The 72,089-nt window shown below is 39.5% G+C and overlaps 1 pseudogene across 1 annotated transcript; it reads right to left on the minus strand.

Moving 5' to 3' along the window:
• Positions 1–29,652: 29,652 nt before the first annotated feature.
• Positions 29,653–30,289, minus strand: LOC308511795 (large ribosomal subunit protein eL30-like; annotated as a pseudogene). The gene is made up of 2 exons: positions 30,143–30,289; positions 29,653–30,027 (listed from the first exon to the last, which is right to left on the minus strand). The product of its transcript is annotated as a large ribosomal subunit protein eL30-like (transcript).
• Positions 30,290–72,089: the final 41,800 nt, after the last annotated feature.

Raw genomic sequence — 72,089 nt, forward strand, 5'->3', positions numbered from 1 at the left:
CATTGGTAATTTCTTCCTCATGTTCTCTAGCATCCACTGACCTACTTTCTGTCACTGTAGATTACTTTACATTTTCTAGAACTTTATATAAATGAACTCATATAGTATGTACTCTTTTTTAAAAATATATATATTTTATTGACTTTCTACAGAGAAGAAGGGAGAGAGATAGAGAGTCAGAAACATCGATGAGAGAGAAACATCGATCAGCTGTCTCCTGCACACCTCCCACTGGGGATGTGCCCGCAACCCAGGCACATGCCCTTGACTGGAATCAAACCCGGGACCCTCCAGTCTGCAGGCCGACGCTCCATCCACTGAGCCAAACCGGCTTTGGCATTATGTACTCTTTTTATCTGGCTTTTTTCACTCAGCATAATTATTTTGAGATAGTTATTTATCTACGTGAAATTTTGAGAAGTAGTGAGAGTCAACATACAAATCTTGATCCCAATATTAGAGTGAAAGCATCCCATCATTTACAATTAAGTAAATTAACTCTGAAGTTTTCATAGGCATCTTTTATTAGTATGAAGGAGTTTTCTTATATTGCTGGTTCTCTAAGAATGTATGACAGAAATGGATTTTGTCAAATCTTTTTACTGTATTTATTGAAATGATCATATGACTTATCTTGAATAATTTATAATATGGAATATTATATTACTTGATTTTTGAATGTTAACTTAGGATAAGCCCCATTTGGTCATAATGTATCTTTGTTTTCTGAATATTAAAGAAGCTTAAGAAATGTGTGAGCCTAGACAAATAAATAAAAGCAAGAAAGCTGTGCATGAACAAAAGAGAAATTTAATAAAGAAATCCTAACTAATAAAAGAGAAACATGGTAATTAGCCGTACCTCTGCTACCCTTCCCATTGGCTAATCAGGGCGATATGCAAATTAACTGCCAGCCAAGGTGGCGGCCGGCAGCCAGGCAGCTTGAAGCGATCATGAGGCTTGCTTGCTTCAGTGACGGAGGACTCCAACGTTCCCTGCCTGCCGCTGCTGGCCTCTGAGCTTGCAGTTTGAAACATTGTTACAAATATAGAAGCTAAACAAAACCCCAGAAACCTGCTTTCAGGCAGCTGGGATCTCAGAGCTGGAGTTGAAACAGTGTTTCAATTATAGAACCCAAACAAACCAGATACCTGCTTTCAGCATTGGAGGCCTAAGAGCTGGAGCCAAGTCTCAGAGCTAAAGCTGGCACAGAATTAAAAAAAAAAAGCAAAAAAGGAGCGGTTGGGAGCTTCAGTCACCCGCCAGCCTGAAAACAGCCCTTAGCCCCTCACCCAGACTTGCCAGGCACCCCAGTGGGGACCCCCACCCTGAAGGGTTTGTGACCAGCTGCAAACAGCCATCATCCCCTCATCAAGGCTGGCCAGGCACCCCAGTGGGGACCCCCACCCTGATCCAGGGCACCCTTCAGGGCAAACCAGCTGGCCCCCACCCATGCACCAGGCCTCTATCCTATATAGTAAAAGGGTAATATGCCTCCCAGCACCGGGATCAGCAGAGCCACAAGGCCTCCTGGCACCAGGATCAGCATGACAGGGGGCAGCGCCCAAACCCCCTGATCGCCCCGCAGCTCTGTGTGTGACAGGGGGCGGGGCCACAACCTCCCTATCTGCCCTGATCTGTTTGTGACAGGAGAAGGCGCCCCAACCCCCTGATCAGCCCTGCTCTGTGCCTGATAGGGGGGAGCTCCCCACTCCCCTGATCGCCCTGCAGCTCTCTGTGTGACAGGGTGCAGCACCCCAACCCCCTGATTGGCCCTGCTCTGTGTGTGACAGGGGGCGGTGCCCCAACTCCCCAACTCCCCAATCAGCCCTGCTCTGACCTCGACCAGGGGCTGCACCTAGGGATTGGGCCTGCCCTCTGCCACCCGGGAGCAGGTCTAAGCCAGCAGGTCGTTATCTCCCGAGGGGTCTCAGACTGCGAGAGGGCACAGGCTGGGCTGAGGGACCCCCTTCCCCCCCGAGTGCACAAATTTTTGTGCACCAGGCCTCTAGTAGAACTATAAAAACCCAAACAGAAATCTTTGAGCTGAAGAATACATTGGTGGAACTGAAAAATTCAATAGAACTTCAAAAGTATACTCTATCATGCAGAAAAAAGAATCTGAAAGCTCAAAGATAGGTCATTTGATATAAGGCTATCAGCAGATTCTATAGCAGGGAACTTGCAGCCAGGAGAAAGTGGGTGACATATTCAAAGTGCTGAAAGGAAAACAAAACAAAACACACCACACCTGATAATCAAGAATAATCTGCTTGGGAAAGCTTTCCTTCAGAAACGGAGTAGACATTCCCAAACAAAAGCCAGAATTCTTCACCACTAGACCTGCTTTATAAGAAATGCTAAAAGATTTTCTTCAAATTGAAATGAAAGGGTAGTAAATAACAACATAAAAACATGAAAGTACAATGAAGATATATAAATAAATAAATAAATAAATAAGTAAATAAATAAATGGCATAATCAATGCAAACAGTCGGCCCTATAAAAAGAAAAAAAAAAGAAAGTATAAAACTTACTTGTAAAGGTCGATATATAGTCAGCTCCAGAATACTGTAATAGTAGTGTTTAAATCACTTTTACCTATATTAAATCTTCACTTTGTACATCTTGAAAATCCCATTGTATAACTAAATCTATTAAAATAGCTGCTTCAGAATTTATCTTTGTTATATGCCTATGGTAGCAGAGTCATGTTATGTATAAAGTAGGACTTCAGAATGTAAAAGGCCATTACATGGATTTGCTTTTCTAGAGACATAGATGTGTGTGTGTGTGTGTGTGTGTGTGTGTGTGTGAAAGAGAGAGAGAGAGGAGAGAGAGAGAGAGAGAGAGAGAGAGAGAGAGAGAGAGAGAGAGAGAGAGGTTGTATTTTCATTTTTTTCGTAATAACTTATGATAAATGTATATGGTTAAAATATGAAATGCTTTTACAGTTGCTCTCTGATCCCTTTTGCTCTAACCTCACTCAACCCTTTTTTAGCTAAATGTGGGTTATGTAAGCATAAATACATTAGGAGAATATCATTTGATGTAAAAATATATTGGCATAAAAACAGAAACATCTGTTTTAGATGTATTCATATAAATGAGGGGAGGCAGGGATTACATCTACACATCCACAGGTTATCATATGAACTCTTTGTAACTCCAAAAGGGATGAGTAGAGAGGAAAAGTCTTACTTGTTTGAGTAGGCATTTGGCAGTATTGCTTTAGAAAAAAAGTGCTTGTGTATTTTATTGGCACATACTGACTCAGAAATAGTACTGAAAAGGGGGGGGGGGGAGACAAGGGAAGGAAGAAATGGATATTGAAAATTTTTCTTGACTTTAAACAGATGGTTTCTGGCCCTAGCCAGTGTGCTAAGTGGTTAGAGCATCAGCCTGCAGATCGTAGGGTTGGGGTTCAATTCCTAGTCCAGGGCATGTACCTTGATTGCAGGCTTGATCCCAGGCCTGGGTTAAGGTTCTTTTGGAGGCCACCAATCGATGTGTCTGTCGCACATGGATATTCCTGTCTCTCACTTTCTCTGTCACCTCCTTTCCACTCTCTCTAAAAAGAAAAAAAATCAGTGGAAAAATATCCTTAAGTGAGGATTAATAAAAATACTTAGGATTTCCACAGGCCAGATAGGAAGATTGAGACTCTAAAACAGAGAATGACTCAAGAAAAATAAGACATTTTAAAAAACATTTTGAACAGTAGAGGCAACTAAAGAAAAATATGTAGCTGCACTGGGAAATCTCTCATGAGTTCAAATTATTCTTCAGAGACAAGTGTAAATGTAGAAGAAAATACATATAATCAAGGACAAATATAAAATCTTCTGTTAGAATATGATTAGAAAGGTTAAGCACAAAATATGCTGAGACCTATAAAAATGCTTAGGACAGACAAAAAGGCTTTGGTAGCTGTTTTAAATGTAAGAATAAAAACTAGGACAACGGGGGACCTTTACTAGAGACATAATATTAACAGATGACAGAGAGAAATATAATGATTCAAGTCTATTTTGTGCCTAACATTTATAAGAAAAAAAATCCCTTCCTATTGGAACCTATTAAATAACGGTGGTTGGGAGTGAGATGAGGGCCAATACATGGGAAAGAATAGTAAAAAAGCATTAATGTTCTTTCAGTGCTTTAAACTTCCAGGCCAAATGAGTTTTATGTAAGAGAAATGGAACAAATCCCAGATGTAGTTATGGAACCTCTGTCACTAATCCTTTGAGAAATCACAGGAATAAGAGAATTATCAAAAGAATGGAGTTGTGAAAATTTTTCTTCAATTCAAATATGTTGTTTTGATTCACTTTTTTTTCTCAGAAATGTGATAAATGTAAATCCTTCCAATTGTAGATAAGAGGTATCTTTGCATTGATCACTTCCCAATATTTATATTAAAAAAGATGTTTATGACCATTTAGAAAAAAATAATAATAAATACAAAGGTTACCCTTCATTCAATTGAAATAAATATTGTTAAGCTAATTTAAATACCTTTGTTAAAAGGGTTACTAGACCGATAGACTGGTAGTTAAGGGGTAACAGAAGGGATAACATATCTAGATTTCGGCAAGACATTAACAATCTCTTATCTTGTCTATCATATAGGTATCCTTTTTTTGCATGGCAACTGCACATTTGAAAATATATTTTTATCAAATGTTCCCTTGTCTCCTCTCACTAGATTCTGAACTTCTTGAGGGCAAAGATGGGGCCTTAATTATTAGTTCTGAGCACATATACTAGATGCTCAATAATCATTTGTTGAATGAAAAAATGAACATATGAATGCATTGAAATGATTAAATAATGAATGTGTAGCTGGTTGAATAACTATTTAAAATGTTTTGATGAGCAGTCTTCTGCTTCTGGAAAGATGCTGTAGCTATACTTTTCTATATTCCTCCTATTAAGTACAACTGAAACACTTAAGTATTATATGTAAAATAAATTTAAGAATATTCTGAAAGATAGAAGAAGGAATATTGACTGGGGACCTCAGTACTAAAGGAATAACATGGGTTTTCTTTTTGCCTCATAAATGCCAAACTTAAAACAGAAGAAGATGACAACCAAAAAATATGAACAAGAGCCTAAAAAAGAGAACCCCTATCCCCTAAATCTGTTATTTAGAGCTAAAGGGCCAGGAAGGGGACAGTCAATATAAAAATCATTTACTTAGTAACCGCTCTATTCCAGCCAAACACCAAAGAAAAACTATGGCCCAATATCTACCCACACCAGGAAAGACTTAGTGGAGAACCTAGATTTCTACTTTCATTAGGGCTCCAATATGGCATCCCAAACTCTCTGCTGGGAGAAGTAGACTAAGGAGAAGGCTGAGTGGTGAGTGAGGACTTTGATCTGAATGGGGAAGTAACGAGGCACACCCTTTTCTGTACTCCCTTATGATATCATTGGATACCATTGGGAGCATAGTCTTCTACTCCCACCAAGAACTAATGAAGTACACTGCTTCTTCTCCACTGAAGTTATACCATAAAAGTTCTAGAGCAGAATCAAGACTTTCACTATTACCCTGCAGTAATAATGCCACACATTCTCCCACCACTGTGGTGTCATTGGAGGACATGTGAGGAGTCATCTCTATCCACCAGTTATGAGAAGCCATGCTCAGTGTCAAAAGAGGAACTATTGAGGAACTTGGAATTTGACTCCCAGTTAATCATATCCAGAGAGTACCCTACTGTCCCTTGGCAAGTGGTTATCAGATAAAATCAGCAAAAACAGGAGGTTTTAATAAGATACAGATTCTTATAACATCACACCGAAAATACCTAGGTTTCTTTAAAAAAATCACTCATCCTGCCAAGAATCAGGAATATAGTTAATGATAAAAGACAACTCATAGATGCCAAAACCAAGATGACAGAGAAGATTAATTACCTGACAGTGGTTTTAAAGCAACCATCATAAATATTCTTCCCTGAGCAATTACAAACTGGCTTGAAACAAATAAAAATATAGAAAGCTTCAGCAAAGAAAAAGAAAGTCTGGGCAAAGAAACAATCATTTTAAAAGAACCAGGGGGAAATTTTATAAATGAAAAATACAAAAAGCTAGAATAAAAACTGAATTGATAGTCTCAAAGAAGAATGGAGGAGGCAGAGGAAAGAATCAATAAACTTGAAAAGAGAATAATAGAATTACCCATTCTGAAAAACAGAAAATGGAATGAAAATAAACGAAGATAACCTCAGGAACCTATATGTCTATAACATTTATGTTGTTAGAATCCAAGAAGAGAGGAGACACTGAGCAAGCCTAAGAGTACTTGAAGAAATAATGATTAATGACCTTTTTAATATGCAGAAAAAGCATTAGAAGAAAATCCAGCACACCTTCATGATAAAAACATTCTACAAGCTAGGAATAGAAGGTGTATCCCTCAATCTGATAAAGAGCATCTTTAAAAAAACCCCCACAGATAATGTCATACATAATGGTGAAATACTGAACACTTTCCCCTAAGATCAAAAATAAGACAAGAATGGCCAGTATCTCTACTTCTATTCAACATTTTCCTGGAAGTTCTTGCTTGCGCATTTAAGCAATAAATTTACATTAAAGTCATCTGTATTGGGAAGGCATCCTTTCATAATAGCATATAAAAGAATAAAAATCTTGGAAATAAGTTTAACAAAAGAGGTGTAAAATATATGATCCGTAAATTATAAAACGTGGTTGAAAGAAATTTAAGACCAAAATAACTGGAAAGATATCCTACATTCAGAAATTGGAAGACTTGATATTTTAAAAATGGCAATAGTTCCCAAATTGACCCACAGATTTAACACAATCTCTATCAGAATCCCACCTAGCTTTAAAAAAATGTTTTTATTGATTTTAGGGAGAGGAAGGGAGAAGGATCGAGAGATATAAACAACAATCTGATGCTTCCTGCATGCCCCCTACTGGGGATCAAGCCTGCAACCTTGGCATGTGCCCTGATGAGGAGTTGAACCAGTGACCTCCTGTTTCATGGGTCTGCTCAACCACTGAGCCACACCACCTGGGCTGTACTTAGCTTTTGATATTAAAATTCATATGGAAACTCAATGGGCCTAGAAGCACAAAAAAACCTTAAGAAAGAATTAATAGTTTTGAACAGCTAACACTTCTTGTTTTCAAAAGTTACTTCAAAGCCAAAGTTAAGGCTGTGGCAGTAGCGTAAAGATAGACATATAGACTAATGCAATAGAATGGAGAGTCCATAAATAAACCCAGTTTTCAAGATTAAATGGATTTTTGTTTCATTTTTATTTGTAATTGTAGTAAAATACACATAATACTATTTTCCATTTTAACAATTTTTAAGTATAAAACTTGGTGTTATTAGATACATTCATATGGTTAAGTATTCATCACCACTTTCCATCTCCAGAATGTTTTATCTTCCTAGACTGAAACCCTGTAAGCATTAAGCAAAACGCTTTTTATTGAAGTACTAGAGGCCCAGTGCACGAAATTTGTGCACAGGTATGGTTCCTAGGTCTGGCCTGCGACCAGGGCCATCTTCCCCAGCTGCCCTCAGCCAGCTCCACGCCCCGCCACCACCCACCCCTGGTTCCCCATTCACCATCGGGTGATTGGTGCCCGATGGCCTGGGAAAGGAACCAAGAGGTAGTCAGTGCGCCTCATAGTGACTGGTCCAGCAGTTGTTCTGGTCGTTCTACAGTTAGGGTCAATTTGCATATTACCCTTTTATTATAAATGATGATAGAGGCCTGGTGCATGGGTGGGAGCCAGCTGGCCTGCCCTGAAAGGGTCCCTGGATTGGGGTGGGGGTCCCCACTGGGGGACGGGGCCACCAGGGCAGGGACCAAGGGGTTTGCAGGCCAGCCACACCCCCGATCGGGGTGGGGGTCCCCGCTGGGTGTGGGGCCGACCTGGGCAAGGAGCCTGGGGCAGTTTTCAGGCCTGCCTTGCCCCCAGCTTTGTCAGGAAGGACATCTAGAAGATGTCTGGTCTAATTAGCATATTACCCTTTTATTAGTATAGATAATAGGCATAATATATCCTGTTAGTTTTAGGTGTACATATAGTGATTTGATATTTATATACATTATGAAATGATCACCAAAGTCTAGTTACCATCTTTAATGAAAAAAAGTTATAATATTATTGACTATATTCCTTATGCTGTATATTATGTCCCTATAACTTATTTATTTCATAACTAATTTTTATACCTCTTAATCCCCTTCACTTATTTTACCACCTCCAACTCCTGTATCTATGAGTTGACTTCTGTTTTGTTTAATTTTTTTTTTTTAGTTTCCACAAATTAGGAAAATCATATGGTATTTGTCTTTCTCTGATGATTAGTAATGTTGAACATACTTTCATTTGCCTGTTGGGCATCTGTATGTCTTCTTTGGGAAAAAAATGTCTGTTGAAATCTTATGCCCATTTTAAAATTGAATTTTCAAAATCTTAAGTTGTATAAGTTCTTTATAAATTTTGGATATTAACCCCTTGTCAGATGTATGACTTGCAGACATCTTCTCCTATTCAATAGGTTGCATGTGGATTTCTTGATAGTTTCCTTCTCTGTGCAAAGCTTTTTAGTTTGATATAATCCTATTTGTTTATTTTTGCTTTTGTTGCCTTTGCCTGAGGAGACTGGTCCAAAAAATATTGCTTGTCAGAGCTTACTGTCTATATTTTCTTCCAGGAATTTTATGGTTTCAGATCTTACATTCAAATCTTCAATACATTTTGAATGTATTTTTAGTGAATTTATTTATTATAAGATGGTGGTCCAGTTTCATTCTTTTGCATGTAGCTCTTCTGTTTTTCTTTCTTTTTTTAAAAAAATATATTTTATTGATTTTTAACAGAGGAAGGGAGAGGGATAGAGAGTTAGAAACATCGATGAGAGAGAAACATTGATCAGCTCCCTCCTGCACACTCCCCACTGGGGATGTGCCCACAACCAAGGTACATGCCCTTGACTGGAATCGAACCTGGGACCCTTGAGTCCGCAGGCCGATGCTCTATCCACTGAGCCAAACCGGTTAGGGCTGTTCTGTTTTTCTAACACCATTTATTAAAGAGACTGTCTTTTCTACATTGTCTATTTTTCCTCCTTTGTCTTAGATTAATTGACCATCTATGCATTGGTTTTTTTCTGGGCTCTCTATTCTCTTCCATTCATGAATATGTCTGTTTTCATGGCAGTACCATCTGTTTTGGGTAGTATAGCTTTGTAGTATAGTTTGAAATCAAGAAGTGTGATATCTCTGGTTTTGTTTCTATTTCTCAAGATTCCTTTGGCTTTTTGGGGTCTTTTGTGGCTCCATACAAACTTTAGGATTATTTTTCCTAGTTTTGTAATAATGTCATTGGCATTTTGATTGGGATTGCAAAAAATTGTAGATTGCTTTGGGTTATATGGACATTTTAAAGTATTAGTTCTTCCAATTTATGAGCACAGTCTATTTTTCCATGTATCTGTGTCATCTTCAAATGCTCTCATTAATGTCTTATAATTTCCAGAATACAGGCCTTTCCCCTCCTTGGTTAAATTTATTTATAGATATTTTATTGTTTTTGATGCAATTGTAAAGGGGTTTGTTTTCTTAATTTCTCTTTGTCATAGTTTGTTATTGGTATATAAAAAGCACAACAGATTTCTGAATATTATTGTGTATCCTGCAACTTTATTGAATTTTATTAGTTCTAATAGGTGTTTGTGTGTGTGTGTGTGTGTGTGTGTGTGTGTGTATGTCTGTAATCTTTAGGGTTTTCTGTATATAATATATCATCTGCAAATAGTGACTATTTTACTTCTTCCTTTACAATTTATATGCCGTTTATTTATTTTCATGCCTAATTGTTGTGGCTAGGGCTTTCAATATTATGTTGAAAAAATGCGGAGAGAGTACATCCTTGTCTTGTTCCTGATCTTAGAATAAATACTTCGAGATTTTTAGTATTCAGTATGATTTAGTTATGAGTTTATCATGCATGGTCATTATTATGTTGAGCTATATTACTTATATACCCACTGTTTGAGAGTTTTTATCATAAAGATATGTTGAATTTTGTCAAATGCTTTTTCTTTATTGAGATGATCATGCAATTTTTTTCTTTAAAAAGTGGTGTATAATGTTGATTGATTTGCTGATATTGAACCATCCTTGAGTCCATGGAACAAATCCCACTTGATCATGATGTATGATCCTTTTAATGTATTTTTAATTCAATTTTTTAATGTTTTGTTGAGGATTTTTGCATCTATGTTCATCAGGGATATTGGCCTGTATATTTTTTTTATTCTGGTGTCTTTGTGTTGTCTTGTAATCAGGGTAGTGTTGGCCTTGTAAAATTAGTTTTTCTCTTCCTTTTTTTTTGGCAATAATTTGAGAAGGATTGGTATTAACTCTTTTTTAAATGTTTAGTAGAATTTACCTGTGAAGCCATTTGATCCTGGAGGTATTTTTTTTTTGTAGTTTTTAAATTACTAGTTAAATTTTATTACTTGTAATAAGTGTTTTCAGATTTCCTACTTCTTCATGATTCAGTCTTGGAAAGTTGTTGGTTTCTAGCAATCCATTTCTTCTAGGTTTTTCAGTAGGTTAGGCATATAATTGTTCATAGTAGTCTCTTATGGTTCTTTATATTTTTGTGGTGTCACTTGTAACTTCTCTTTCCTTTATGATTTTATTTATTTTGGCTCTGTCTCTTTGTTTCTTGATGAGTTTGGTTAAAGTTTTATTGATCTTCTTTATCATTTTAAAAAAACAGCTTTTAGTTTCATTGCTCTTTTTTCATTGTTTTTCTTAGCCTATTTCATTTATTTCCACTCTGATCTTTATTATTTCATTCTTCTTACCAATAATTTGTTATTCTTTTTCTATATCCTTTAGGTGAAAAATTATATTGTTTATTTGAGTTTTTTCTTGTTTCTTGAGGTAGCCTTATATGTTAGAACTTCCCTTTTAGAACTGTTTTTGCTGATCTCATAGATTTTGACAAGTTTTGTTTTTATTTACATTTGCCTCAAGGTAGTTTTTGATTTTCTCTTTAATTTTTTTCAGTGACCCATTGATTATTTAGTCACTTATTGTTTTGTTCCCAAGTGGTTTTTTTTTCCTTGTCATTGATTTCTAGTTTCATACAATTTTGGTCAAAAAACATTCTTGATAGAATTTCATCTTCTTAAATTTATTGAAACTTATTTTTTTGGCTTAAGGTATAATCCTGATAAATGTTTCACGCACTTGAAAATAATGTATGTTCTGCTGCTTTGGGATGAAATGCTCTAAAAATATGAATGAAATCCCTTTGATTTAATGTGTCATTTAAGGTCATTGTTTTCTTTTAATTTTCTTTCTGGAATATATACCCAGGGATATCAATAAGGTGTTAAAGTCCCCTATTATGACTGTTCTAGAGGCCTGGTGCACAAAATTTGTGCACAGGCAGGGTCCCTAGGCCTGGCCGGCAATCAGGGCTGATCTGTGGGGCAACTGGCAGGGCGATTGGGGTGCCCCCACTGGCACCCGCCTTGGCTGGCCTGGCACCGCCTGCTCACCAGCCCCACCCCACACCGCCGCTGCCAGTCAGGGACTACAGGCTGGGGGCAGCTCCTACATTGAGCATCTGCCCCCTGGTGGTCAGTGCACGTTATAGTGACCGGTTTTCTGCCATTTGGTTGATTTGCGTATTAGGCTTTTATTTTATAGGATTACTGTTGATCTCTCCCTTTATGTCCATCAATATTTGCTTTATATATTTAGGTTCTCCTATGTTTGGTGCATAAATGTTTACAATAGTTATATCCTCTTATTGAATTGATCCCTTTATTATTATGTAATTATCATTGTTTCCTGTTACAGTCTTTTTTATTTTTTATTTTTATTTTATTTTTTTTTACATTCTGAATTTTTTCCCTTTATTGATTAAGTTATTACAGCTGTGTCCTTATCCCCCCAATGTCCCCTCATCCCCCCAATCCTACCCTCACCCTCACCCCCTGTGGTCCACATCCATCACTTATGCTTATATGCATGCAAAGAAGTCCTTTGGTTGATCTTTCTCCCTCACCCCCACCCTCCCCTGCCTTTCCTCTGAGTTTTCAGCATCTGATCGATGCTTCTCTGTCTCTACATCTGTTTTTGTTCATCAGTTTATGTTGTTCATTATAATCCACAAATGAGTGAGAGCATGTGGTATTTATCTTTCTCTGACTGACTTATTTCATTTAGCATAATGCTCTCCAGTTCAATCCATGCTGTTGCAAATGGTAGGAGTTCCTTCCTTTTTACAGCTGCATAGTATTCCATTGTGTAAATGTGCCCAAGTTTTTTTTTATTGTATTATTTTATTTATTATTCTTTTTTAACTAAAATTACAATTTTATTATTTTTTAACCTATCAATGATCACTTTATTTTTTTTACCTTTTTTTATTGCTTAAAGTATTACAAAGAGTATTACATATGTCTCCTTTTTTTCCCCCCGCCCTTGACAATCCCCTGGCCTCCCCTACCCCCCAGTGTCTTATGTCCATTGGTTATGCTTATATGCATGCATACAAGTCCTTTAGTTGATCTCTTACCCCCATACCTCCTGCCCTCCCACCCTCCCCGGCCTTCCTGCTGTAGTTTGACAGGCTGTTCGAGGCAGCTCTGCCTCTGTATCTATTTTTGTTCATAAGTTTATAATGGTCTTTATTATCCAGAAAAGAGTGAGATCATGTGATATTTTTCCTTCATTGACTGGCTTATTTCACTTAGCATAATGTTCTCCAGTTCAAACCATGCCATTGCAAATGATAAGAGTTCCTTCTTTTTTACAGCAGCATAGTATTCCATCGTGTAGATGTACCACAGTTTTCTAATCCATTCATCTACTGATGGGCACTTAGGCTGTTTCCAGCTCTTAGCTATGGTGAATTGTGCTGCTATCAACATAGGGGTGCATATATCCTTTCTGATTGGTGTTTCTGGTTTCTTGGGATATATTCCTAGAAGAGGGATCACAGGGTCAAATGGGAGTTCCATTTTCAGTTTTTTGAGGAAACTCCATACTGTCTTCCATAGTGGCTGCACCAGTCTGCATTCCCACCAGCAGTGCACAAGTGTTCCTTTTACTCCACATCCTCTCCAGCACTTGTCGTTTGCTGATTTGTTGATGATAGCCAGTCTGACAGGTGTGAGATGGTACCTCATTGTTGTTTTGATTTGCATCTCTCGGATGATTAGTGACTTTGAGCATGTTTTCATATGTCTCCTGGCTTTCTGAATGTCCTCTTTTGAAAGGTGTCTATCCAGGTCCTTTGCCCATTTTTTGATTGGATTGTTTATCTTCCTTTTGTTAAGTTGTATGAGTTCCCTATAAATTTTGGAGGTTAAACCCTTATCAGTGATAGCATTGGCAAATATGTTCTCCCATGTAGTGGGCTTTCTTGTTGTTTTGTTGATGGTTTCTTTTGCTGTGCAGAAACTTTTTATTTTGATGTAGTCCCATTTGTTCATTTTCTCTTTAGTTTCAAGTGCCCTTGGAGCTGTATTGGTGAAGAAATTTCTTCGGCATATGTCTGAGATTTTGTTGCCTTTGGAGTCTTCTATTATTTTTATGGTTTTCCGACGTATATTTAAGTCCTTTATCCATTTTGAATTTATTTTTGTGTATGGTGTAAGTTGGTGGTCTAGTTTCATTTTCTTGCATGTATCTGTCCAATTTTCCCAACACCATTTATTGGAGAGACTATCTTGACTCCATTGTATGTTCTTGCCTCCTTTGTCAAATATTAATTGAGTATAGTGGTTTGGGTCAATTTCTGGGTTCTCTATTCTATTCCAGTGGTCTATATGCCTATTCTTGTGCCAGTACCAGGCAGTTTTGAGAATAGTGGCATTGTAATACAGCTTGATATCTGGTATTGAGATCCCTCCTACTTTGTTCTTTCTCCAGATCGCAGCAGCTATTCAAGGGTTTTTGTTTTGTTTTGTTTTCTTTTTTTTTTTTTTTATTCCAGATGAATTTTTGGAGAGTTCTTTCTAGATCTGTGAAATATGCTGTTGGTATTTTAATGGGGAGTGCATTGAATCTATAGATTGCTTTGGGTAGTATGGACATTTTGATGATGTTGATTCTACCAATCCATGAACACGGTATGTTCTTCCATCTCTTTATGTCTTCCTCTATCTCTTTTTTCAATGTCCTGTAGTTTTCTGGGTAGAGGTCTTTTACCTCCTTAGTTAAGTTTATTCCTAGATATCTTAATTTTTTTTGGTGCAATATTAAATGGGATTGTTTTTTTAATTTCTCTTTCTCTAAGTTCACTATTGGCGTATAAAAATGCCATAGGATTTTTTGGCGTTTTGTATCCTGCTACATTGCCAAATTCATTTATTAGGTCTAATAATATTTTGATGGAGTCTTTAGGGTTTTCTATGTACAGTATCATGGCATCTGCAAATAATGACAATTTTACTTCTTCTTTTCTAATTTGGATGCCTTTTATTTCTTCTCTTGTCTGATCGCTTTGGCTAGCACTTCCAATATTATGTCGAACAGGAGTGGTGAAAGTGGCCATCCCTGTCTTGTTCCTGTTCTTAAGGGAAATGGTTTTAGTTTTTTCCCATTGAGTATGATGTTGGCTGTTGGTTTGTCATATAAGGCTATTATTATGTTGAGGTATGATCCCTCTATTCCCACTTTGCTGAGCATTTTTATCAGAAAATGGTGTTGGACTTTGTCAAATGCCTTTTCTGCATCAATGGATATGATTATGTGATTTTTGTGTCTCAACTTGTTTATGTGATGTATCACGTTTATTGATTTGTGGATTTTGTACCAGCCTTGCATTCCTGGAATAAATCCCACTTGGTCATGGTGTATGATCTTTCTAATGTTATGCTGGATCTGGTTTGCTAGAATTTTGTTGAGGATTTTAGCATCTATGTTCATCAGGGATATTGGCCTGTAATTCTCTTTCTTTGTGATGTCTTTATGTGGTTTTGGGATTAGGGTAATGTTGGCTTCATAGAAAGAGCTTGGAAGTGTGCCTTCCTCTTGAATTTTTTGGAATAGTCTGAGAAGGATTGGCTTTAGTTCTTCTTTGAATGTTCGGTAAAACTCCCTTGTGAAGCCATCTGGTCCAGGGCTTTTGTTTGCTGGAAGCTTTTTGATTACTGTTTCAATTTCATCAGTATTTATTGGCCTATTCAGGTTTTTTGATTCTTCCTGATTGAGTTTGGGAAGCTTATATTTTTCTAGGAATGTGTCCATTTCTTCGAGGTTTTCCAGTTTGTTGGAGTAGAGTTGTTCGTAGTATTTTTTGACAAACCTTTGTATATCAGTAGGGTCAGTTGTTACTTCACCTCTTTCATTTCTGATTTTCTTTATTTGGGTCCTCTCTCTTTGTTTCTTGGTGAGCCTGGCTAGAGGTTCATCAATCTGGTTAATCCTTTCAAAGTACCAGCTCTTGGTTTCATTGATCTTTTGTATCGTTTTTTTTTTTTTGGTCTCTATGTTGTTTATTTCTGCTCTGATCTTTATTATTTCCTTCTTTCTGGATACTGTGGGCTTTTCTTGTTGCTCTCTTTCTAACTCTTTTTGTTGTAGGGTTAGATCATTTATTGCCAGTTTTTCTTGTTTTTTGAGGTTGGCCTGTAGAGCTATGAACTTCCCTCTGAGGATTGCTTTCATTGTGTCCCTTAGATTTTGGATTGTTGTGTTTTCATTGTCATTTGTTTCCAGGATGCTTTTTATTTCTTCTTTGATCTCTCTGGTAACCCAGTCATTGTTTAATAGCATGCTATTTAGCCTCCAAGTGTTTGATTTTTTTTCAATGTTTTTATTGTAGTTGATATCTAGTTTTATGCCATTGTGATGTGAGAAGATGCTTGTTATGATTTCTATTCTCTTCAATTTGAAGAGACTTTGCCTGTGTCCTAATATATGGTCTATCTTTGAAAAAGTCCCATGTGCACTGAAGAAGAATGTATATTCTGTAGCTTTGTGGTGAAATATTCTGAAGATGTCAATTAAGTCCATCTGATCTAGTGAGTCATTTAGGATTGCTGTTTTCTTTGCTGATTTTTTTGTTTAGTGGATTTATCCAGTGGTGTCAGTGGGGTATTAAAGTCCCCTACTATGGCTGTATTGCTATCGATCTCTCCCTTGATATCTTACAGAAGTTGTTTTATGTATTTGGGTGCTTCTATATTGGGTGCATATATGTTTACCAGAGTTGTATCTTCTTGTTGAATTGCTTCCTTTAGTATTATGTAGGGGCCTTCCTTATGTCTTGTTATGGCCTTTATTTTGAGGTCTATTTTGTCAGATATAAGTATCGCAATCCCAGCTTTTTGTCTCATTTCCATTTGCTTGAAAGATTTTTTTCCATCCCTTCACTCTCAGTCTCTGTGAATCCTTTGTTCTGAGGTGGGTCTCTTGCAGACAGCAAATATGTGGGTCATGTTTTCTTATCCCTTCAGCTACCCCGTGTCTTTTCATTGGAGCATTTAATCCATTTACATTTAATGTTATTATTGAAAAGTACTTGTTTGTGGTCATTTTTATTCTTAACGTTTGCGTTTCTTCTTGTCTTTCTGTTTCTTCTTTTTACAGCATTCCGTTTAGCATTTCTTGCATTGCTCGTTTGGTGGTAATAAACTCTCTTAGCCCTTTTTTGTCTGTGAAGCTCCTGATTCCACCTTCAATTTTGAATGATAGCCTTGCTGGGTATAGTATTCTTGGATTAATTCCCTTGCTTTGCATCACTTTGTATATTTCATTCCATTCCCTTCTTGCCTGGTGTGTTTCTGTTGAGAAGTCAGCTGATATTCTAATAAGAGATTCCTTGTAGGTAACTTTCTGTCTCTCTCTGGTAGCCTTTAAGATTCTTACTTTGTCATTGGTGTTTGCCAATTTAATTATGATGTGTCTTTGTGTTGGTCTTTTGGGGTTCATCTTGTTTGGCACTCTATGTGCTTTTTGGACTTGTGTAGATTTTTCTTGCTTGTATCAGGGAAGTTTTCTGTCATTATTTCTTCAAACAGGTTTTCTATTCCTTGCTTCTCCTCCTCTCCTTCTGGTATCCCTTTTAAGCGAATGTTGTTTCGTTTTGCATTGTCCCAGAGCTCCCTTAGGCTCTCCTATTGCTTTTTAAGTTTTTTTTCCAGTTGCTCCTGTGTTTGTGTGTTTTTTCCTACCTTGTCTTCTAATTCGCTGATGTGGTCCTCAGCCTCTTCTAGTCTTCTGTTTAAGCCTTCCATTGTTTTCTTTATTGCAGCTTTGTAGCTATGTTGTTCTTCATTTCCTCTTGGTTCCTTTTCATGTTGGTGACATTCTCGTTCAGCTCCTCATAATTCTCATTGAGTTGTGTGTATTTGTCATCCAGGCGTGTGAGCATCCTTATAACCATTACTCTGAATTCTTTCTCTAATAAGTTTGTAGCCTCAATTTCATTTAACCCCCTTTCTGGTGATTTCTCTTTTTCTTTCCTTTGTGGATTGCTTTTTTGTCTTCCCATGTTTTGCTGAAATGTTTTAATTGCAGCTCCGATTGCTCTGCTATCCAGTTTCTTTAGGGTATGGTGCTACTGGTGTGGCCTCTCAGTCTCCTGGGTTTGGTAGTCTAGTGTAGTTCCCTGCTTGAGCTATTTGGGTTCTCTTGATGTAGGCCTGCGAGATGGAAAGGTGCAACTGAGCTGTCTAGAAGTCAGCAGCCGTGGAGGGGGTGTTCCAATTTTTGCTGTCTTATGCCCTTGGTTGAAATCACAGGTGCCCTGCAGGGACTCACAGTGGCACCCAGGAACTGTCTATTGGGGTGGTGGGGCTCAGGAAGCCTGCGTTCTGGCAAGGCGTGACTGTGGTGTCCAGAGTTCTGTATTTTTGGGGTGGGCAGACTCAGCTCTGATGCACTCTGAGGGGCCCTGGCACTGAAGTGTCACAGCTGGGTCTGTGTGGGCAGTTATTCAGGCAGAGGGAATTCAGAATTTCTACTGGGGGTCAGTGTGCCTGTGTCTGTACAAAATCACACCCAGCTGAGGCTCACGGTGACTCCTAAGAGAAGTCTATGGCATGGTGTGCCTCGGAGACCTGCGCGCTAGAGATGCACAAATGTGATGTTGGAGGTCTGCTGCCTGGGAGGGGAAGGCTGCACTTACTGCTGTGGGCGTGGTGCTCCTTTGGAGGTGGATATTCCAGGTTCTGTGAGTCTGCAGGTGGGGCAGCAGGATTTTGGCTCGATTAGCTGCCTGGTCATGGGCAGTGTCCAAGGCCTGTCTGGGTGGTGGTGCTGATGAGTTCCTAGAAGAGGCCGCTCTCCCCTTTAAGATGGTGTGAGCTCTGTGCACGAGTCCCGCAGTCCGGGTATTGCCTATTGCCCGCAGTGGTGGTAGTCTCTCCCTGTCCCAGAGAGCCTGGTCTGCCAGCCCCTGCTGCTCCTGCTGGATTTAACTGTCCCTCACTCATTCACACACACACCACACACATCCACACACTCTCCTTTCGTCCCCTCACTCACTCCCTTCCTATCCCTTACCTCCGTCCAGTCAGCCGCCATCTTTTCTATCTTGTTACAGTCTTTTTTAAAAGTTTTTTTTTTTTGTCTGATATGAGCATTCCTACTTCACCTTACTTTTCATTGCTATTTGCATGGGATATCCTTATCCATTCCTTAACTCTTAGTCTTTAGATGTGAAGTGAATCTTTTGTAGGCAGTATATAGATAGGTCTTGTTTAGTTTTATTTATTTATTTATTTTTTATTTTTTTTTTTTATGGTGAAAGTGGTATTGAATTTTATTTTATTTTATTTTTTTTTTTAGTATTTTTTTTTATTGCTTAAAGTATTACAAAGGGTATTACATATGTGTCCATTTTATCCCCCCGCCCTAGACAGTCCCCCAGCCTCCCCTATCCCCCAGTGTCTTATGTCCATTGGTTATACTTATATGCATGCATACAAGTCCTTTAGTTGATCTCCTACCCCCCTACCTCTTGCCCCCCAACCCTCCCCGGCCTTCCCGCTGCAGTTTGACAGTCCGTTTGAGGCAGCTCTGCCTCTGTATCTATTATTGTTCAAAAGTTTATAATGTTCTCTATTATCCATGAATGAGTGAGATCATGTGGTATGTTTCCTTCATTGACTGGCTTATTTCACTTAGCATAATGCTCTCCAGTTCCATCCATGACGTTGGAAATGGTAAGAGTTCCTTCCTTTTTAGAGCAGCATAGTATTCCATCGTGTAGATGTACCACAGTTTTCTAATCCATTCATCTACTGATGGACACTTAGGCTGTTTCCAGATCTTAGCTATGGTAAATTGTGCTGCTATGAACATAGGGGTGCATATATCCTTTCTGATTGGTGTTTCTGGTTTCTTGGGATATATTCCTAGAAGTGGGATCACAGGGTCAAATGGGAGTTCCATTTTCAGTTTTTTAAGGAAACTCCATACTGTCTTCCATAGTGGCTGCACCAGTCTGCATTCCCACCAGCAGTGCACAAGTGTTCCTTTTTCTCCACATCCTGTCCAGCACTTGTCGTTTGTTGATTTGTTGATGATAGCCATTCTGACAGGTGTGAGATGGTACCTCATTGTTGTTTTGATTTGCATCTCTCGGATGATTAGTGACTTTGAGCATGTTTTCATATGTCTCTTGGCTTTCTGAATATCCTCTTTTGAAAGGTGTCTATTTAGGTCCTTTGCCCATTTTTTGATTGGATTGTGTATCTTCCTTTTGTTAAGTTGTATGAGTTCCCTATAGATTTTGGAGATTAGGCCCTTATCTGATATGACATTGGCAAATATGTTTTCCCACACAGTGGGCTTTCTTGTTGTTTTGTTGATGGTTTCTTTTGCTGTGCAGAAGCTTTTTATTTTGATGTAGTCCCATTTGTTCATTTTCTCTTTAGTTTCAAGTGCCCTAGGAGCTGTATCAGTGAAGAAATTGCTTCGGCATATGTCTGAGATTTTGTTGCCTTTGGATTCTTCTAGAATTTTTATGGTTTCCTGTCGTACATTTAAGTCCTTTATCCATTTTGAGTTTATTTTTGTGTATGGTGTAAGTTGGTGGTCTAGTTTCATTTTCTTGCATATATCTGTCCAATTTTCCCAACACCATTTATTGAAGAGACTATCTTGGCTCCATTGTATGTTCTTGCCTCCTTTGTCAAATATTAATTGAGCATATTGGTTCGGGCCGATTTCTGGGCTCTCTATTCTATTCCATTGATCTATATGCCTATTCTTGTGCCAGTACCAGGCAGTTTTGAGAACAGTGGCTTTGTAATACAACTTGATATCTGGTATTGAGATCCCACCTACTTTGTTCTTTTTCAGGATTGCTGCAGCTATTCGGGGTCTTTTTTTATTCCAGATGAATTTTTGGAGAGTTCGTTCTAGATCTCTGAAGTATGCCGTTGGTATTTTAATGGGAAGTGCGTTGAATTTATAGATTGCTTTGGGTAGTATGGACATTTTAATGATGTTGATTCTACCAATCCATGAACACGGTATGTTCTTCCATCTGTTTATGTCTTCCTCTATATCTTTTTTCAACGTTCTGTAGTTTTCTGAGTAGAGGTCTTTTACCTCTTTAGTTAAGATTATTCCTATTTAGCTTAGTTTTTTTGGTGCGATGGTAAACGGGATTGTTTTTATAATCTCTCTTTCTGAAAGTTCACTATTGGTGTATAGAAATGCCTCAGATTTCTTCGGGTTAATTTTGTATCCTGCTACATTGCCAAATTCATGTATTAAGTCTAGTAGCTTTTTGATGGAGTCTCTAGGGTTTTGTATGTATAATATCATGTCGTCTGCAAATAAGGACAGTTTTACTTCCTCTTTTCCAATTTGGATGCCTTTTATTTCTTCTTCTTGCCGAATTGCAATGGCTAACACTTCCAGTACTATGTTGAACAGGAGTGGTGAGAGGGGGCATCCCTGTCTTGTTCCTGTTCTTAGGGGAAATGGTGTAAGTTTTTGTCCATTGAGTATGATGTTGGCTGTGGGCCTGTCATATATGGCTTTTATTATGTTGAGGTATGATCCTTCTACTCCCACCTTGCTGAGAGTTTTTATCAAAAATGGGTGTTGAATTTTGTCAAATGCTTTTTCTGCATCAATTGATAGGACCATGTGGTTTTTTTCTTTCAATTTGTTTATGTGATGTATCACGTTTATTGATTTGCGGATATTGTACCATCCTTGCATCCCTGGGATAAATCCTACTTGGTCATGGTGTATGATCTTTCTGATGTACTGCTGAATCCGATTTGCTAAGATTTTGTTGAGGATTTTGGCATCTATGTTCATGAGGGATATTGGCCTGTAATTCTCTTTCATTGTGTTGTCTTTACCTGGTTTTGGTATTAGGGTGATGCTGGCTTCATAGAATGAGCTTGGAAGTGTTCCTTCCTCTTGAATTTTTTGTAGTAGTCTGAGGAGGATAGGTTTTAGTTCTTCCTTAAATGTTTGGTAAAACTCCCCTGTGAAGCCGTCTGGTCCTGGGCTTTTGTTTGCTGGAAGCTTTTTGATGACTGCTTCAATTTCTTCCATAGTTATTGGCCTGTTGCGATTTTTAGATTCTTCCTGATTGAGTTTTGGAATGTTGTATTTTTCAAGGAATTTGTCCATTTCCTCCAGGTTGTCTAGTTTGTTGGAGTAGAGCTGTCCATAGTATTTTTTAACAATCATTTGTATTTCTGTGGGGTCTGTTGTTATTTCGCCTCTATCATTTCTGATTTTGTTTATTTGGGTCCTCTCTCTTTGCTTCTTGGTGAGTCTGGCTAGAGGTTTGTCAATCTTGTTTATCCTTTCGAAGAACCAGCTCTTGGTTTCATTGATTTTCTGTATTATTTTTTTGGTCTCTATGTTATATATTTCTGCTCTAATCTTTATTATCTCCTTCCTTCTGCTCACTCTGGGGTTTTCTTGTTGCTCTCTTTCTAATTCTTTGAGTTGTAGGGTTAGCTGATTTACTACCATTTTTTCTTGTTTTTTGAGATAGGCCTGTAGAGGTATAAACTTCCCTCTCAGGACTGCTTTCATTGTGTCCCATAGGTTTTGGATTGTTGTGTTTTCATTGTCATTCGTTTCCAGGATGTTTTGAATTTCTTCTTTGATTTCATTGGTAACCCAATCAATATTTAATAGCATGCTATTCAGCTTCCAGGTGTTTGAGTATTTTGGGTTGTTTTTATTGTAGTTTATTTCTAATATTATGCCATCGTGGTCTGCGAAGATGCTTTTTATGATTTCAGTCTTCTTGAATTTGGGGATACTTTGCTTGTGACCCAATATATGGTCTATTTTTGAGTATGTGTCATGAGCACTTGAGTAGAATGTATATTCCGTGGCACTGGGGTGAAGTGTTCTGAAGATGTCTATTAAGTCCATCTGATCTAGTGAGTCATTTAGTATTGCTGTATCTTTGCTGATTGTTTGTCTAGAGGACTTATCCAGTGATGACAGTGGTGTATTAAAGTCCCCTACTATGATTGTATTGTTGTCGATCTCTCCTTTGATATCTTCCAGAAGATTTTTTATGTATTTGGGTGCTCCTGCATTGGGTGCATATATGTTTATCAGGGTTATATCTTCTTGTTGTATTGATCCTTTTAGTATTATGAAGTGGCCTTCCGTATCTCTTGTTATGGCCTTCACTTTGAGGTCTATTTTGTCCGATATAAGTATTGCTACCCCAGCTTTCTTTTCTTTTCCATTAGCCTGAAAGATATTTTTCCATCCCTTCACTTTCAGTCTGTGTGAGTCCTTTCTAATGAGGTGGGTCTCTTGTAGACAGCAAATGTATGGGTCATGATTTTTTATCCATTCAGCCACTCGATATCTTTTGGTTGGAGCATTTAGCCCGTTTACATTTAAAGTTATTATTGAAAGGTACTTGTTTGTAGCCATTTCTTTTTTTTGTGTGGCTGTTTTCTTTCTGGGATTTTTATTTCTTCTTTTTACACCAGTCCCTTTAGCATTTCTTGCATTGCTGGCTTGGTGGTGATAAACTCCCTTAGCCTTTTTTTGTCTGTGAAGCTTCTTATTTCCCCTTCAATTTTGAATGATAGCCTTGCTGGATAGAGTATTCTTGGATTCAGTCCTTTGCTTTGCATCACTTTGTAAATTTCCGTCCATTCTCTTCTGGCCTGATGTGTTTCTGTTGAGAAATCATTTGATAATCTAATGGGAGATCCCTTGTATGTAACTTTCCGTCTCTCTCTTGCAGCCTGTAAGATTCTCTCTTTGTCCTGAATATTTGCCATGGTAATTATGATATGTCTTGGTGTGGGTCTTTTCGGGTTCACCTTGCTTGGGACTCTCTGGGCTTGTGTGACTTTTTTCTTCCCCACCTCAGGGAAGTTTTCTGATATTATTTCTTCCAATAGGTTTTCTAATCCTTGTTCCTCTTTCTGTTGTTCTGGCACCCCTATTATTCGTATGTTGTTTCGTTTCATGTTGTCCCAAAGCTCCCTTAGGCTCTCCTCCTGTCTTTTAATTTTTTTCTCCAACTGTAGTACAGTTTGGGTGTGTTTTGCTTCCCTGTCTTCTAATTCACTAATTCGGTCTTCCGCTTCTCCTAGTCTACTGTTGATACTTTCAATGGTGTTCTTTATTGCAGCTATATCGCACTTCATTTCTTCTTGGGTCTTACTTAAGTTGTCAATTTTTTCATCTGTTTCTTCTTGCTTCTTGGATAAGTTGTCGATTTTTTCCTCCATCCGGTGTATGCACTCTAGGACCCTTATTCTGAATTCTTTTTCTGTCATGTTGTATGCCTCTGTATCACTTAGCTGCTTTTCTGGTGAGTCCTCCTTTTCTTTCCTTTGGGGATTTCTTTGTCTACCCATGTTTGATCTCACTGACGTATATAGATATTGAGTCGTTCAGTGGCTGCTCCCTAGGTGGCAGTGGCTCCTCGGCCTGTGGTTGCTCCTTGGGCAGTTGTGGTAGCAGCTGCTCCTCTGTTGTTAGCGGGTCTTCTGATGGGTGCTGTTCACAGCTGTTGTGGCTCTTCTGGCTGGTGGAGGGAGGCTTCACCCACAGCAGCTGTTCCTCAGACAGAGCGTGTGGAGATCAGGAGGTCGCTGTTGCTTGGATCTGCTGCGTTGATTTAAAGGCACAAAATACAACACAACAAGGCACAACGTACCAGGCACTGAACACAAATGAATTATGGTATTAATAACCCCAAATAAAGATGGCCACCCGAGCTAAGAGAGTTGGGGGGTAAGGAAGAAAGTAGAGAAAAAGATAGAGAGAAAAACAGAAAAAAGAGGGAAAAAAAGAAGAAAAAGAAAAAAAAAGAAAAATAGAATGAAGTAGAAGAGGGGAGGAGACTATTCATATGAGGAGAAAACTCCGATAGAACCGCCACTAATCCCAACAAATTCCAGCAACGGATCCCTGGAGTGAATACAAACTACAAACAGCCAATAATATCAAGTGGGGCAAGGGAAAGCAGAAGCACAAAAATAACTGGCCGGGGGGGGGGGGGGCGGAATGGGAGACAGAAAAAGAAAAAGAAAAAGAAGAACAACCTCACATACAATCCTTAAAGAAAAGAAAAGAAAAAAAACCCCAATATACTCAACAATCGAGCAAGCAACAACAGAACAATAGAGAAAAGGAGAGAATAAAAAATTTGGATAGTGAAGAAAGATAAGGGAGAGGTGGATAAGGATTTAGAGCAGGTGATTGGAAAAGGGATATATAAGTAGGGTGAAATTTAGACAGGGCGTATGAAGAATAGGGAAAATCTAAAGCAGGAATAGGGTAAGAGAAACAGGACAGCAAAAGGGGAAAAGTGGGGAAGAGAGTTTTAGCACAGCAGCACAATTGAGGTAGAGGAAAATGATGCTAAAGGAACGATGAAAATAGAATGGAGAACCTTAGTCCCAAAATAAAATAGAGAGAAAATAAAATGACACTTTAAAAAAAAATGGTAAAATGGCAGCAGTAATAATACTGGTTAAAAATAAAAATGTACTAATTAAAAGGGTAAAATCAGGTGATGAAAAAAGAAAATAAATGGTTTCTTAGTTAAAAGGTGAAACAATAATTAAAAAAAAAAATTAAAAAAAAATGGGCTGTAATGAAGGTGCTTCAGATCTTCTGCTCTTCTTTTTGGCACACCAGGTATTCAGGGGAATGTTGAATTTCCCTCTGATACACTGTTCCTCCGTGTTGTAAGCCACAGTCCTGATTTTAAGGCAGGCTACATTGGTTTCCCAGACAGCCCTTATCTGTATTTACAGAAGAGTCAGTTCGTGGCTCTGCCTCTGGGTGGCAGTGCGTCGAGATTGACCTCTGAGGGTATAGGACCTCTCTGACCAGGTGTTCTCTATTGTACCGGGAGCTGGTTTGGGAATGTCCTCCACCCAGAGCTGGTTTTCCAGTAGTCACTCCCCGCTCTGTTTCCCAGGCTCCCCCAAAACAGCCTTCCCTTACAAGCTCTGTGACTGACCCCAACTGGGTAGTCCCTTGCACTGGGTTCAACAATCAAACGCACAGATTTAAGAGCCTGGGAAGTTGTGCGAACTCGCAACGCTTCACCTTCCAAATCTGCGCGAAGTCTCTGCGCGCGTGCTCTGGCTCCTGGCACCGGGTAGCCGGCAAACTGGCGTAATCTGAGGCTGCCCGTTTGTGTCCCGTCCAACTGTGGGCTTATTTATAGCGTTCCCTTCTGCCAGCAGCCCTGGGGGTGCCCTTCCACACTCGTGGGTCACGCTGGCTCCAACGGCCGCGGTCTTTGTGGGGCGCAGAGCCCCCACCCCCCTGCGCGCGTTCCACTCTCCAACCTAAACTGCAAACCACACCTTTGGGGAAAGTCTAACCTTTCTGTGGGGAGAAGCAGAGTTCCTCTGAGTTCACGTAGTCACGCTGCTTGAGAGCCGTTGTTGCCGGGTTAGTAGCTGGTCTCTGGATGCCGGTGACAGTCACCCAAGATGGCACGGTCTCCGCGGCTGTGCCGGCGCACCTGGAGAGGTTTCAGCCTCAGCCTCTAACCGTTCCCTTTATCTAGGATTTCTCTGTCTTTCCTGGCTGCAGACTGTCTCAGCTGAATCTCCTCTGCTTATTCGGGCTGTATGCTACCCGTTTCAGCTGCCCGCCCTTATCTGCTCCGGGACAAGGCACCGACACGTCAGTCTAAACCTCCGCCATTTTCTTCCTCTGTTGTTTAGTTTTAAATCCATTCTCCCACCCTATGTCTTTGATTGGAGTGTTTAAGCCATTTACTTTTAAAGTGATTATTTGTATGTATGTAGTTATTGCTACTTCATTATTCATATTTATGTTTCTTTTTTCTAAGAAGATCTTTATCTCATTTTTAATTTTAAATGATAGTCTTCCTGGGTAAAGTAGTCTTGGTTTTAGGTCCTTGCTTTTCATCACTTTGAATATTTTGTGTCAGTCCCTTCTAGCCTGAAATATTTCTCTTGAGAAATCAGCCGACAGACTTTAGGGAGATCCCTTGTAAGTAACTCTTTTTGCTACTGCGCTTAATATTCTCTTTGTCTTTAACCATTCCCATTTTAATAATGATGCGTCTGGGTGTGGAACTCTTGTTTTTATCTTATTTGGGAAGCTCTGAGATTTCTGGACTTGTGTATCTTTTTTCTTCACCAGGTTAGAGAAATTTTTAGTCATTATTTCTTTAAATAAGTTCTTAATCCCTTGCTTTTTCTCTTCTCCTTCTGGTACTTATGTTATGTAGGTGTTGTTACACTTGATGTTGTCCCAGAGGTCCCTGAAACTATATTAATTTTTCACATTTCTTTTTTTGTTTTGCTAATTTTCTGCTACGTTCTCCTCTGATTTTCCCATTTGAGCCTCTACTTTTTCTAATCTGATGCTGATTTTTTAGTGTATTCTTCATTTCAAATAGTGTATTCTTCATTTCTGACTGGTTCTTTTTTATAGTGTCTATATCATTTTTTGTGTGTTTACTGTCTCTCTGCAGAAGTTATCACTGAGTTCATCTGTTTTCCCCCTAAGTTCATTGAGTACTCTTATAACCATTGTTTTGAACTCTGTATCTGGTAGATTGCTTATCTCCATTTCATTTAGTTCTTTTTCTGGATAGTTCTCCTGTTCTTTCATTTGCTTCCCCATTTTGGCTTCCTCTGTGTGTTTCTGTGTGTTAAATCAGTCTTCTATGTCTCTCAGTCTTGGTAGTATGGCCTTATGTAGTAGGTGTCTTGTGGGCCCCAATAGTACAGTCTCCCTGATCACCTGACCTGAGTATTCCAGGAATGTGTCATATATATATATACTAGAGGCCCAGTGCACAAAAATTTGTGCACTCGTGGGGGAGGGGGGGCCCCTCAGCCTGGACTGTGCCCTCTCGCAGTCTGGGACCCCTCGGGAGATAATGACCTGCTGGCTTAGGCCTGCTCCTGGGTGGCAGAGGGCAGGCCCAATCCCTAGGTGCAGCCCCTGGTCGGGCTCAGAGCAGGGCCGATTGGGGAGTTGGGGTGCTGCCCCCTGTCATGCACAGAGCAGGGCACATTGGGAGGTTGTGATGCCACCCTCAGTCATGCTCAGGGTAGGGCCAATTGGGGGGTTGGGGCACCGCCCCCTGTCATACTCAAGGCAGGGTCGATGGGGAGGTTGCAGTGCTACCCCCTGTCACGCACAGAGCAGGGGGTTTGGGGCTCCGTACCCCATCACACACAGAGCAGGGCCTGGGGGGGTTGGGGCGCTGCCCTCTATCACCCACAGAGCAGGGCCGATCAGGGGTTTGGGGTGCTGCCACTCTCACACTCAGGGCAGGGCCGATGGGGAGGTTATGGCTCTACACCGTCACACACAGAGCGGGGCCCGTGGGGGGTTGGGGCGCCGCACGCTGTCACACACAGAGCCGCAGGGCGATCAGTGGGTTGGGGAGCTCCCCCCTATCAGCCACAGAGCAGGGCTGATCAGGAGGTTGGGGCGCCTTCCCCTGTCACGAATGGAGCAGGGCGGATAGGGAGGTTGTTGTGGCCCTGCCCCCTGTAACACACAGAGCCACAGGGCGATCAGCGGGCTGGGGAGCTCCCCCCTATCAGGCACAGAGCAGGGCCGATCAGGGGGCTGGGGCTCCACCCCCTGTTACACACAGAGCAGGGCCCGTGTGAGGGGTATTGGGGCACCACACCCTGTCACACACACAGCAGGGCCGATCAGGGGGTTGGGGTGCTGCACCCCGTCACACACAGAGCCGCAGGGCGATCGGGGGTTGGGGTGCTCTCCACTATCAGGCACAGAGCAGGGCTGATCAGGAGGTTGTGGCCCCGCCCCCTGTCACACACAAAGCCGCAGGGCCCTCAGAGGGTTTGGGCGCTGCCCCCTGTCATGCTGATCCTGGTGCCAGGAGGCCTCGTGGCTACGCTGATCCCAGTGCTGGGAGGCATATTACCCTTTTACTATATAGGATAGAGGCCTGGTGCACCGGTGGGGGCTGGCTGGTTTGCCCTGAAGGGTGTCCTGGATCAGGGTGGGGGTCCCCACTGGGGTGCCTGGCCAGTCTAGGTGAGGGGCTGAGGGCCATTTTCAGGCTGGCGGGTGACTGAAGCTCCCAACTGCTCCTTTTTTCTTTTTTTTTATTCTGGGCCAGCTTTAGCTCTGACTCCAGCTCTGAGGCCTCTGCTGCTGAAAGCAGGTATCTGGTTTGTTTGTGTTCTATAATCGAAACATTGTATCAACTCCAGCTCTGAGATCCCGGCTCGCTGAAATCAGGTTTCTGAGGTTTTGTTTAGCTTCTATATTTGTAACTATGTTTCAAACTGCAAGCTCAGAGGCCGGCAAGGCAGGCGGGGAACGTTGGTTTCCTCTGTCACTGAAGCAAGCAAGCCTCATGTTAGTTTCAAGCTGCCTGGCTGCCGGCCGCCATCTTGGCTGGCAGTTAATTTGCATATCGCCCTGATTAGCCAATGGGAAGGGTAGCAGAGGTATGGCTAATTACCATGTTTCTCTTTTATTAGATAGGATATAAAATTATTGATTTCAGAGAGGAAGGGAGAGGGAGAGAGAAATAGAAACATCAATGATGAGAGAACATCATTGATTGGTTGCCTCCTACATGCTCCTCACTGGGGATTCAGCCTGCAACCCAGGCATGTGCCCTGACCAGGAATGAAACCATGACCTCTTGGTTCCTAGGTGAATGCTCAACCACTGAGCCACACTGGCCGGGCCCAGGAAATGTGTCTGTGTGGGTTGTATGTGTGCTCCTGTTTTTGCTGAGCCTTGATTACTGTTGGCACAGTTGTGGGTGAGGTTGACCTTTAGGCTAGTTGGCTGTGGGAATTGGCCAAAATCTCAGTGGAATTCATCCCAGCAAGGTCTTTTGCCTGCTGAGTCTTATGCCACTTTCGGAGCTAATTGGCTGGTGCTGTTTTTTGGTCTGAAGCCAGCCATGGGGTGTGTTCATTCTGGGACCTCTTGGGAGGGACTGTGCTGCAAGTCAATGTCAGACTTTGCCTGTGGCTGCCCGAAAAGACATTATTTCTTAAACTAAGTTTTCTTCCCCTTTATCTCTCTTTTCTCCTTCTGGGACCCTGATGTTGTCCTAGAGGTCCCTTAAACTATTTTTTTTTTACTAAAAACAAGCTCTGGCAAGTTTTATTAAAGAAAAATTTTGTGTGATTTACTTTCCCCCAATATGTTCTGGTATGCTTTGAATGATATCAGGATCACCTGGATCAATGATAGCCAGTGTGCATACTCTAGTATTTTCCATATGCTCTGCCCAGTTCAGTGTTATTGCCACTGCAGTTATGGATACCAGTCATGAGCAACATGATGTAGTACTCTATTTCAGATTTCTTCACATTTGGACAGTTGTTGGCAAGGATGTCCAGTTTTACTTTGCCTTGTATGATTATTTTCTGTTTCTTCTTGTACCGCAGCTTGTACTTTCCACTATTCATAGCAAAAGGGAGCCTAGAATTATTGACTCCAGCGACTTTTTCTCTCCTTTGTAGTTACCATATTCCTGTTTTAGGTGCGGGGTGACTTCCAACTAAGCGCAGCTGCAAAGATGCCTGGGGAATGAGAAAAGTACTATCCTCATTTTTCAAAATTCTGTTTTAATTTTGCTGTTTTAACTGGGTAATTTCCACTATTCTGCCTCCCACTTGGTTGATCTGTTCTTCCGTGTCATCTAATCTTCTGTTGATTCCTTCTGATGTACTTTTCATTGTAGTTGTTTTGTACTTTATTTCTGATGGGTACTTTGATATATTTTCTAGGTCTTTGTTGAAGTTCTCACTGTGTTCCTCCATTGTTCTCCTGAGTTTGGCCAGCAACTTTATGACCATCACTTAGAACTCTTTATCAGGTAAGTTACTAATCTCTGTTTTATTCTTTTTTTCCCCTCTGAGGTTTTTATCTTGTTCTTTCATTTGGAACATATTTGTCTCCTCATTTTGTTTGAATTTCTGTTTTTTCATTATGAATCAGGTGAAATATATACCTCTATTGATCTTGAAGGAGTGTTTCCTGTGTAGATTGTGTATCTCTGTAGGTTTTGCAGGCTAGCTGGAGCTGTACCAAATATGGGTGGAGGGATTCTGGTGTATACCATACTGGGACCTCCTTGTTGGGTTGGCTGGAAATTGAACTGGAGCAGACATGGGCCAAGGAAAGACCCAGGGCATGTCATGTTGGAGCTGCTTTGGTATGCTAGCTGGAACAGGGGTGGACATGAACTAGTGGGAATCTTGAGGCTACCTTGGCAAGACTGCTGGAGATGTGTATTTCTCCTAGTGTTGAAGGAATGGCTTTGTGTAGCAGATGTCAAATGGGGCCCAGAAGTACAATCGACTCTGATAACCAGAGCTGGGTACTCAAGGGGCGTTCCCTATGTGAGTTGTACTTCCTCATTGGCTATGGTGGGGTCCTGCAAGTGGTGTGCTGTTGTGGCTGCTGAACTTCCATGTTTGTTGGTACCATATTGAGTTGCTGTTAGTGGGGTGGGGGATGCTGCTCACCTGCCACTGTTGGCAGGTTTGAGTGAGAGTGAAAAATGGCATCTGCCAGTGCCAGCAAGGTAGAGGGGGCCTATAAAAAAATGTGAACTCTCAGTATTTTGTCCCTGGAAAGAGTCCAAGCAGACTTCTGCCCCTCTGTCAGATGCTTCAAGATCAGCAAGTGACTCTCCTTCACATATGATCTGGGTTTTTCACAAGCTGTTTTTTTGTTTTGTTTTGTTTTTGTTTTTTTATACTGGGTCCTAAGGTAACTAGTTTTGCATACAAGCCTTTAAGAGTGGAATCTTCATTCCCTATAGTCCTATGATTCTCATGAGCCCTATTGATTTTCAAAGTCAGAAGTTTCAGGGGCTTGTCTTTCTAGTGCAGAACCCAGGGACTGGGAAGCCTGATGTGGGGTACAAACCACTCAGTCCTGAGGGATAAAGTGTATTTATTGATTTCTTTGAGATCCCTCCAAATTGTGAGTCTCAGCATGGATTTTTGGCAAGAGCATATCTCTGTTTCTCCTACCCATCTCCATATGGTCCTTTTATTCTTTTTGTGGAACAGGTTTTCAGATTATTCTGAGGTTCTTTTCAGGGGGTTTTGTTCCATTTGAAGGTATAATTTTGTGTTGTCTGCTTCCTTAAGACCTACATGTTTTTGTTCACTGTAAGCACACTGTGATTCTACACTGATATGTGTATGCAAAAAATTTGCATACAGTCATAAAAGCCCACACAAATTTAGAGTTCTTATTAATATCTAATGTTCTAAATAAGTGACAGAAATAATAATGTCATAAAAATTTACACTGGTCAAACCACATATTTTATATTATGTTTAGCTCTAGGCACTACCTTCTAAGACTGACAATGACAGACTGAAGCATATCTAGAGTTGGTGACAAGAATGGTAAAACATATGGGAACACTATCAGAGAAGGAATAGTTGTGGGAAGTGAAATATTTAGCCCAATGTAGAAAACAGATGGAAGATAATAGTGGTCTCTAAATATTTGAAGGACTGTCATGTAGGAAAGGGGCTACATTTATTTTGAGTGGTTTCAGAGGGGACAACTGGAACCCAAAAGTAGAAGTTTCATGATACATTTTGACTTAATATAAGGTAAAATTTTCTGACCATTAAGGTTACTTATGTAATAATGGCTGATGTGTGACATCATAAGTTCTGTTTTAGTGTAATTTTAAAAGCAGTTGCTATATGAATATTGCTAGTGACCTGGTGTACGGATTTGTGCACATTGAAAGAAAATTAATTAGAAGGTGGCTGGCGGGGTGGGACTAGGTGAGATGGGCCAGACATGTCCTGGAGCCAACCTCCTGCAGTCCCTCCCCAGAGTCTGCTGAATGAGCGGGGTCCCTCCAGCAGGTGAGGTCCCTTGGCCAGGCCTGCAGGGATGGGGCCAAACCCGGTTCTCCGATATCCCCCAAGGGGTCCCAGAGGGCACACTGCAAAGTTGCTGTCTTACAGGGTGTGGAACACAAATGCAAGTGTGCAGTAAACCAGATTTGGGGCCAACGGTGCCCCAGCAACAACATAACCCATGGCCAAAGGTGGAATCGCGTGGCCCCACGAGGAATCGGGCTCTCTCCTCTCTGGTTTCAGGGTGCGTCACCCGAGAACCGCCACTGCCAAGTCACTGCAGCTTGGCAGCTCCTGCATTGAGCGTCTGCCCCCTGGTGGTCAGTGCACATCATAGCACCGGTTGGATGGTTGGACACTTAGCATATTAGCCTTTTATATATATACTAGAAGTCCGGTGCACAAAAATTTGTGCACTCGGGGGGCATGGGGGGCTCCTCAGCCCAGCCTGTGCCCTCTCGCAAGTCTGGGACCCCTCACGGGATGACCACCTGCTGGCTTAGGCCTGCTCCCCAGGGGATTGGGCCTAAGATGGCAATCAGACATCCCTCTGGCAGCCCGGCAGCCCTTGGGGGATGTCCACTTGCCAGCGGGGAGCAGGCCTAAACTGCAGTCGGACATCCTTAGCACTGCTGAGGAGGCAGGAGAGGCTCCCACCACCACCACTGTACTGGCAGCCATCAGCCTGGCTTGTGGCTGAGCAGAGCTCCTCCCATGTGAGAGCGCCCTGACCACCAGAGGGCAGCTTCTGCATTGAGCGTCTGCCCCCTGGTGGTCAGTGTGTGTCATAGTGACCAGGCATTCCCAGTCCTTCTGCTGTTAGGGTCAATTTCCATATTACCCGTTTACTATATAGGATAGAGGCCTGTTGCACAGGTGGGGGCCAGCTGGTTTGCCCTGAAGGGTGATCCAGATCAGGGTGGTGGTCCTGCTTGGGTGTCTGGCCAGCCTGGATGATGGGATGATGGCTGTTTGCAGCTGGTCACACCCTCTTCAGGGTGGGGGTCCTGCTTGGGTGCCTGGCCAACCTGGATGAGGGGATGATGGCTGTTTGCAGCTGGTCACACCCCCTTCAGGGTGGGGTCCCCACTGGGGTGCCTGGCCAGTCTGGGTGAGGGGCTGAGGGCTGTTTTCAGGCTGGTGGGCGACTGAAGCTCCCAGCCTCTCCTTTTCTCTCTCTCTCTTTTTTTTATTCTGGGATTAATTTACCTTCCATAGCTGTCGCTGGAGCTGAGAGCAGGCTCCACCTCTGAGGCCGTTGCCGCCTGAAAGCAGGTACCTGGGTTTGTTTAGATTCTATAATTGAAACTCTGTTGCCATCACTGGCTGCTCTAAGCTCTGAGGCCGCGCTGGCTGAAAGCACGTTTCTGGGGTTTGTTTAGGTTCTATAATTGCAACATTGTTTCATCGGGAGCTCAGAGCTGTGCTGCGGCAGGCAGGGAATGTTGACTTCCTCCATCACTGGAGTAAGCAAGCCTCATGTTCATGTTCGCTTCAGCTTCCTGGCTGCCGGCCGCCATGTTGACTGGCAGTTAATTTGCATATCTCGCTGATTAGCCAATGGGAAGGGTAGCGAAGTTATGGTTAATTACCATGTTTCTCTATTATTAGATAGAATAGATTAGAGTGGGATTCTGCATTGTATAGAATAGGGGTCCTCAAACTATGGCCCGCGGGCACATACAAATATTGTATTTGTTCCCGTTTTGTTTTTTTACTTCAAAATAAGATATGTGCAGTGTGCATAGGAATTTGTTCATAGTTTTTTTTAAACTATAGTCCGGCCCTCCAACGGTTTGAGGGACAGTGAACTGGCCCCCTGTTTAAAAAGTTTGAGGACCCCTGGTATAGAAGTTGGTTTGAGATATGAAAAACAATTTTTCTAAAGCTTCAGAATTAATCTTTTGGGGAGGGAGCTCAGAGATGGGGCCTGACTCATCTTTTCTTAATAGCACAATTGATTCTGATACAAATGGTTCAGAGGCCCATTTTGAGAAATATGACCTAATTTATTATTAAATGGTAATATGCAGAGGCTTATGTTTCTTCCGAAGTGAAAAAAGAAATAAATTGACTAACATAAGGAGAATAACAAACTTTCGACCATTTAAAAAATTTCTGTTAACTAAAAAAGCTTTAAAATCACTCATATAATAATGTCAATCTAATCAATGAAAAAAGGTATAACTCAGGAAGAAATTTCATTAGTTTTCATTGAAGACCGGATAAGTATGCAAAACATTGTGTTGGGGAGGACAAACTTTCCTTATACTTTCCTAAATTCTTTGGCTGGAATCAAATTAGCATAAGACAGATTAACAGGAGAAAACCAAATTTAATTATGTACTTATGGGGGTTCCCATAATTATTTAAGACCCAAGGACAAGTCAGGCAGTTGAGACTTACGTGCCATTCTGAAATAAGGAATAGAGTATAGAAGGGGTCCTCAAACTTTTTAAACAGGGGGCCAGTTCACTGTCCCTCAGACCGTTGGAGGGCCGGACTATAGTTTAAAAAAAAAAACTATGAACAAATTCCTATGCACACTGCACATATCTTATTTTGAAGTAAAAAAAACAAAAACGGGAACAAATACAATATTTGTATTTGCATGTGGCCGGCGGGCCGTAGTTTGAGGACCCCTGGTATAGGGGTCTGTGGTTTCAAAGGGAAGGAAGACAATTTACAAGGAAGATGGGAAGAGCAAATGTTTGGTAAACAAATGTTTGCCTTGTCAAGTAGGGTCAATGGAACACAGAAAGACTTTGAATAAATAGGCTGTGCTGAGCTCTCCCCTCAGCTTATGACAGCTAGCCTGTAGTCTTTGTAGTTATTTCTGGTCATTGTTTCCTTCCTGGCTCAGACCCTCTATGTAAACTCTTTTAGGCAGTTAAAGGGGCAGGTAATAAGCTCTTCCTGTGTCTTTTTGGCCTTGAGTGGCTTTAGCCCAATATAGTCCACATGCCAAAGTGGCACATTCTGGGGAGACTGGTTCTGGACCCCTTCAAATAATATTCATTCCTCTTCTATTTTGAGGGGAGGGTGCCGTAATTGGTGACAGTGATCAATAGCAACCAGGTAGTTTGTTTAATGTCCTGAAAGTCCTCAATGTATTTTTAACTTGAATATATCATAGAGACATTCTTTTCTTTTTGTTTCTTTTCTTCCTTTCTTTCTCTTTCTCTCTCTCTCTCTCTCTCTCTCTCTCTCTCTCTCTCTCTCTCTTTCTTTCTTTCATTTATTTAAAAAGGCCTTTGGCATAATTAGCATTCTTTGAATTATTATAGAACAAATAACTACTGGCAGGTAAATTATTCAGAAGAAATTAAGTGTTACCAGAGAATTTAAAAAGACCTTTGGTTTTCCTTCCTCTAAATTTGCAAAAGAAAAGCAACTCAGGAATTGGAAATGAAACTTGAATACTGATGTATTACTTATTCTCATGCTATTTGGAAAAAACTAATTCTTTTTTACTTTCCTGCATGTACTTTCTCACCACCATTAGAGCTCAAATCAAGGGAAAAATAATTTCTCCCAGAGTATGCAGAAAAGTACTTGATTAACTCAAGGAAAATAAATTGTCTGAAATGAAGTTAGTTTTGTCTTTCCGTGCATGTAATTATTTAGGTACTTAGTATCACTATTTTTGTCTGTATTTACTCAGAGTTCTGTGAGGTGCTAGATGATTGCTAATGTAATAAATGTGTCAGTGATTTCTGAAGGCATTATCCCCTAGGGAGTAACATTAGACAGACTTTTTGACTCTGTGGTAAATCAATGGAAGAGAGAATTCTGAGAGAATAGATCCTATTGGTTCTCTTCATATCATACTATATACCAGTCTTTTCCTGCTGGTTACTCCATTGATTGGTTTGGCAAGTCAGACCTTTCAGTGTGAGCATCCACTCTTGGGTACATGTCCTTCCATGTACTCAGCACCTTGGCACCTGAGTTTGAGGAGAATATTTCTGTGACTGTAAAAAAGTATCATGTTTTTGTCTCCAACCCTAAATACTTGCTATGATTCTTGCTCACTTACTCACCAAGAAATGTCTTCCCCAAGAGTATGAAAAGAATATTGAGCACAAAGTCCATGACTGCATGAGTTTTCATCAAATTTTTTTTGGACCACTGAATTAATGTGGCAACTGAAGCCAGACACTTCCTCCAGAGCCATCAACAGTTCAAAAAGGGTTGAATCTATCCCTAAAGCAGAACAACTGAGTAGTTGCAAGAAAAAATTCTTACCCAAGAGAATGATATAGAATGTGTCATTTTTTTGGATGATCTTTTTATAGGGTGATCAAGAGGCTTTCATTTAGTGAATTCATTTGCTCACTCAGTTTTGGAGAGTCGCCCTTCATTTATTCTTTCCCTTTGGAAGTACTTTCGAGTGCAAATTACTGCTATCAGAAGCCTTGAACTGAGAGGCTATTATTCTCCTTGCTCAGATTAAATTAATTTTGAACAGTTTAATGCAGCATGTCTGAGCTGCAAGTCCAAGTGGTGTCAAATCTATTTCTCTGCTTTTTTAAGCTGCACCTTCAAGGGCAGTATGATTCATGGTGAATGTGTTCTTCTAATGCCTTGCTAAGCATTATTATTTTCTTTCATTTGCAAGTCATGAGGCTACAAATGTTAACCATTCTCCTCCTAACATTGTATAAAGAATGCATGATTTAAGCCAGACTGATTTTCCAAAAGGGAGCTTATTACATTTACTTGCTTTACAAATGAAATAAAGAAAAAATACTCTGGATCAAAGTGAGAAGTTTAAAAAGCTAATGAAACATTAGAAAGAGAACTGCTTTGAGAAGCACTGCGACATCATCACTGTTGTGTTAAAAGGGAATTATCTTGATCTGGGCCCATGTAATAAAATAAAGGGGTTTTAATGATTGGCTGTATAATTCTATTTGTGTTTTTGCAGACTTGCAAGAAAAAAAAACAAAAAAAGGATATAAATCTACTTATCTTCTCTCTTCCAGTTCCAGCAATCTACTGTTTCTCCAGTATTCACTCTATCTGAAGTGTCACTGAAATGTGTAATGAAGTTTTCTCTGTTATTGTAGAGCAAACAGTCAAAAGAAAGCCAATCTATTAATGACAGGGTAGAAGATGTGCCTTAAGCAGTAAGAGGTTTCAGCACCTATCAACCTTGTGTCTATGTAAAGTCCTTAAACTGTACAGTCCAGGACAGTCTTTTCTACAGCTCTAAACACTAGTCCTATGGATTAAGCAAATTAATGTTTTTAAAGCTTTTGAATGAAATTAGATGAAAATACTATATTGCAATCTTCCTGTGGAGTAGGAGGGAGGCAAAGATCAAGGGTATTGCCCTATCAAAAGCTGGATAAGCACATGGCTCTTGTCATACTGCCTTTTTTAAAACAGATAAAATAGGCTTATATGAATTTACTGACTAAATAGAAATTATAATTGTTACAGACCAAAAGGTAAACAGAGTAATAATATAATTGTTTTACAAATTTGCTAAGAGCATTTGAGCCCTTTATCTTTAGCTATATCAAAACACAATAATCTGTAACTCATGAAAACTTACTTACGATTCAGGCACCACATTTGAAGAAAGATAAAATAGGGTTGAATAACATGCAGAAAAGGACCAATGCCTACAAGTGATGGGGAAAGGTATGGTGGAGAAGGAAAACTAGAGGGGCTGCCATATGAGTGCAGACTATTTAAATTTCATTTTTAAACAAAGAGGCTGAAACCTAAGTTTATAGGATAATGAGGGGGCAAACTGAGTATCCTCGGATCTGTTCACTAAATTGCTAGAATATCAGAGTCAGTGGCCTCTTTGAAGTTGGAAGACAATAACAGTTAGTATACTGGAAAGAAAGAAGTTTGAATCCCAGTTTTACTATTTCTTAGCTGGATTATCTTGAGCAAGTTATTTAAATAATCAATACCTCTGTTTTTTCATTTGCAAATGGGAGTAATAACAGTAATAAGATATATCTCTTAAGTTTATTATTAGGATTAAGTGATGTAATATATGGAAGGTGCTTAGAACAGTGTCCAACACATGGTAACCACTATGTGAATATTAGCTAATATTATTATGGGTGGCTCAGTTGATTAGAACATTGTCCCAAAACACCAACATTGCAGGTTCGATCATCCCTGGTCAGGGCACATACAAGAAGCAACCAATGAATTCATAAATAAGCAGTAAGTTATTCTCTCTCTCTCTCTCTCTCTCTCTCTCTCTCTCTCTCTCTCTCTCTCTCCTCTCCCTCCCTCCCTCCCTCCCTCCCTCCCTCCCTCCCTCTCTGTAAAAATAAAAAAGCAACCAGTGAATGCATAAATGTGTGGAACAACAAATTGATGTTTCTCTCTCTCTCTCTCTCAAAAAAAATCAATAATTTTTTTTAATTGAAACCTCCATAATGGATTACTCAAACTAGGAATGTTTGAGAAGTCCATGACTTCTGGTGTTGATGTCAAATATAACCAAGTTTCTTGCCAGTATGGATTTAGGTTCTCTAGAACTTTATGTAGCTTGGTAGAAGTTTCTTGTAGTGTAATTGAATTATATTATGAGTCAGCAGACCTAGATTTTTGTACTAATTTTTACATTTAAAAGTTAAACCATTTGGAAGCTTGTTCAAGCTTTCAGTTCTTCAAATCCGAAGTGAGAGTAACTATACCTCCTTCTTTCACAGTGTGTTGTTATGAATATTCAATCATATAAATAAACATGTGAAAGGACTGTGTAGATGATAAAGTACTCTACAAATATAAGACATTATTCTAACATTCTGCTGTCACAGCATCTTATAAAAGACAGGATAATGCTCTGGCTGATCTAACTTCTACCTCTCACTTATCCAGTCTTCTTGGACACTTTCTAGTCCCTATCTTACTGTACTTCCTTACAGTACTTGACCCTGACCACCATTTACTTCTTGATACTCTCCTGTCAGCTCTTCTTGGCTAATATTTTTTTTTTTGCTGCTTCCCTTTTTATATTTATTACTATCCCTTTTCAGTCATCACTCTGCTCACTCCACTCATTCTCTAAATATCTTTACTCTTTTGGGGGTATTTATTACTTTGTCCCTAGGTGATAGTAAACCATTCCTACATATATGTATGCATTAGCCAGGGTTCTCCAGAGAAACGGAACTAGTAGTGTGTGTGTGTGTGTGTGTGTGTGTGTGTGTGTGTGTGTAGGAAGAGATTTATTAGAAGAAATTGGTTCACGTGATTATGGAGGTTGTCAAGTCCAAAGTTTGTACGGGTGGATTGATAGGCTGCACGCCCAGGAAAGTAGATGCTACAGTTCTAGTCTGAAGACCATCTGCTACAGAACCAGGAAGAGCCTATGTTGCAAATAAATTCTGAAGTCAGTTTGATGGGGAATTCTCTCCTGCTCAGAGGGACTGGTCTTTTTGTTCTGCATTATGGAGGCACTCTGCTTTACTCAGAGTCCACTGATTTAAATGTTAATTTCAGCCAAAACACTCTCACAGACACATCCAAAATAATGCAGAGCCCAGCTAGTGGTCCCACCTGGCTATCGAATATAGCCAGAAGTCCCCTCACCTAGAGAGCCCACCTATAAGACCCACCCTAAGTATCTTTCAAAGGATGAATGAATTTTTAAAGTCATGTGCCTGCCCAGGGGTGTGTGTGTGTGCGTATGCATGTGCGCATTTGCAACAACATGGATGAGACTTGACTTTATGCTAACTGAAATAAGTCAGGCAGATAAAGATAAATACTGTATGATCTTATATGTGGAATCTAAAATCCAAACTCACTGAAACAGAGAGTTGATTGATGGTTGCCTGGAGGTGAGGGTGGGGGTGGAGAGAGACAAGGTGGTCAAAGGGTACAGACTTCTAGTTGCAAAATAAATTCAGGGGATGTAATATATAGTATGATGACTATAGTTGACAACAGTGTATTGTATACTTGCAAGTTGCTAAGAGGGTAGATCTTGAATTTCTCACCACACAAAAAAATGGTAACTGTGTGAGGTGATGGCTGTGTTAATGAGCCTTATTGTGGTAATCATTTCATAATATACATGTCTACCACATCATTATATTGTACACTTTAAATTTACGCAATGTTATCTATCAAATGTATCTCAACAAAGCTGGAAAAATTTAAAAAATAAAACAGTTCTTATCTGATAGTGCATTTTTATTTTTATTAGTAATCTTTTTCACTATATATCTGGTTATTTTTACTTAGTCTTACATATAAATTAAAAATAATTTATGTAGATATACAATAAAGTCCACTAGGATATTTATTTAAATAGTATTAAGTGTATAAATTAATTTGGGGAGAGTTTACATATATATAGTATTGAGATTTTCCATTTAATAATGTAATAGATCTTTTCATGTATTTACATTTTCCTTTATGTCCTTCAGTTAAGCTTATAATATTCTTTATATAGTTCTTGCACTAGTCTTACTAAGTTCATTCATAACTATTGTGTATTTTTTAATCCTCACCCAAGGATATGTTTTTATTAATTTTAGAAAGAGAGGGAGAGAGGGAGAAAGGGAGGGAGAGAAAGAAAGAGAGAGAGAGATAGAGATAGAGAGAGAGGGACACACACATTGATGTGGAAAAGAAACATAAATTGGTTGCCTTCCATAGATATGCCAATTGGAGATCAAACCCACAACCTTTTGATGTACAGGACTATATTCCAACCAACTGAGCCATCCAGCCAGGGCTGTGTATTTTTTTATACTTGTAATTGATTATTTTGTTTTTTTATGTTGTATAGCCAGAGGTGATTTTGTGCCATGAGGGGTATTGGCAATGTCTGGAGATATTTTTATGTCATTATTGTGGGAATAGGGTAGTGCTATACTACCTACTAATTGGTAGAAGCCAGGGATGCTGTAAGCATCTTACAGTGCACAGGACAGTCCTCCATGTAAAATAATTACTTGACCCAAAAGCCAGTTGTGTTAAGATTGAAAAACCCTGGTATAAAATAATGCTATTATTTTCTTTTTGAATATATTAATTTATAAGTTTATTGAACTTTTTTAATAATTCATTTTTTCCTTTCATTATCTTAGATTACCCAGGTATACTACAATATTTTAAGTGTCATGTATCCCCTTCTCTCGGATATTTGAATCTCATTTCATTTCTTATTTGAGTATAGTGGCTAGGGTGTCCAGAATGTTAAATAAAGATGGTGACTAAAAATGTTTTTGTCTTATATTTGTTTTGAATGGCAATACATCTGGTTCGTCATTTCCCAAATTGTGTTTCACAGGACAATGGTCCAACCAGATGCTTCACCTTAAATAGTTTCTGTAGAAGTTCTACATATCATGTACCTCTACAGCAGAGTCACTATTTATATTAACATATTAAAGGAACACTTTGAAAAATTATGCTACTGTGCAGTGGATATCAAACTTGGCTACATATAAAATCACCTGTGGAACTTTAAAAAAAATACCTCTTGTCTGGATGCCACCTCCAGAGATTTTGAGTTAATTGATCTTTGTTGAAACCTGGGAATAAAAAAATATATGTTAAAATCTCTCTTGTCATTATAATGTACAACCAGGTTAAAAAACCACTGCATTTGTTTCTCATGACTAAACAGGAACTTGGTTGTTGGGTTGAAATAAATAATTATATTATGTAATGGATGGAATATTTTGCTTCCATTTTAAAAGGAGGTTTTAAAATCAGGAACGCCAATTTGCACTTCATTATTACTTTTATTCAGCAATCTTCTCTATGCTGTGTTTCCTGATTTCCGATTACTCTTTATTCACAACTACTTGCTTTGGCTTCATAATTGCATGATTTCCAATCTCTTTCAAAAAACAAACTAGATATTTTCTTATGCTTCTCATCATAAGACTAGAGCAGGGGTGGGCAAACTTTTTGACTCCAGGGCCACAATGGGTTCTTAAACTGGACCGGAGGGCCGGAACAAAAGCATGAATGGAGTGTTGGTGTGAACTAATATAAATTCAAAGTAAACATCATTACATAAAAGGGTACGGTCTTTTTTTTTTTTTTTTTTTTTTTTTTTTAGTTTTATTCATTTCAAACGGGCCGAATCCGGCCCGCGGGCCGTAATTTGCCCACGGCTGGACTAGAGGAAACACCTTTACTCTGATTCCTGAGGTGATCCCTTTCTTCTGATCGGCAGTATCTCTTCATAAATCCAGCTACATTTAAAATGTTCTCACTTTGGAGAAATATACAAGTGTACCAGCTTTTGCTTGTTATACCCACTTATTTTATTTTCGCCACTCTACTCTCTTCCTGGAGGGCATAAGACTTGTCAAAGACAGTGTCCACAAGAACTTTATGCATCTTATCTTCACTTGCTCTCAGTGATTTAGAGAGTATTGGAGGGAATATGTCAGGATCTCCTCTATTTGCTTCCCAAACTTGTTCTTTCATAGGGAAAATACTGATTGGGCATCTTTTTATATTTGTTGACAAACATTTTCAGCATTTCAGCACCATTATAAGTTTTTGCCTCTTTTTATATTTTCCAATTTATTTCTGTAGAATGGGGGAGAGAAGTTAACACTTCTAATTATGGGACCAATGTACCTGGAATGTGCCATCTTTTTACTTTTTAACCCATAAAATCAGTATAATGGCCTTTATAAATAAACTTTATATTTTACTTATTCTTATAAATCATTGTCATTTTATATACTTACCAAGGACATTCATTTGATATCTATATCCATTAGTTATGGTTGCTATTGTTAAAGTCCTGACTCTAGAAGACATTCAGCATTTGCTTTATATGAAACTAGAGGCCCGGTGCATGAAATTCGTGCACAGGTGGTGCTGGGGGAGTCCCCTCAGCCCAGCCTGCACCCTCTCCAATCCGGGACCCCTCGAGGGATGTCTGACGTCTGGTTTAGGCCCGATCCTAGGGATCAGGCATAAACCGGCAGGCAGTTGGACGTCCCTCTCACAATCTGGGACTGCTGGCTCCTAACTGCTCACCTGCCTGCCCGCCTGATTGCCCCTAACTGCCCCCCCACCCCCTGCTGGCCTGGTTGCCCCCAACTGCACCTCTGTGCTGGCCTCGTCACCCCTAAATGCCCCCCCCCACCAGCCTGGTCATCCTTACTGCCCCTCCTTGCCAGCCTGGTCGCCACCAACTGCGCCCCCCCTCTGGCCTGGTCGCCCCATGCAGCCTGCTGTTCAGTTGTTTGGTCATCCCTCACTAACCCCCCTGCTGGTCTTGTCACCCCATGCAGCCTGCTGGTTGTTACTGTTACTGTCAGGGCGTCTGGATAACTTGCATATTCCTCTATTATTAATATAGACTAGAGGCCCGGTGCACAAAAATTTGTGCACTCGGGGAGAAGGGGGGGTCCCTCCGCCTGGCCTGTGCCCTCTCGAAGTCTGGGACCCCTCAGGAGATAATGCCCTGCTGGCTTAGGCCTGCTCCCTGGTGGCAGAGGGCGGGCCCAATTCTTAGGTGCAGCCCCTGGTCGGGCTCAGAGCAGGGCCGATTGGGGAGTTGGAGCGCTGCCCCCTGTCATGCACAGAGCAGGGCGGATCGGGAGGTTGCGATGCCACCCTCAGTCATGCTCAGGGTAGGGCCGATTGGGGGGTTGGGGCACCGCCCCCTGTTACACTCAGGGCAGGGTCGATGGGGAGGTTGTGGCACCACCCCCTGTCACGCACAGAGCATGGCCAATCCGGGGGTTGGGGTGCTGCCCCCTGTCACGCACAGAGCAGGGCCCATCAGGGGGGTTGGGGCTCCTTACCCTGTCACGCACAGAGCAGGGTCAATCAGGGGGTTGGGGTGCTCCCCCCTGTCACGCACAGAGCAGGGCCCATCAGGGGGTTGGGGAGCACCCCCCTGTCATGCACAGAGCAGGGCCCATCAGGGGGTTGAGGAGCTCCCCCCTGTTGCTCACAGAGTAGGGCCGATAGGGGAGTTGGGGCACCGCTCCTGTCACACACAGAGCAGGGCGGATCAGGGGGTTGGGGCACCACCCTCTATCACCCACAGAGCAGGGCCAATCAGGGGGTTGGGGTGCCACCACTGTCACACTCAGGGCAGGGCCAATGGGGAGGTTATGGCTCTACCCTATCACACACACAGCAGGGCCCGTGGGGGGTGGGTTGGGGCACCGCACCCTGTCACACACAGAGCAGGGCCCATCAGCGGGTTGGGGCGCCGCACCCTGTCACACACAGAGCTGCAGGGCGATCAGGGGGTTTGGGCGCGGCCCCCTGCCACGCTGATCCTGGTGCCTGGAGGCCTCTCTGCTCCCCTGATCCCAGTGCTGGGAGGACTCGTGGCTCCGCTGATTCCGGTGCTGGGTGGCATATTACCCTTTTACTATATAGGATAGAGGCCTGGTGGATGGGTGGGGCTAGCTGGTTTGCCCTGAAGGGTGTCCTGGCTCAGGGTGGGGGTCCCCACTGGGGTGCCTGGCCAGCCTGGGTGAGGGGATGATGGCTGTTTGCAGCTGGTCACACACCCTTCAGGGTGGGGGTCCCCACTTGGGTGCCTGGCCAGTCTGGGTGAGGGGCTGAGGGCTGAAGCTCCCAACTACTCCTTTTTTTCTTTTTTTCTTTTTTATTCTGGGCCAGCTTTAGCTCTGGCTCCAGATCTGAGGCCTCTGCTGCTGAAAGTAGGTATCTGGTTTGTTTAGGTTCTATAATCTCAACAATGTATAACGCCAGCTCTGAGATCCCGGCTCACTAAAAGCAGGTTTCTGGGGTTTTGTTTAGCTTCTATCTTTGTTACAATGTTTCAAACTGCAGGCTCAGAGGCCGGCAAGACAGGGGGGGAACGTTGGTTTCCTCCGTCATTGAAGCAAGCAAGCCTCATGTTAGTTTCAAGCTTCCTGGCTGCCGGCCGCCATCTTGGCTGGCAGTTAATTTGCATATCGCCCTGATTAGCTAATGGGAAGGGTAGCGGTCATACGCCAATTACCATGTTTCTCTTTTATTAGATGGGATGTCTACACATCCAGGTACCATTTCTGGTTCTTTTTGATGATCCTTATGCCAATGTTTGGCATTTGTTTTAAAAACTACTTTGTGAAAAGCAAATTGGAATTTACTATCAGTAGCAGGTGGATTTTTAAATAAAACACTTTTTGATGTACATGACCAAATCCAATAAATTTTCCAGCACTCATGATTACTTTCTATTTATAGTGTATTAGAGAGGCTAAATGTAAATACTAAGATAATTTACTTCGATGCATATAAGAAATCATTTGGATAATATATATTGTTTTTGATGTACTATCAGCACAATTCATTGCTTTAAAACAAAATAGAATAGTGATATAGGTGACTATCTGATGTGTTTAAAGGGCTGCATTGGATATATATTTATATTAAAAACAAATTTAATATACTAACTGAAGACTACCATAGCTTGGCAAAAATAGCATTGTATCATATTCTGTATAATTTGTCCAGTAATTCCGTGTAGCAGCAACAACATTCCATGTTGTGTGATTGCAAATAAATAAATTGTTTTTTGAACTTTATTAAAAAATTTGATTATTTTTCTAGTAATGTTGCAATTATTTAGCATATATCATGGTATCTGAGTCATTTTAGGTTTATTTTAAAAGAATGCAAAAGATAAATCATTTCATTGAATATACAAAAAATACCAGGTTGATATTATAGCAATAAAAACTACAATATCTGAGATGAAAATGCACTGAATGGGATTAATGGAAGATTAAACATGGCAAAAGTTGAGTTTATCTGAGGAAATACCCATAGAAACTTCCAAAAGGAATTCAGAAGAAATTATTTTAAAAAAATATACAAAATATTGATGAACTATGGGACAACTTCAGGTGACCTAATATATGTGTAGAGTCCTCAAAATGGCAGAGGGAACACAAATATTTGAGAAAAAGGCTGAATTTTTCCAAATTTGATTAAAATTATAACCCCAAATACCCAAGAATTACAATGACAGTCAAGCACAAGAAACAAGAAGGTAACTACACCAACACATATCAAAATGCATTACTCAAAATAGCAATAAAGAGAACATCTTAAAATCAACCAGAGGCAGGGAAGAAGATACTTTATATACAAAGGAACAAGTGTAAGAATGACATCAGATTTCTCATCAAACAATGCAAGTGAAAAGTCGGAGCAACAACTTTAAAATATTGAAAGAAAAAATACTTCATACATAATCTGAAACATAAAGGAAGTTCTTTAGGCAGACGAAAAACATATTCCATATGGAAGTAAGGGTAGAAACAGAAGGGAGAGATTCCAAAGAAGTATAAAAAGGCTTTTGAGGGTGTTGGATATGTTCATTGTCTTGATAGTGGTAATGATCTCCTGGGTGTAGACATATGTCAAAACTTAATAATTGTACACATTAAATATGTGCATTTTATAGTTTAAAAAACACGCATATAACTAGCAGATGACCCAGCTATTCCACTTCTAAATATTCATCTAATAGAAATAAAAGTATATATCCATACAAAAGCTGGTAAACTAGTGTTGACAGAAGCTTTATTTATAATATCCCTAAACTGGAAACAACCCAAAGTTCCACCAACCATTGAATGGATTATACCAGGGGTCCTCAAACTACGGCCCGCAGGCCACATGCAAATACAAATATTGTATTTGTTCCTGTTTTGTTTTTTTACTTCAAAATAAGATATGTGCAGTGTGCATAGGAATTTGTTCATAGTTTTTTTTTAAACTATAGTCTGGCCCTCCAACGGTCTGAGGGACAGTGAACTGGCCCCTTGTTTAAAAAGTTTGAGGACCCCTGGATTATACTGTATTTGCCTAGGATAGGGAATCTTGGAGATACATTTCTTCATCCTCCCTTCCCCCAACCAAATAAATCGCACTTCTTGAACATGATATGTAAAGTGGCAATAGAAAATCAAATTAGCACAGCTAAAGATTGCTTTAATGACCTGGATGACTAAGTCAGGGGATTTTTCAAAATGATAGTACAAAAGGATAAAGAGATGAAGAGTATGAATGAAATAATCTGATATGAAATACTTTGTTCCACAGACAGAGAAAGGACCAGAGGAAATATTCACAGAAATAAAAAAATATAGAAATTTATACATATGCACACAGGTACACACTTACTTGACATATTTGAGTGGTGTATATATATGCAGTTCTGAAAAGAACTGACCCTAGAAGACATTCAGCATTTCCTTTCTATGAAATGTTTACACATCCAGGTAACAGAATCTTTTCAGAGTCATAAAAAAATTTCCCCTATCTGCTTCCAAATTAGGCCTTTAATAATTCATTTTTAAAATGACAGCCTTTAAAATACATTTTTGTTTTGCCAGGTAGAATCTTAAATTTTCAACTGAATCACTGCAAGAGCTTTATCACATCAGGATTCAAGTGCTTGGATTTAAAAACTTTTAAAAATGTATAATTAAGCCTCTGACACCTACTATTTATTTATTTATTTCTCTATTTATGCAAAGACAAGGATTCCAATGAATTGAGCTGACTGGGTGTTCTTTTGACTAATGCTTGTAATGTCTTTGAAAAGTAACCATTTTGGAGAGGATTTGGAAAATATTTAATAACAATTACTTAATCTAATTCAGTTATTTCAAGACATAATCTAACCTACCATTTTCTCCTCTTGAATGACAAAAACAGAACATTAAACAAAGGAAATTGTAAAAAGAAGGGATGCTTCTAATTTTGTAAGACTGATATATTTTCTTTACAGGATGCCTGAAAAGTCATCAGATCTTACATTTTAAAATTCTGGATATATACCTGCATTAGTGTAGTGATAAGAACACAGGGTTGAGAGAAGAATCAAATTATTGGTTCTGATCTGATCATATACTTAGATATGTAGTCATGAACATAGTACTTAGGTCTAATTCCTCATTCATAAAATGGGATAGTAATATACACTCTGCATCTATGATGGGGTTGCTGAGAGAATGGAATGAGACAGTAGATGTGGAAAATCACTGAAAAGTATTAGGCATTAATTTAAACCTTAATTTAATTGATTTAAAGTAATGTTATACTATATATCAGTGATTTTTTAACCCTTTTCATCTCATGGCACACAAACTACTAAAATTTTGGGGCACACCAAAAAATATTTTTTTTTTTGCTAATTTCACAAAAAATACGTATAATTTTTATTCATTCACACCAGATAGCTACTGTTGTGTTGGCTGTTATCATTCTTTTATTTGACATTCTAAGGGAAAAGAGGTCAGTACCCCTGACTAAATAGTTAGGTATTGCATGTTCTAAAAATTCTTGTGGCACACCGGATAAAAATTGCTGCTATATATTATTACTTATATATTAACTAGAGGCCCGGTGCACAAAATTCATGCGGGGGTGGGGGGTTCCCTCAGCCCAGCCTACACCCTCTACAATTGGGGACCCCTTGGGGGATGTCCAGCTGCCGGTTTAAGCCCGATCCCTGTGGGATCGGGCTTAAACCGGCAGTCAGACATCCTTCTTGCAATCTGGGATCGCTGGCTCCTAACTCCTCACTTGCCTGCCTGCCTGATTGCTCCTAACTGCCTCTGCCTACCAGCCTGATCACCCCCAATTGCCCTCCCCTGCCGGCCTGATCTTGCCCCCAATGGCCCTCCCCTGCAGGCCTGATCTCACCCCCAACTGCCCTCCTCTGCTGGCCAATTTGGTTGTGATTTGTCAGTTTCTATGTCAGTCAGTGTCAAAAGTTCCACCTCCTAGGCAGCCATTGGTTCTTTACAGCACCCACTGATGAGTCAGTGTCTATGCCAGTCAGTGTCAGAAGCTCCCCCTCCTAGGTAGCCATTGGTTCTTCACAGCACCCACATTTGGTTCTGATTGTTCGGTGTCTATGCCAGTCAGAGTCAGAAGCTCCCCCTCCTAGGCAGCCATTGGTTCTTCACAGCACCCACATTTGGTTCTGATTGTTCAGTGTCTATGCCAGTCAGCATCAAAAGCTCCACCTCCTAGGCAGCCATTGGTTCTTCACAGCACCCACATTTGGTTCTGATTGGTTGGTGTCTATGCCAGTCAGCATCAAAAGCTCCACTTCCTAGGCAGCCATTGGTTCTTCACAGCACCCACATTTGGTTCTGATTGGTCAGTTCCTATGCCAGTCAGCATCTCCAGGCCTATCTCTGGGCCTGACTACAGAGGTAGGGGCTGAACAGCAGCCCCCTTGGAGGCCAGGAGAGAAAGAAAGGCCTGGCTGCTGGCGAAACCTGGAAAGAAAGAGGGAGAGAAAGAAAGCGGCAAGTACTGATCAACAGCTGCCACTGAGGCTGTGGATCAGACCCTGCCTCTCTCTCTGGGTCTCAGCCCCCTGGGCAGTCAGTGCTGGGTTGCCAGGCTACAGCGGGGCAGTCAGTGCTGAGCCGCCACGGCAACCAGTGCTGACTGAAGGACTTCCAGATTGGTCAGCCATCAGTGGTGTTCGGTCGTTAGGACCCTGGGCTTTTATATATTAGGACTAGTTCAACAACATTTATTCTGTTACAGAGTTGGGCAAAACAGTTGTTCATATGGAAAATAATACAATAATAAATAATAATACAAGGATAAATTCTGTGTTTTGCATACTCACAACTATAAACCTACTTTTATCGCATCCTATATATCAAAGTGCATATACAGTGGGGGAGAAAATCCTCACAAATCTGTGTTCTACTTGAGTTTACATTGTAGTACAAGGGGACATATCACACAAATACAATATATCAAGTGATGATAAGTGCTACAGAGGAAAATAGTTGGAAAATAACACAATCTGTTGAGAAGTAGGGAAATTGATGAAAGTTTCAGTAGGATAATTAGAGGAGGCCTCATTTAGATGTCTACAAAGATCTGAAGGGAGCAAATGAATGAGCTATATGCATATGTGACAGAAGTGTGCTTCAAAGTGAACAGCAAGTGCAATAGCCTTGAAGCAGAACTGTGGCTGAGTGCTGGAGTAGCAACAAGGATGTCATTTTAGCAAGAGTGGAATCCATTTGGGGAAGAATACTGTAAGATAAGATCAGAAAGATAAAGGCTCTGTATTAAGTAGAGCCCTATAAGCCATTTTAAGAACTGTCTTTTATTTTAAAGAATTTGAGAAGATAAGTGATATGGAATGGATTACATTTAGCAGAATACATGAGAAGGGGACAGAGGTGGAAGCAGAGATTTAGCAATGATCCAGAGGCACAAGGGCATTATCAGTGGTGGTAGAGACAAATGATCTGATTGTGGATGTTTCAAGATACTGACTTACTTCAATATTTTAAATATTGTCTTCCTTGGTGGCTTTTAGTGAGGCTTATCCTTTCCTTATTCCTTTGTGGCTTCATTAAATAACAGTCTAACATAAGCACAGAAAATTGCACACTTAATAAGCATATATTGGTAAATTTTTAAAGTGATCACACCATGTAACCAGAATCTAGATTTTTTTAAAAAGAATATTGACAACATATCAGCAGTCCCTTTTATGTTCCCTTCAAGTTGTTACCACCTCCACTTCAGTAATCATTATAAGGACTTTATGAAGTATACATACTTCTGAACTTTCCTGAAATAAAACAATACATTATGTAGTCTTTTGTATGACTTCTTTCAAGCTACATTATGTTTATTAGATCCATACATGTTGTTACAAGATGTTTATATATTTTTATTGCTGTATAGTATTTTATTGCATAAATATTCCACAATTTATTTCCCAATTTTACTCTTTTGGACATTTAAGTCATTTCCATCTTTGAGTTAGGCTGAGTAGTACTGCTGTACACATTATTATATATATCTTCTGTAGAATATACATTTGCATTTCTGTTGGATCCATACCTAAAAGGGGGAATGTTGTGCCATAGAGAACTATATAGTTAGCTTTCCTAGATCCTATCAGTTTCCAAAATGACTGTACTAATGCATACTCCTACTATCAACACATGAAAGTTCCAAGTGTTCCACATCCCTGAAAGAATTTATTTTCATCTTTTTCATTTTAACCATTTTGGTGATTATATAATGATACGGTGTTAGTTTTCATTTCTCTGATGACTCATGAAAAGCATCTTTTCACATGTTAATTGGCCTGTTGATGTAAGAAACATCCAAACCTGTAAGAATTTTTATGAGTTTATTTGAGCCAAACTGATAATTGTGAAGCAAAATCTCAAAGGATTGAGAAAATGCTCCAGAAAATGGCAGTTTTGCACCTTACTTTACACATTACAATCAAAGGAGGAGGAATAAATTGGTCACTTGAAATCCATTGGTGATTTATTAGGGAGGCGGGAGAAAGCAAAGCTGGAAATCTCTGGGATTGGATAAAAAGTAAAACCTTTTACAGAGGTGGGTTCAGGATAGTTAACAGTTAACAATTAATACCATAACAATAGCAGTGAGGAGATTTGTGGTCTCTGCTGTGGTGGGAGATTATGCCATGAGGGGTCTGGAAAAAGGAAATTACTCTGATGTTCCAAAGGTATATTATCATAGATGCAAAAATACTATAGACAGACTCAGTTAAGGTAAAGATTGACCTTTGTCAAGGAAGATATTGGCCTAGGACAGTGGTCGGCAAACTGCGGCTCGTGAGCCTCATGTGGCTCTTTGGCCCCTTGAGTGTGGCTCTTCCACAAAATACCACATGCGGGCGCGCACGTACAGTGTGATTAATACTTCGTGGCCCATGCGCAGAAGTCGGTATTTTGTGGAAGAGCCACACTCAAGGGGCCGAAGAGCCGCATGTGGCTCGCGAGCCGCAGTTTGCCGACCACTGGCCTAGGACATAACTACCGTCCATGACCCACTTTTAGTTAGGACTTTTTGTTTGTTTGTTTGTTTTGTTTTGTTTTTTAATCCTCATCCTAGGATACTTTTTTCCATTTATCTTTTAGAGTAGAAGAGAGAGACAAAGACAGAGAGAAACATTGATGTGATAGAAACACATCAGTTGTTTGCCTCCTGCACATGCCCAGTCTAGGACCTGGGCCAGGGAGGAGCCTGCATCCAAGGTATGTGCCCTTGACTGGAATCGAACCCAGGAACTTTTGGTTTTGCAGGCCGATGCTCTAACCACTGAGCAAAACCAGCTAGGGCTAGTTAGAACGTTTTGATATCAGACCATCTTATGTCGTTACTTTAGGTCTCAGAGTTTGTAAGGCCCACCCTGCAGGCCTCCCATGAGTTTGTCAGGGTTAGTATGCGGCCCCTTTTTCATCCACAGGCCGTTTGGTTATGCTCTTTTGTGAAGTGTCTGTTCAAGATTTATCCATTTTTCTCTTGGGTTGTTTGCTTCTCTTGTTGATTTGTAGGAGTTATTTATGTATTCTAGATACAAGTCTGTTCTGAGATATTTGAATTGCAAAAGTATTTCTACTCTGTTGCTTGACTTTGTATTCTCTTAAGAGTCTCTTTTAATAAATATTTTTTTCTTGTTTCACTTTTTGTGTTCTTTTGAAGAAATTATCTAATTACATTTATGCTTCACATTTTGTAACACAATCCATATGCAATTGATTTTTGTATATGACAAGTTGGAGGTAAGATTAATTTTTTCATATAAGTAATCAAGTTTTTTTGTTGAAAAACATTTGTAAATATTTTTGTTGATTTCAGAGATGAAGGGAGAGAGAGAGAAAGAGACATCAATGATGAGAGAGGATCATTGATTGGCTACCTTCTACACACTCACACACTGGGGATTGAGCTGCAGCCTGGGCATGTGCCTCTACCTGGAATTGAACCCTGACCTCCTAGTTCATAGGTTGAAGCTCAACCATTGAGTGACGCCAGCCGGGCCTATTTATTGAAATTTATATCTTCTGCACATTTTACTGCAGTTATTCATGTATATGTGGTTCTGATTCTGGACTCATGCTGTTCCACTCTTCTATATTAGTAATAGCATATTGTCTTAATTATTGCATTATAGTGATTTTTTTATATAGTAGTGTAAGTCCTTTAGCTTTGTTTCTCTTCTTCAATTACTTGACTATGCTTGTTCCTTTTTATTCCCACATAGATTTATAGATTGTTGATTTCCACAAAAATAAAACTAGGATTAGTATTGCTATTCAATAATTGACAAGATCAGTTTGTTGGAAAAGTGACATTACAACATTGTATCTTTCTATATAAAAACATGATAAATTCTTCTGCTTATTTGGGTCTTTAATTTTTCACAAAAAAATGTTTTCTAATTTTTGTTTTTAAAGGCCTTACACATATTTTATGATATTTTCTGAGGGAACTGATATTTCTGCTATTAGTAAAAATGGTTTATTTTAAACTTTATTTTATATTTGTAGTTGTTATATAAATGCAGTTTTTAAAATTCCAACCTTGTATCAAGTAACCTTGCCTAATTTACTTATTAGTGCTAATTATAAATTATTTTAAGTTGTCTGTGCAATCATCTGAAATTAATTCTTCAAATAAGGAAAGATTTATTTCTTCCCTTCTAATTTTTATTCCTTTTATTTTTCTTCTTGCCTAATAGCACCAATTAGCATCTCTAGTACAATGTTTAATAGAGATGTTAAGAACATCCATGTAATGTTCCTGTTTTTAGGAGAATTGAGTTTTATTATTCATCACTAAGTTTAATTTTGCTGTGGCTTTTATTGTAGATTTTTTTTTTTTAGATTTTAGTAAGTTCTTTTCAATCCCTATCTTGATAATTTTTATCAGGAATAATGGTTGAATTTTATCAATTTTGTTCTGCTTCAATTGGGATTATCATAGTGCATTTCTCCTATTTATGTTACTATAAGAAATTATCATTACTGTTTTTTTTAATCCAGTGATAATTGATTTTTGAATTTTAAATGTATCATTTACACCTGGGACAAACCTCATTTGGTTGTGATGTATTAATTTTTTGCATATATCAGGTTTGATTTGCTAATATTTTGTTTAAACTTTTGTATTAATGGATAAAAGAATGATTCAAATACCTGGTCTATAGGAAAAACAAGTTGTTTTAGTTTAAAAAGATGTAAAGAGGTATACTATGCAGAGGGTATTCAAAAAAGAGCTGAAGTGGGTATACCAATACAAAATAAAATAGACTTGAAGGCAAAAAATATTCCTAAAGACAGAAAAGAGTGCAATTTTATAATGATAAGAGAAACAATTTTTCTACCAGACATAACAATTATAAACATAAATATACCTAACAAAATAAATCCAAAATATAAGAAGAGGAAGCTGAAATAATTTAAGGGAGAAATAGATAATTCAGTATTAACTGTAGGGCACATAAATACTTCACTTTGATAAATGGATAAGAAGGCTAGAAACAGGGAAATAAGAAACTTGAACAACACTATAAACCAACTAGACCTAATACATCTATAAAACAGTCTATTCAATAACAGCAGAATAAACATTCTTCTAAAGTGGAGATGGAATATTCTCTAAGATAGATGATATTTTAAATCATAAAATAAGTCAAATAAATTTAAAATGATTTAAATCATATGTTCTCTGACTACAATTGAATACTGACTTTACAGATATAAAAAGGACTAGAGGCCCTGTGCACGGAAATTTGTGCACTGTCGGGGTGGGAGGTTCCTCAGCACAGCCTGTCCCCTCTTATAGTCCAGGAGCCCTCAGGGGATGTCCTCCTCTGCGGGAGGCAACCAGGCTAATCAGGGGAAGGCGCCGCCCCCATCACCCCACTGCTGCTGCCACTACCAGCTGCCACAGCTGCCAGCCCTCAGCTCTCGCTTCTTAGCGCTGGCCATGCCCCCCACCCACTGGTGGGTGGGGGGCGATCTGGGGCCAGGCCGGCTGGGGGAGGGGCTGTGGGAGGTTGAGGCACAGCAGGTCGCACCCCATCCAGCCTCTGGGGAGGCATGGCACTGGGACTGGGCCTGCGTTGCTGCCTGTGTGGCTGCCTCTTCAGAAGGGGCAGCACTGGGACCAGGACTGTGCACTGTGAAAGTGGCCACGGCGCTGGACCAGCCTGCACCAGGGCCTCTCCAGGATGGGGCTACAGTGCTGGCCTTCTAGTGCAGCACAGGCCTTCTCCCTTCTCCCTTCTCACATGGCCATCACAGCTGACATGGCTGTTGGCCCTCGGCCCTTGCAGCTGCTGTGGCCTTGTCTGGAAGGACATCTGGAAGACAACCAGTCTAATTAGCATATCACCCCTTTATTAGTAAAATTATAAGAGACTACTATGAACAAGTATATGTAAAAAAAATCAGTTAACTAGATAAAATGGACAAAAGTCTAGAAGGACAGAAATGACTGAAACAAACTCAAGAAGAAAATGTGAGAGAGAGACATTAGGAGGATTTAGCATAATCAGTTCAGGTGGCCCAATATCTAATGGGAATCCACAAACAGAAGATGGGTAAGATAGAAGAGAGGAAACTATGAAAGTAATAACACAATTTTCTAAAACAAACAAAAAAAACCCATCAGTCTTCAGATTTTAAGGGCTCATTATTACTTAGCACAGTAAATGAAAGAAATGAATATTTGCTAAACAAAAACATCTAAACCTAAGTGCATCCCTTTAAAAGTTTGGAAGCCAAAGATAAAAATAAGCTTTCAGAGAATAGTATATAAGACAAAAAAGCAAACAGATCATTTACAAAGAAGCAGTACTCAGACTAGCATCAGACTTTTTATCAGCACTGTTAAACAGTTATTTAACTAGTATGTGCTACATGACCAGCTTTGAATAAAAGATCCCCGACAATGAATAGACATTGGGTCTCCTGGTACCAAAGCACTTTGTATCCAGCTGGTTTGATATCTGGAGTCAAAGTACATACTTACATGATCCAACCTTTGAAAGGAAAAAATTCAGCACTTAATATCTTCAGACATTTTTCAATGCATATCCTCAGGCTAATGTTGTATCATATCCTTTGCTCTTATGAAGCTCTTGTGTAAGTATAAACAATGTGAATACCATGAGTCCTTTTAGCAACTGAAAACCTAAGGTGATTTATGTACAAGTAATGCAACATGAGATTTACAAAACAATTATTCTAATCTTACTTATACCTCTTCAGTTGTTAACGGTGTAGACGTGTGGCAGACCAGTAAAGCTTGAAACAACTGGATGAATTGAAAATTCTGGAAGTCAGAGAGGGTTAAATGATGTGTTAGTGAGTGCATTAACTTTCCTATTGCTGCTTTGACAATTTACCACAAATGTAATAGCTAAAGATGACACAAGTCTGGTATATTATAAATCTGTAGTTCAGAAGTCTGATGCAGATATCAGTGGGATGAAATTAAAGGGTCAAAATGCCTGTATTTATTTTTGGATGCTCTAAGGAAGAATCTAATTCCCTGCCTTTTCCAGCTGGTAGAGGCTTCCCACATTTCTTACATCATATGCCATTCTTTCATTTTCTTTTATTGTTTTTATAGAAGTTTAAAAAAAATTATTTTAGAGAGAGGAAGGGAGGATGTGTGTGTGTAAGAGAGAGAAACTTCAATGTAAGAGAAAAATATTGATTGGTTGCCTCCCACATGCATGCACCGCAACCGTGGGTAGAACCTGCAACCTGGGTATGTGTTCTGACCAGGAATTGAACCCACTACGTTTTGGTATAGGGGATGATGATCCAACCAACTGAGCCACACCAGCCAGAGCTCCCTTCCTTCATTTTCAAAGCCAGCAATGGCTGGTTGAGTCTTGATCATATTGCATCAATCTGACACTGACTTCTCCTCTGCCTTATAGTTCCACTTGTAATGACACCTTTGATTACATTGTGTCTAAAAGATAATCCAGAATAACCTTCCTATCTCAAAATGTACATATTGGTAACCTTAATTCTATTACTATATATAAAAATGATATCTATACGTTACAACAACAATCATTTCACAACTGAGGGCATAGGATAAATGGCATAACAATCAAAGAAATCCACTAAGTCGTAATCACAACGAGAGTCTAGCATTTGAGCTAGCAGAAGAAAGAATAAAAAACTTGAAGATAGATCAATAGAAAATATAGTCAGAAGAATAGTGGGAAAGCATAATGAAGAAAAACATGTCCTCAGAGAAAAGTGGGACACATATGCATAATGAGAATACCAGAAGGAGAGGAGAGAATAAAAAAGAGGCAGAAAGAATATTTAAAGAAATAATGACTGAAAACTTGCCAAATTTGATGAAAAATATTCATATAGTCATCTAAGTGGTACAGAAAACTCAAACTAGAATAAACAGAAAACGATCCACACGTAGACACATCATAGTTAAAATGTTGAAAAACGCATGAGAAAAACAACTCATGATATACCAAGGAATCCCAATAAAATTAACAGCTGAAGTCTCATTAGAAACAATGGAGACAGGAAGGCAGTGGAGTGGCACATAAAAACTGCTGGAAAAAAACTGTCAAACAGAACATTGTATTCAGCAAAATTATCAAAAATGAAGGAAAATTCAAGGCATTCTCAAGTAAACAAAATCTGATGTAGAATCAGTCACTAGCAAACCTGCCCTACCAGACATACTAAAGGGAATAATTTAGGCTAAAATAAAATGAAACTAAATAGCAACTTGATCAAGTGAAGAAATAATTAGCACCAGTAATGTTCACCACATAGAGAAATATAATAGACAGTATAATTGTATATTCCCTTTACTTCTCTTAAATGATTTAAAAAGTAGTTGAATAAAATGATAGTAAATTGTTACATTATTGGGCTTATAACACATATAAATGTAATTTATTTGACAATAACACAGGGGTGGGCAAACTTTTTGACTCGAGGGCCACAATGGGTTCTCAAACTGGACCGGAGGGCCGGAACAAAAGCATGGATGGAGTGTTTGTGTGAACTAATATAAATTCAAAGTAAACATCATTACATAAAAGGGTACGTTCTTTTTTTTTTTTTTTTTTTTTTAGTTTTATTCATTTCAAAGGGGCCGGATCCGGCCCGCGGGCCGTAGTTTGCCCACAGCTGCATAACAGTATAAAAATAGCAGATAGGAGAAAAGCAGTATTGGAGTAAGGAAATGATACTAAATTATAGCTCAAATCTATGGAAAGAAATGAAGAGATTTAGAAATGATAAGTAAGAAGGTTAATATAAGAGGAGTAGCATCAGCAAAATGGCAGAACAGGAGTTTTCTACTATCATTCCCCCAAAGAACATCAGGTTTTTTTTGTTTGTTTTTTTAAATATATTTTATTGATTTTTTACAGAGAGGAAGGGAGAGAGATAGTTAGAAACATCGATGAGAGAGAAACATCGATCAGCTGCCTCCTGCACATCTCCTACTGGGGATGTGCCCGCAACCCAGGTACATGCCCTTGACCGGAATCGAACCTGGGACCTTTCAGTCTGCAGGCCGACGCTCTATCCACTGAGCCAAACCGGTTTCGGCAGAACATCAGTTTTGATGTTAATCCATAAATGAGAGTACATTTGTAAGAGTCTGGAAGTCCAGTGTAGAAGTTTGAGCACACCACTGGAGCAAAAAATCTGAGAATGATGCATTGAGGAAGTTAACAGTTTCCCTTAATCCATATCAGCCCTCTCCCAAGGTGCCACAATTTAGTGACAAGAGACAAGCCTTTGACCTGAGATTTCTTCCATGGGGTAAAGATCATACTGAGTTTCTGACTTCTTCAGCAGTGTGGGATACTTACAAAATTGTTCACTTCTTTTTCATTCCACCCAGAATAGTGAGATTATGTGCACAAATGAGGGGCTGAAAAAGGCTGGGAGCACCACAGCAAAGGTTCCAAACTTATCAAAGGGGCATAGATTGTACTAATTGCTTTATAAAATTCCATCCCTGGGTGCTGAGGCCATTTGGGGGCAGCCCATCTGGTTTCTAGATGATCTAACAAATTTATAATTCTTTCCCCCTTTTGGCCTCCTGTACTCCTTCTTTGGTGACCCTAACCCCCCCCCCCCCATAAACCATCTGCATATATTGGGTAGGACAAAGGTAACGTAGGGAAGTAAGCAAAAGGAATAAGAATGGGTATAATGGTTACAGATTACAGGCAATGCTGGCTGGGGGGCAGGAACCTCTGGGACTCCATTGTTTGGGCAACAAGATTGTTAATCATTCCATGATAATAGACAGTTCTTAACTCCCCCATCAGAATATGCTTTTTTCTTTTTTTTTTCTTTTTTAAATCAGAGCAGAACAAACATGGTTAACAGAGCATGATTAATATTTCTTATAATTACAGTTAGTCCCCAGTATTCTATTTCTGCCCCTAACAGTTACAGCATACAGCTTGGTTCATGTCCTTTATGTTCCCATACTAATGTAGAAACTATCTCTTATTTTCAACTTTTAGAATAATGTGTAGACAAAGTCTGGGCAACTGAAATTCTGTTACTAAAAAGTTTGTAAATGCTCTAAACATTTGTAATAAAAAAGTATAGGCATAGAAAACAAATGTGAGGTAATGGAAAGGAACAAGAGAACTGAAATGGAAATACAAGTATTAATGTCCTTATATTTAAAAAGTGCAAATTGAGAGGCCCTGTTTATATTTGATGGAAGAAGACATTAGAGCGTAAGTATCATAATAAAAGACCAATGGCCGTAATGACCAAAATGACGAAATGAGTGGTCACCAGGAAGTGCATGGAGCACCTCTCGGTTCCTCCCCCATGGCCCACAGGCTCCTATCACAGCAATGCTGGTGGCTGGCAGGGGAGGGGCGGGTGCAGCTAGAGAGGCAGGGCCTGATCCACAGCTACCTCAGCTGCTTTGGTTCAGGCCTGGAGGGAGGCCTGGAGAGAGAGGCAGGGCCTGATCCGCAGCTGCTGCAGAGGCTGCGGATCAGGCCGGGAGATAGGCCTGACTGGCATAGAAACTGACCAGTTAGAACCAAATCTGGGTGAACTGCAAGGATCCAATGGCTGCCTAGGAGGCGGAGCTTTTGACACTGACTGGCATAGAAAGTGACCAATCAGAACCAAATCTGGGTGAACTGCGAGGAGCCAATGGCTGCCTAGGAGGCAGAGCTTTTGACGCTGACTGGCATAGAAACTGACCAATCAGAACCTAATCTGGGTGAACTACAAAGGCAGAACCGAAGGTGGGGGCTGAGAAGGGGTTTTAAGGGCAACAGTTGTTTGTTGTAAGGTGTAAGAAAGCGGTTCAATTTTTTAATAACTGGTTTGGCAGTATAGTGCATATGGTTGGCTATCAGTCCAGATATAGGGGTTATGTATTTTTGTCTACCAAAAGCATCTACTGCTGAAAAAGGCTTTCCCCCCCATTTAAGCAATCCTATCCTGTATAATCTAGCTATACTAATAAAAGGGTAATATACTAATTAGACCAGGTCAACTGGCCATCTTCCGGACATCCAACTTTATTCCGGACAAAGCCATGGTCGGGGGGGCTGAGGCAGAGGCAGTTAGGGGTGAGATCAGGCTGGCAGGGGAGAGCAGTGAGGGGAAAGATCAGGGGTTTAGGGGTGATCAGGCTGGCAGGGAGGGCAGTTGGGGGTGACCAGACAGGCAGGGGAGGGCAATGGGGGTGAGATCAGGCCAGCAGGAGAAAGCAGTTGGGGGCTAGATCAGGCCAGCAGGGGAGGGCAGTTGGGGGTAAGACCAGGCCAGCAGGGAGGGCAGTTGGGGGCATTAGGCAGGCAGGCATGTGAGTGGTTACGAGCCAGTGGTCCTGGATTGTTAGAGGGATGGATGTCTGACCCCAAGCAGTCGGACATCCCCTGAGGGGTCCCAAATTGGAGAGGGTGCAGGATGGGCTGAGGGACACCCCGCATGCATGAATTTCATGCACCGGGCCTCTAGTCCTAATATATAAAAAGCCAGGGGCCGTCACGACCTAAATGACCAGATGGACGATCAAACAGCAGGCTGCATTGGTCAACCAGGCCGACAGGGGTGGCCATGAGGGATGACCAAACAACTGAACAGCAGGCTACATGGGGCAACCAGGCCAGCAAGGGGGGTAGTGAGGGAGGACCAAACAACCAAAAAGCAGGCTGTGTGGGGTGACCAGGCCAGCAGGAGGGAGGAGTGAGGGGTTAACAGGCTGGCAGAGGGGGCAACCAGGCTGGTGGGGTGGGGGCAGTTGGGGGTGACCAGGCCAGTGGGGTGGGGGAAGTTGGGGATGACCAGGCAATTGGGGGGATAGTTGGGGGCGACTAGGATGGCATAGGGGGCAGTTAGGATAAATTTTATGGGTCTCAGCATGGCGGGAGGGAGCTCTGGGCCCCGGCCAGAGCACAGCAGTGGGTGGGAGCTTTGGGCTCCGGCAGGGGCGTGGCGGCGGGAAGGAGCCTTAGGCCCTGGCTGGGGCGTGGTGGTGGGAGGGAGCTCTGGGCCCCAGCTGAAGCACAGCGGAACTCTGGGTCTCATGTGATTGGGGGTGTGGCCGGCCTTCAAACTGGACCCTTACAGGAGGAGGAGGGAGCTCCTTCCTTGCAGACTCAGCCATTGAACAGCTTGCTGTCAGCGGCCTGCCAGCCAAGAATCCCATTCACCTGCACCCCAGACCCTGACAGGAAGGAGGAGGGAACCCCATTCCTCGCAGAATCGGCCATTGGTCAGCTTCCTGTCAGCGGCCTGCCAACCAGGAATCCCATTCCCTTGCACCCTGGACCCTGACAGGAGGGAAGAGGGAGCCCCATTCCTTGCAGAATTGGCTGTTGGTCAGCTTGCTGTCAGCGGCTTCTCAACTAGGAATTCCATTCCCCTGCACCCTGGACCCTAAAATATTTCCTCTAATTAATTCCCTTTTAATGTGCATGAATTTTGTGCACCAGGCCACTAGTATTATTTATAAAAACAATAAATAGAGGTACTAAAAATAGAGATGTAATTATATTTTCATGGCATTTATTTGGATGGGTATAAGGAAGCTTATTTCTAATCTATTATACCAGGAAGTCAAAAGACTAATGAGTCAAGATTTAACAATATAAGCATATTACTTAGAGACATAGAAGTAATGACCAGAATGAGTTCAAATATTTAAGAATGGTTCCCTTAGGGGAAGTGTAGGGCCTATGATTGTTTTTATAATAAGTTCTTCTCTGTTATTTGATGAAAACATACCATTTGTTTTAAAAACATATTTTGAGTATATAAGTTTAAAAATTTCTTTTAAAAAAGAAGCCAACAATCATTCTTGAAAATTTATGATTACAAATAAAATGCTGAAGCTTCTCTGTACCTAGAGAGGTTCCAGAAAGTGTGTACTGTAGTACCACCTCCATGGATGGTGATAAATGTATTTCATATTTTTCTTTCCTTCTGAGATAGAAAAATATGAGTCCTAATAAGGGAATGAAAATTCTTTTAAGACTAAAAAAAAAGACGTTGATTGAAACCCCCTAAATTATGGATAAGTGAATATCAGTATCCACAGCTCCTCAGTGACTTGAATGTATTTAGAAAACCAGGAGACAATTGATGGGAAGGAAAGGCAGCTAATTTGAAAAGAATAAAAGGAACTGACTCTTTATAATGGATATGGTTGACCTGTGAAATTCTCTGCCATTCCTATGTTACTAAGAGTCATTTGCAGCTGAATTGAAACTGAATTCTAAATTTTCAGTCATGTAAATAGCAGGAAGGAAAGTAAGCCTTGAAAGGAAATGTACTACTGCATAAATTTCTTCTGTAAAAATTACTATTAGAAAGTTATACTAAATGATTTTAATATTGGGTACAGAAACCTTTAAATTTTTATTCCAAAAACTAATATATATTTAGGTGCTCTGTTTCTCCTCCCTCATACTTAGCGTAGAAAGGTACCAATACACAGAGAAACTAAATATTTTCCATTCACTAACAACTATGCTTGGTAAATACAGGAAATATTACCACACAGGGAGGTTATGTGCGACTTATTAGACTATATGCCAAGGTAGATCCTGTGGATCTGTGTCGTTTTGTAGGATCTTAGGTCCTCAAGAAGGAATTTATAGTAATGCACCCTCCGAAGACCAGCTAGATCTGGGAGGACTGTAGCACCCCCTGAATATGCAGTGCTGGGGTGACAGGCTCCTCTGTGCTGAAACAGGTCAGTGACTGACAGATTAGAATGTGATCTGTGTACTCGAAACTGAGGTGCTCTGAGTGAGAGGAAATTCGTGGTCATAAATATTGTGCCCATCTGAGAAAAAATTTCCTCCTGAACCACATATCCTTCCACTTCTTACAGGAAATTCAGCTCCATTATAAATTTATGGGATTACCATCATAAATGTGATTCTCTCATTGACTGAAATGTTATGTGGCACATGACTGTATATAACCCTGTAATTTCACTCCTAATTATATACCCAAGATAACATATGAACATATGTTAGCTTTGAAACCATATGCTAACATAAAAACATATACATGAATATTTATAATGCAATTATTCATATTAGCCAAAAAGTGAAAACTACCCAACTATCCATCAGTTGATGAATGGATAAATATAATGTGGTATATCCCCACAATGGAATATTATTCAGCCATAGAAATAAATGAATTACTGATGTTGCAACTTAGATGAATCTTGAAAACATGGTAAGTGGAAGAAGCTAGTAAAAAAAGACCACCTATTGTATAATTCCTTTTATAGGAAATGTACAGAATAGGCAAATCCATAGAGACAGAAAGCAGATTAGTACTTGCCAGAAGCTGGGAACAGAGGGTAGAGGGAGTGACTATAATTAGTATGGGGTTCCTTTATGAGTGATGAAAGTTTTCTAAATTTAGGTCAGTGATGGCGAACCTTTTGAGCTCGGCGTGTCAGCATTTTGAAAAACCCTAACTTAACTCTGGTGCCGTGTCACATATAGAAATTTTTTGATATTTGCAACCATAGTAAAACAAAGACTTATATTTTTGATATTTATTTTATATATTTAAATGTCATTTAACAATGAAAAATCAACCAAAAAAATGAGTTCGCATGTCACCTCTGACACACGTGTCATAGGTTCACCATCACTGATTTAGGTACTGGTGAGGTTACAAAATTCTGTTAATATTAAAATCCATTTAATAGTACACTAAAATGGTGAGCTTTGTGTTATGTAAATTATATTGCAATAAAGATATTATAAAACAAAGTAAATATTCAGTATATATATATATGCATTAGTAAAAGTAAGGGGCTATGTATTTTAAAGCTAAGATCTAAACAAATTAATAATATAATTTCTACCAGAGCAATCTCTCAGGGCTAAGATAATTTTATGAATTACAAATGTGTTAGCAAATTATACTAAGAAGGAATTTGTTTATGTGCAGGATATATTCACTGGCAGATAAATGGTATAAAACCGCAATAGCTGTTAGAGGAACAAATTGCAGCATTATCTGTTTATAAATGCATATCTTCACATACATGCAAACACATTCTACTCTGTAATTAGAAATCAACAGATTTTACAATATATCCATTATACCATTCAGGGAATAATTGGAGGATGTAACACATGTCATATGATTACTCAGAGCCATCCAAAACATTAATTAAAGCATTAGTAATATGTTTTCGAAATACCAACCTCAAATAAATGGTTATTACAAAGATAATATGGAATTATAGAACTTGGATCAAAAGTACTGTTACACAAATATCTCGATGGATCAGATAATCACCAAAGTGGACTTATGGGAAACATTAAGCACATAGTGAAAGTTGCTTCACAAAAAATGTCATTAGAGAAAACACCTCATATGGTGAACAAGTAAAACATGTTATATTTTGTTACTACTTTTAATTTGGTGCCCCAACTCTGAAATCTTTATTTTGTTATCAAGTTATAGCTCAATATCAAAAGCTCTGTTTTTTAAATGCCAATTCCTGTAATTTTTCAAATTATTGATACTCTTTTCTTGCATCCTGCCCTAAACAGGTGTATATGGCCAATCCTGTACTTTCCCTATTCCAGCCAACCATTTCAATAGGGAGCCATAGTCCTTTTAAATTAGAAACCAAGTAGTGGGGACTAGGTGTGCACATTGTTACTGGTGTCATTGATTTGAGGCCTTCAGTCCTGGAGCAAGCTAGGCAATATATTAATGATAGCAATAAAGAAAACCATAAGCTCTCAAGTATATGCTCAATTAAAATTCAACATAAAATTAAACATTACATCAATTCTTCTCTTCTTAAAATGTTCTCTTTTTTTTAAAATGCTCATCTGAGGATATGTCTTTATTGATTTTTAGAGAGAGAGGAAGTGGGGAGAAACAATGATGTGAGAGAGAAACAATTTGACATGCAGCTAAGTTTGTTTATTTTGACTTATATTCAATTTTAGATTTCTTTGTTTCCCTGATTTAATTATATTTTGAATATATGAAATATTTATATGGTTCAAAATTAATAATACATGAAAATGTATATTTATAACCTCACTTCCATATATATTTCATAAACTCCATTCCTCCAGCTGAAGTGTAGAAGTTATCGTCTGTGGGTGACTAAAAGAGATCCAGGTGTAATGTCTGAGTATACTGAAATACTCTAGTCACATAAATAGGAGGAATCATTTATTAAATTAAAGCAGAAAGAAGGGAAGAATCATATATGTCAAAATAGGCTGGAAGAAATAAGGAGATCAACAAAATTTAGTGGTATCAAGTAGATATACATGATCCCCTTTCATTATATAAAGTCCAGTTGATATCATAAAGATTAAAATGGATTTTATGTTCTCTACTAGCTGTTCTAAGTGATTTGTTTCTTAATGTTTCATAGTGAAATGCATAAGCAAGCACACGTGACCTGATAGTAAAGCAAAGTCTATCCATGTTCTGTCTGCTGCTTTTAGGTATAAATAGATCTGGGCCCACAAAAGTTATATGTTGCTAGAGAAATCTGAGATCCATGTGAAAATTAATCTGCATCAGGAAAAAGAGATACTGTATTTATTGTATATTAATTTTCTTTCTAATAAGCAATGGGGGAGAATATTAACAAATATTGGCTACATGAAATAAGAAAAATGAAAACATCTTGTGATGTTGAAATATATGATGATCTACAGTACAAGACAATGATAACACAGAGGTGTGAGCAGCAAAAAGTACCTTCTATTATTGAGAAGTGGCAAAAACACTAATATATTAATACTATTCTAATAACTCAAATATACATTTTGTTATTTTTAGGGTAAATACCAAAACAATAGTAAAAAAATATATAAATACCAAGCTAATAAAAATATTGATACCAAAGAAGAGAAAATATTTAAGAAGAGAAACAGTCAAGGTGATACAAGTAGAACATAAAGATGAAGATGATGGTTATACCTAATTGTTCCAGTAAATATGGTGACAGGTGGCTATTGGAAATATCGGGGGGACACTTTGTAAAGTATATGATTGTCTAACAGCTATGCTATACACCTAAAATTGATACAAAATAATATTGAATGTAAGCTGTAATTGAATAAATATTCTGATTATAAAAGAAAAATTGTCAGAATGAGTTTTCAAAAGGGAAAAAACACACCTCTGTTATACTTTTAAGAATCACACTTTAAATGTATATACACAGTAAGAGGGTGCAAAATGATATACCATACAAACACTAACCAAAAGCAAGGTGAGGTTTTATTTTATTAATATCAGACAAACTAGATCTTAAAGTTTTTCAGTGACAATTGACATTTAATACTTTATATAGGTTTCAGGTGTACAGCATAGTGATTAAATATATATATAATTTACAAAATGATCCCCCAGATACGTCTAGTACTCACCTGGCACCATACATAGTTATTTCAATATTAGTGACTATATTACCTGTACTGTACTGTATTAGAAGCATTATTAAATGTGAAGTAGGATATTTTATAACTAGAGGCCTGGTTCACGAAATTCATGCACTGGGGTGTGTCGGGGGGGTTCCTCAGCCCAGCCTGCCCCCTCTCACAGTCCGGAAGCCCTCAGTGGATGTCCTACTGACGGCTTAAGCGCACTCCCCATGGGGAGCGGGCCTAAGCCACAGTCTGGCAGCAGAGGCTCAGAGCAGGCGCCCTGTGTGTGTGTGTGTGTGTGTGTGTATGTGTGTGTATGTGTGTGTTCGCTGAGGGCTTGCCCCCAACTGCGTCGGAGGCTTGGAGCAGGCACCCCGTGTATGTGTGTGTGGTGGGTGTCCACTGGGGGCCTGCCCCCAGCCACACCACGGAGGCTTGGAGCAGGCGCCCCTCTGTGTTGATCTCTCAGGCTCCTGGCCGAGGCTGCGTGTTGTTTTCTCCCTTGAGTGGCGGCCAGGGTAGGCGGGAAGCTTGGCTTCCTCCATTGCTGGGTGCAACCCAAGCCTCCAGCTCCACGGTCACAGCGGAGAAGCCAAGCCTCTTCATTCTTCAGTCTTCACTCGGGTGGAGCCTTCAGTCTTTACACCATGCCTACATATGCAAATTAACCGCCATCTTTGTTGAGTTAATTTGCATACTCATCTGATCGGCTGGTGGGCATAGCGGAGTGACACCAATTTGCATGTTTGTCTATTATTAGGTAAGATGACACAAATGCTAACCTACCAGGAAGATATAAAAATATAAATTTTTATTGACCTAATATGCTGTCCTATATAATAAAAGGCTAATATGCAAATTGTCCCCTTGGGAGTTCGACCAGGAGACAGGAAGTTCAGTCATTCGCTATGACGTGCACTGACCACCAAGGGGTGGCACGAAACATGGCGGGCAACCAGCAGTGGCAGTGGGGTGCTGAGGGAGTGAGAGAAGGAGGAGGCAGGGAGGCTAGGAGGTGGGGAACCTGATCAGCCCTGATTGCTGGCCAGGCCTAGGGACCCTACCTGTGCACAAATTTTGTGCACTGGGCCTCTAGTCAAAATATATAATGTATAAATGGGAAGAATTAAAATGAGAAATAGACAAATTTTAATCACAATAGACTTTAACATATATCTCTGTAATTGATAGAAAAGCATACAAAGGCAGTATGGATATTGAAAATTTGACATTTTAACAAGTTTGACTTCATTGATATATGTATTGAAAGTGGAGGTAAACAGTAAAAGAATACACATTATTTTCCATGCACATGACCATAGTCTGGCCATAAGCATGTGTCAACACCTTTAAAAGACTAAAATCATACATAGAGTATGTTCTCTGACAAGGAAATTAAACTAGAAATGAATAACAAAATAATAACTATAAAAGACTTGATTGTGAATTAGGAAATAAATTTTATTTCTAGATAACTGATAGCCAAAATAATATAATTCAGTGAATACTAGAATATACTGGTATGTTTTAAAATTATGATAATAAAATTAAGATGTATCAAAACATGGCCTACTGCTAAAATACATATTTAGATGGTCATATATAGACTTAAGAATAGAAGAAAGGATAAAAGTCAATTATCTAAGTTCCTATCTTAAGAAGGTAGGAAACCCCAAATAAAGTAGAAGGATAGAAATATAATGATAAGAGCAGAAATCAATGAAATAATCATCAGTTGAATCAATAAAGCTAAATGTTGGTTAACAGACTAAGTACAATTAATAATATCCTGGCAAGAATGATCAGGAACAATATAGAAGAGGCACCAATATCAGGAACGAATAAGAGAATGTTACTACAGATGTATTTAAAAATTTTTAAGCAACATTGTAAACAACTAGAAGTCAATGTATTTATATATGTGAATAAATTTCTTGAACAGTAAAAAACAAAAATTTACACAAGAATCAATATAAATGTCAATAGTCCTATAGCAATTAAAGAACTCAATCTGTATTTTCAGAACCATATGACTTAATACTAATTTATTCTAAAACTCTATGAAGATATAACAGCAATTATATGTAAAACTTTCTAGAGAAAAGAAAATCATAGGAAAAATCCCAACATATTTTGTGTTGTCCAAAAAAACACTGATACCAAAATCTGTCAGGGCCAACTAGAAGAATAGAAAATTACAGATCAAACTCTCAAGCATAAATCCAAAAACTCCTAAACAAAATATTAGCAATGCAAATCATAGGGTATATGAAAAGGATAATTAATTACTATTGATTTGACTTTATTCCAGAAATATGAAGTTGTTGAACATTTTAAAAATCAACCAGTGTAATTCACTATTATAACAGAATATGGAGAAAGCAATATGAGCCTCTCAATGGATATGTAAAAAAAAATTTGATAAAATTTATGATACAATTCTTAGAAAACTAGAGCTATTAGAGAACTCCTTAATCTAATGAAAACTATAAGAATAAAATAGCTAACATAAAAATAAATGCTGAATGATTGAAAACTCTCCTTAGGCTCCAAAAAATACAAAAATAGCTTTTATCATCACTTATATCAAATTATACTGGAGGAGTTCACATTCCAGGGAAAATGGAACAAGCATATTTTTTTTCTTTTTCTTCCGCTGAACACACCCATAAAACATGGACAGAATGCATGCCACAGCTATTTGAGAAAATTTAAGTTAATAGCAGGCAAATTGGGGAAGATGGTCAGAATTTGAAGTACCACGTAATTGGCAGTGGGTTTACTTTTATTTTTCTTCAATGTAAACTCACCATAGCAACACAACTAGAAATAATAAGCACTGTAGCACAGACAGAGATAGCTCTAGCAAAGCCCTCTAGCTTTAGATTGAGGGCCAGGAAAGGGAATCTCTGATGTGCAGAGAGTGCAGAAATCACAATGTCCCCCTCTCTGTTCTTTTGTGCACCAACAACCAGGAAATCCCATGATGGCAAAGGCAATAGCCAATAATAAGAGACTGCAGGAGCCAAATTTTGAAGAAGGGTAACCTTTTTCTTCATTTAGTGGAGTTGTGGTTCCAAGATGGTGGGTCTCTGTTCTAATCATTTGAACCTAGAAAGTTCTGGGGAAATCATGGAGAGGGAGAAGCTTTGGAAAGTGGCCCCATAAAGTTTATGATGATTCAAATTAGCATACCAAAGTCACTGCAGAGCTGAGCCAACCATACATTGCCAACCAGGTCACAGACTGTAAATCAAGGATACACACACACACACACACACACACACACATATACACACACATGTACATATACATGCAAAGGACATATATGAAGAGCACTACACAGACTGTGAAAAGTGAGCTGAAATGGAAACCATAGGCCATAGTTTGGAATTTGCAGCGTGAACCTAACCAGGACTGAAAAAAACCCAACACTTTCCATAAAATTTGAATAAGACACATAGTTTCATAATCTAATAACCAAAATGCTTAGGGTAAAATTCTAAATTATGTGTTATATAGAGAACCATGAAGATTTAAATCCCATGGTAAAAGCCAGTTAACTGGTATCAAAGGCCAAGAAGACACTGGTGGTGGAATAATTTGAAAAAGACTCTAAAGTAGCTATTATTATAAAAATAATAATTTCACTCACAATATATAAAAATGCTTAGGAATAAATTTAACTTAAGGGAAACATCTGTACACTGAAAACTGCAAGACTCTTGATCAAAGAAGTTGAAAAAGACACAAATAAATGGAAAGATATCCTCTGTTCTTGGATCAGAAGAATCAATATTATTAAAATGCACATACCACCCAGATATTGTGTCTATATATTCATTGTAATACCTATCAAAATTTCAATGTCATTTTTCACATAAATAGAAAAAAACCCTTAAAATTTGTGTGGAAGTACAAAAGACTCCAAATAGCCCAAGCAATTCTGGAAAAGAAGACAGCTGGCAGCATCAAATTTCCTGATTTTAAACTATACTATAAGGCTGTAGTAGTCAAAACAGTATGAAACTGCCATAAAAACAGACATATAGACGAATGGATTAGTATTAAGAACCTAGACATAAACCTCTGCATATATGGTCAACTAATATTTGACAAGGAAACCAAAAATATTCAGTTGGGAAAGGATAGTCTCTTCAATAAATGGTGTTGGGATAATTGGACAGTGACATTCAAAAGAAGGAAACTGGATCCTTATGTTACACCACACACAAAAATGAACTCAAATGGACTAAATACTGGAACCTAAGATCTAAAACTGATAAACTGTTAGAATAAAACAAAAACAGGGGAAAAGCTCCTTGACATGGGTCTTGGCAGTGATTTTTTGGGTATGACACCAAAACACAAGCAACAAAGGCAAAAATCAATAAATGGGACTGCATGAAACTAAAATGCTTCTGCACAGCCAAAGAAACCATCAACAAAATGAAAAGGCATCCTACAGAATGGGAGAAAATACTTTCAAACCATCTATCTGATACAAGGCTAATATTCAAAATATATAGAACTCAATAACAAAAACAATCCAGTTAAAAATTGGGCAGAAGAAATGAATAGAAGTTATACAAATGGCCAACAGGTACATGAAAAGACATCTAACATCACCGATTATGAAGGAAATACAAATCAAAACCAAAATGAGATACCACCTTATAGCTGTGAGAATGGCTATCATAAAAGATAAATTTTGGTGAGGGTGTGGAGAAAAGGGAACTCTTGTGCATTGTTGGTGGTAATGTAAATTATTGCAGTCACTATGGAAAACAGTATGGAGAGTCCTACAAAATTAAAAATAGAACTAGCATATGGTCCATCAATCCCACTCCTTGGTATAAATTCAAAGTAAATGAGTATAGGATATTAAAGAGATATCTGCACTCCTATGGTTATTGTAGCATATTCATAATAGCCAAGATATGGAAACAACCTAAGTGTTTGTCACATATGAATGGATAAAGAACATGTTATGTATGCATGAATTTCTAG

This window comes from Myotis nattereri (assembly GCF_964212035.1).
Source record: "Myotis nattereri genome assembly, chromosome: X".
NCBI classification, from domain to species: Eukaryota; Metazoa; Chordata; class Mammalia; order Chiroptera; family Vespertilionidae; genus Myotis; species Myotis nattereri.